Source organism: Silene latifolia, chromosome X (assembly GCF_048544455.1).
Source record: "Silene latifolia isolate original U9 population chromosome X, ASM4854445v1, whole genome shotgun sequence".
Lineage (NCBI taxonomy): Eukaryota > Viridiplantae > Streptophyta > Magnoliopsida > Caryophyllales > Caryophyllaceae > Silene > Silene latifolia.
In genome coordinates this window covers 7,618,149-7,690,237 of record NC_133537.1, presented here as the reverse complement: position 1 = coordinate 7,690,237, position 72,089 = coordinate 7,618,149, and the positions used below count along the sequence as shown (strand labels likewise).

The 72,089-nt window shown below is 40.2% G+C and overlaps 3 protein-coding genes across 3 annotated transcripts; all 3 read right to left on the bottom strand.

The window, feature by feature from the left end:
- Window positions 1–20,294: 20,294 nt before the first annotated feature.
- LOC141622688 (subtilisin-like protease SBT1.5) lies at window positions 20,295–26,815 on the bottom strand. The gene is made up of 3 exons (XM_074438693.1): window positions 26,773–26,815; window positions 22,524–23,526; window positions 20,295–22,186 (listed from the first exon to the last, which is right to left on the bottom strand). Exons 2-3 carry the CDS (start codon window positions 23,210–23,212, stop codon window positions 20,521–20,523), a joined length of 2,355 nt encoding a protein of 784 aa, XP_074294794.1. The 5' UTR covers window positions 23,213–23,526; window positions 26,773–26,815; the 3' UTR covers window positions 20,295–20,520.
- Window positions 26,816–26,848: 33 nt separating this feature from the next.
- On the bottom strand, window positions 26,849–32,871 carry LOC141622689 (uncharacterized). The gene is made up of 6 exons (XM_074438694.1): window positions 32,776–32,871; window positions 31,578–32,277; window positions 28,986–29,138; window positions 28,747–28,888; window positions 27,662–27,903; window positions 26,849–27,205 (listed from the first exon to the last, which is right to left on the bottom strand). Exons 2-6 carry the CDS (start codon window positions 32,034–32,036, stop codon window positions 26,999–27,001), a joined length of 1,203 nt encoding a protein of 400 aa, XP_074294795.1. The 5' UTR covers window positions 32,037–32,277; window positions 32,776–32,871; the 3' UTR covers window positions 26,849–26,998.
- A 2,712-nt stretch (window positions 32,872–35,583) lies between these two features.
- On the bottom strand, window positions 35,584–36,902 carry LOC141622690 (protein LURP-one-related 11-like). Its single transcript, XM_074438695.1, has 3 exons — window positions 36,569–36,902; window positions 36,099–36,329; window positions 35,584–35,898 (listed from the first exon to the last, which is right to left on the bottom strand). The coding sequence occupies exons 1-3, from the start codon at window positions 36,824–36,826 to the stop codon at window positions 35,764–35,766; spliced, it is 624 nt and encodes a 207-aa protein (XP_074294796.1). The 5' UTR covers window positions 36,827–36,902; the 3' UTR covers window positions 35,584–35,763.
- Window positions 36,903–72,089: the final 35,187 nt, after the last annotated feature.

The window sequence follows — 72,089 nt, the reverse complement described above, 5'->3', positions numbered from 1 at the left end:
TAAGGCAAAGAGTAATAAAAACAATAAAATATGATTAAACTATCAAGAAGAGGGGGACATGTCGGGATTTCGGTTCACTACGGTAGTCCAATAACTCAGCTGTAAATGATTCAGACGAACTAATGTGAGACGGATGTTAAAAGGTCCTTTCGGTCCACTTTCTATCCTAAAATACCACTAACTTAACTTTCGTCCTCATTTGGGTAGTCTACTGTTTATAGCAGGCCTATTTAGTCCAATCTTTCGATCCATGATTAATTTTAGCCAGTTTAATGGGTGACATAGGAGCGTGCACTCAACTAGGTCGGGAATTACAGTTAAATTGCTATAGTGACAGAGTCTCGTAATTAATTCATCTGATTCATCTACTAAATCGTCATCTTTCTACCGCAGATTCCCTAATCCCAACATGAAGGGAGTTTAGCTACTCATATCGATAATTAAACTAACAGCAGATAAATTTCCAGCAGAAAACATAATGAATAAACTAAAACTTGCAATAATGAAAATTAGGGCAGAGAGAAGTAAGAACACAATGAGAAATTAAAGCAAACAAATGATTATTATTAATAAAGAGAGAGAAAGGATTACAATCAGTGCGAATCCGACGTAAAGAACAACTGAATCCGATCAACAATAATCCCAAGGAAAAGTAGCAGTGAAGGAAAGAAAAGCTACGTACTAAGGTTTTCAGTAGAAGAGTTTTATATATTCAAAGGTGATCCTAATTAACCTAGTAATGTGCTTAAATAGCAAAAGGAAATAATGTTTAGCGAGATAAAACAAAACACGGACTGATTAAAAGCCCATAAAGACGAAGACCACTCAATCGAGTGGATTAAACCACTCGATCGACCAACTTCTCAGCAAAGGTTACTCGATCGACCAACTGGTTACTCGATCGAGGACTTGGTCTTGGTGCAGCTTACTCGATCGACTGGGAAACCTCTCGATCGACCAACAGGGGGTGTAGAAACCACTCGATCGACTGGCAGACTCCTCGATCGAGTGACTATGTCTTCATTTCAGCTCACGTCTTCACCCAAGTGTCTCGTAATGCGTGCCGCGACGCTTCCAAATGCAGTATCTCACTCTGGGACAATCCCGTCTCCTCTAAATGCATGCAAAAAGGACAAAAAGGAGTGTGGTTCCACTACTTTCGCGATCATTCCTACAAAAAGGACAAAATACACCAAAGTAGCCAATTCGGGGCAAAATACCATAAAAAAGTATAGAAATGCATAGAAATACGTCTTTGAAATAGGCTAAAAGACTATACATTAGGCACGTATCAAATCTCCCCAAACCAAACCTTTACTCGCCCTCGAGTAAACTCAAAACTAAACTAATGGAACGGAAATGATAACTCAGAGCTAGCTTAACTTGTCTACTTGAACCAATTTAATGCAACAAAAATCAACGATTAAAGCCAAGCGATCAATACGCAAACGAATTATAAGTCGTTCGTAAATAAAGCCGACCTATCGACCTTGCAAGACCAACAAAATCGGACCCTCACGTGGTCACTCTTCTCTCATGAAGCAAAGGGCAAATGTTATATGTAAAAGAGGAAGAAAAGACAGTCACTCACCTAATCACACCTACATAGCATGCATGCAACAAAAATGAAAGACAATTCAAGTACTAATGCACAAATTCCAACCGATAATGTCCGTCACAAATAGGGTTTGCAAATAATATGGGAATAGTGAGGTTCAGGTGAGAAAAGGCAAAACAAGTTATGGAAAAGTGGAGGTAAAAGCGTCAAGGTAGTTCCTAACAAGACCATAATGAAACCATCCGGATCTCAACTGACTGAAAGACTAAGTACAAGCGCCCTTCACTTGGCACAAAACTCACTAGACTCAAAGCACAATCTCCTCAAAAAATATGGGATAGAACGGAGGAGTCAGACGGTGACAAACTTCCTCTTTTAAAAACATCGTCTGAAACAACTAACTGAAACGAACAACCCTTTTCGATTGTACGTCTTCAAACATCTTCTCAACTCTGACAAGAGGGCACAACTATTTTCACGATTTTTCTTTCCTTTTTTTTTTTCAATACTTCTTTTTTTTTCTTTCCTCCTTCCTTAATACAAACACCAACTCCAAACAAGAATTACGGACCAAACTGCAATGGAAAACATACCACAAAAGAACATACTAACTAGCTTAACTAGGCAGGCTTAGTTTGGAATGTAGCTAATGGGTCAAAAAGGCAAGTTTTGGCTAATGTGGAGCTAAATGGGTGAAAGATATAAAGAAAGGGGAAATTGCAAGACCCTCCCTGCATGTGACACCAACCACAAACCCGAATATGTGCATTTGACGAGAAATTGAATGTCATAAATGTGCAAATGAGATGAACATGCTATGCAAGGAGTACTACTCTCAAAATTCCTAATGAACTGGTCATGAATGTCACCAGTTATGGCTCTAAAACTCAGAATTTTTAAGTAGTTTACCAGTTTATAGGTCAAGTCTAAACAGTCAGCTTATATTTGAACATAAATTCGTAGATTATGCGTATGACAAGGCTAAAAACTATCAATAAAAGTGCAAGGCTCAAGTAAAATGACAGGTTATAATGCAATTTCATCACGGGAATCTACCGTTCCGACTCAACCTATATGCAAAAATAAACGTGAAATGTTTTTGGATTTTTTGAAATTTTCTAATTTTCTAATTTTTTGGATTTTTTGATTTTTTTATTGAAAATAAACAACAATGCAAGCGAAAAATTAAACGTGAATGCAAAACAAATGCAGATGCAGACTCAAAAGGATTCAATACCCTCCCCAAACCAAAACGAACAACGCCCTCGTTGTCCTCCAGCATACACCAGCAGAAAAATGGGGGATCGGGAATATACAACCAAAAAAATAAAATAAAAGCAATAAATAAAGGAGACAAACTAAAAGAGTGAGAAAACATACAAAAACGAACTTCCCCAAACCAGCCAGAAAACTGGGGAAGTGAGTAGACCAGTAGCTACTCGTCGTCGTCGGCACCGCCATCTCCCTGGTACTCCGACCCAACAAAACGGTTTCCCCAAACCAGCAACAAACTAGGGGAAACTCTAATCGTCATCTCCAGCCTCATCCTCCGGACCTGGTGTAAACGGTGGGTCGCTCGCCTCCTCTCTGGCAGCTCGCTGCCGCCTGCTCAGCCCGCAACCGCACCTCTCGTGCTACCGGTGTCTCCTCCGCCTCGTCCTCTGAGTCAGAAGGGAGTGGAGGGTACCCACCCTCTGGGTATCGGTAGAAGGAGCGATGCGGCCACCCTGCTGGAACCGGTCGCCGTGCTCGGATATGGAACTCGTAGAGCGGGAATACAGCCAAGGCCATATCCCGTCTCATCTCAGTAAGGTACCTGCACATATCCAGAAGCAGGGCATCACGACGCCCTTGGTCCATGACCTCGGGCGCCCCTAAAACAGGAGGGCAAACAAAATTGGCCGGAAAGGCCGGACCAGAAGGAGGAGGAGTGAGTGAAGGTGGCCTCGCTCCCTCAGCAGCAGTCGGGAGCGGTAAAAGTGGAGGAAGGGTAGGGCATGACAAGGTAACAGACGTGGAACCACAAATCTTCCACGTCCTCGCGCCCTTCTTCGGGAACCAGGCGAAGTCAACCATGGCAGCCAAGTCAAGGTAAGCCTGCTTTTGAGGCGCAGTAAGTCCAGGCTCAGTGGGGTAAATATGGCGGGCAATCCTAGTCACTAGCCCGCCGCAGACAACAGAGGTCTTGACCCTCGTCCCAATCCCGTTCCAATGCTGAGCTACCAAGTAAGCAATGTTTAGAACAAACGGGGTACCGGAGTCAATGTTAAGGTACCCCGCGAGAATCGCTAGCTCAGTGTTGGTCACGTTATTGGGCTCAGGTCGCCCAAAGATGGTCTCTCCTATCAGTCGCAAAAAGTAACGGGGGCAGGTAAGTGAACGTGAGCTCCCTTCCGCGTGGCGTAAGGAGTGTGGGAAAGTGCAGCCCAGAGTGGCTGAAGGAGATCCCGAGGTGGGTCGGTGAGACCGTCACTAACGAGGCCAAGAACCTCCCCAAACCTGGCCAAAGTCCAATGGTGCGACTCATTGCAGAGTCGGAAGTGAATGCAAGGACTAGAGGGGTTGGAATCGTAAGAGTCGGTGTCAAAAGAGTAGGAGCTGAAAAACTCGTATGTAGGGATACGAATAGCAGCTTCCTGCATGGTAATCAGACCCGACATACCCGTCCCGTTCAATAAACTACAGACCTCCTCATAATTCCTAAGGTCTCTAGGTCAGTCCGTGCAATGAAACGGGTAGAGGAGAGAGGGCAACGAAGCAAAGCGGATAACCGAGTCCGGTGATCCGCGGAAGCGAAACGTACCGTGGGCATCCCTGGTAAAGGGGTGAGAGCAGCCTCTCCCGTAACAACAGCTCCAGAAGGGCTGGAAGTAAGGGCTAACTGGCTAGCCGGCTGACTCGGCCTAGGTGGCAGCATACCAGGTTGCGGTAATCGAGGCGTGGCTCCTCGACCCAGCATAGAGAAAGGCCTGGTAGGGGCAGAAACAGCAGCTGAAGCTGCAGTGGTGACTAAGGTGGAGCCAGTGGCAACAGCAGGGGCCACTGACTCGCTCAAGGATGGACTGGAAGCGGTACTAGTGGAAGGCAAAGAACTAGTATCCATCCTGCAACATGGTAAAGGGCATGATAAGAAAAACGGCTGCTAACCGTGGTTAAAACAACACGTTAACCAACATGTGACAGCACATAAAGGCCCTATCAGTCGAAAGATAATCGACTCTCAGCAGATAAAATCCAACAATCCTCAACAAATTCGAAGTACAGTACGTGAGTGATGATAAAATGACAATGTAATGACTGCTGACGGAGACCAAAAACAGCATGAAAACCGCATGATAGCATGTAAGTCCCCTAGCAGTCGAAAAATTTCGACTCACAGTGCTTGAATCCCAACAATGTACATCGTCTAAAGGCAATAGGAGACGGAAAAAAACAGTTAACTACAGCAACAAGTATACAAGAGCTGAAGTTAAACAAGTAAGAAAGCATATAGACCGTCTGACAGTCGAAAAGTTCGACTTAGAAGCCCTAATCGCGGGAACTCGCGCAAATTTCGAACTAAACATGTGAAAACAGTGAGGAATTGAGATATGATCATCAAGCAAGCTAAATAAGGGCACACAAGCACAATTAAGTCGAAAAAATTCGACTAAACATGGATATTCAAACCCTAATTCGATTTTTACCTCATAATAATCAAAGTAATTGAAATTAAAATGCAAAAAAGGTAAAAGGAATGCTTACTTGGTGAGAATGATCCTACAATTGCAATTAAACTTCAAAAAACAAGCAACAATGGCGATTTAACAAGCTTAAAACCGCAAACCCTAAATCCCCTTAAATACCGAGAAAACGAGCACAAAAAGGGGGGAAAACAAGGGGCTTTTGAAGATTATTATGCAAGGAAGGAATTGTAGGTGGCGGATTTGATGACTTGGGCAAGAAAATGAGGATTTGGGGGAATGGAAATCGCAATTAGGGAGGGGGGGTTAGACGGAATTAGGGATAGAAATGAATTAGAAAAGGAAATAAAGAGTTTAAGTTTAGAAAACTCCCGTGTCCTGTTCATACCACTCGATCGAGTGGTTTTAAATCACTCGATCGAGGGCTTTTGATGTCCCTGTTGCTCGATCGAGTATAGTGCACTCGATCGACCAGTTCCTCTTTTGGCCTTTCTCGATCGAGTAAATGGACTACTCGATCGACCCTTTTTCACTCGATCGAGCACAAAAAGTACTCGATCGAAGGCTTCCTCTCGTAGGCTCTTGAATTTTGTCTTTTTCTTCCTTGAATTGCGTGAAACTTCCCCAAACCTGCATAAAACAAGTGGAAAGATTTCCCAAAAATACCAAAAACGCAAAAACACAGTCTATGGTCTTACGTATACGCTAAAAAACTGTTTAAACTAATTGTCCTAAATAAAACGCAATAAAACAAATTCAAAAGAAATTCAAACGAATTATCTATTACAATGTGTTACACGGGGCATTTCCCCGTTTAATTCTCATCAAATTTCAGTAGCCCCTTCGTGGGCTTCTGACTGGAGGACGTCACCTCAGCAATAATGACCGACCTCTTCAGTTTCCATGAGCTTGAATCACTATTTGCAACAGTAGGAGGAATGTAGTTCCAATCTATGTAAGTTCGAACTTTCTTCGTCCTTGCTCCTTTGTCATCTTCCTTGGCATCCTTACTTCCAGTTTGATTGACAACAGTTGCACAACGTCCTTTGACAACTCCCTTATTGCTTTCATCTGTACCTGCAGCAAGGAAAACAGACGAACTTTCCTCCTTCTTGCTCTCAATTTGAGGCGGAGGGTTAACAATAACAGCAATATTCTCCAAATTTTCATCTGGAGTGTCAATAATAGGAACAATAGAAGAGAGAGCATTGCAAGGCTGAGCTTGCATGGGAGCTCTCCGGAACTTGGACTGATGAAAAATCAGCTCCTCATCCCCTACCTGAAAGGTCAAAGTCTTCCCCCTGATGTCTATAACTGCACGGGCAATGGACAAAAATGGTCTCCCTAAAATGATAGGGGTGTGTGCATCTTCGGGGATGTCTAAGACGACAAAATCAACGGGAATAAAGAACTTCCCGATCTGAACAGGTACGTCTTCTACTATACCTAATGGCCGTGATAGACTACGGTCGGCCATCTGGACAGTCATGTTGGTGCAACTCAGTTTTGTCAAACCAAGTCTAAATTTGAGATGACATCCAACATCTTGTGCCATGTCTAAATTTTAGACCAATATGAGAAAGGAAAATGGTTATTCAATGTTATATATTACCGGGTAGTATAATTTACTTTTGGGAAGGTAATGGTCTCCCAAACATAATATACATCTTCACGATGGTGAAATCTAAAACTATGTTGTTACATATATAAGCAATCTGTCAATATAAATTGTACGACAATTTTGACAAATCTGTGAATTCTAGTCTTTGCCTTTTGACCTATTGGTTGAGTAGACGCCGATACCTGACATGGAAGACAAAAAAAAAAAATTGTGCCAACAAAAGTCATTAACAATTAATACTTCTTACATAAAACAATACTCTACAACATAATATAGCCGCATAATTTATCAAATAAGCACGAAAACACGAGAAAAACAATCCTAAAAAAGCAAAATCAATTGTATTAGAACGACTTCTTAACTTCTGATAATTTCAGTCTAAAGAGATTGGGGTAACATTCATACCCTCAAACTAATAATCATATATGAAGCATTGACCTTTGATGATACTAAAGACTAAAGAGGTAACTGTTTCTTGATTAAGAACATCTAAAATATACAAATAATCAATTGCCTTATCAAGAACTTAAGGAGGTTTGGTTAGAGAAAGGGAAAATGAAAGGAAATTAGAAAAGGTAAGAGGGGGAAAGGTAAGAGATTAACTAAAACTTTACTACCTGTTTGGTTATATCAAGAAAATGAAGTGGTAGTTGTGGTTTTGTTTTGGTGTGCGGTTGGTGGTTTGGGTGGGGTTGTGGTGGTGGTGATGGTGGTGGCGGCGATGGCAACGTGGTGGTGGTGGCAGTGGGGTGGTTGTGGTGGTGGTGATGGCGGTGGTGGCATCATGGTGGTTGTGGCAGTGGTGTTGTGGTGGTGGTTTATGTAGGGTGGCTATGGTGGTGGTTTGGTGGTGGCGACGATGGCGTCTTGATGGTGACTGGTGTGGTGGGAGTCGCAAGTGTGCTGGTAGGTAAATAAGGTGGTTAAAAGGTAACAAAAGTAATGAAATCTCATACCTTGGGGGTATGGGGTAAGGAATTAGATGGATTGAGGGGTAAGGAAGGGAAATTCACTCTTTGTTTGTGTCAAACAAACACCAAGGAAATTAATAACTTTGTTTCTCTCTCCCTTTCTGATAGACCTCCAACTAAGCGCCTCCTTACATCTAAAATAAACTAAGGTAGCAAGTGAAAAGTCAATGGACAACATTGCAATATGGGGTTTCTACTTAAGAGTGTTATGTAGAAAGTGCAACTTTTAGACCAACTTAAATGAGTATGAAAAAATAATCTATAAGGCTATTTAAGAGCTTGATTAGCAAGGGAGCAAATGAAATCAGTTCGCTAATAAATATTCCTTAGAACATTAACATATCATATATCTTATGAGCACGTATTTGTTAAGGATGTAGTATTAAAATTGATGTTTGAGGAAAATGAAGGAAGAAAAATTGAAAATACCAATAAAAGGCTAAGATTGTACACCAAGGTAATCTCATACATGTATATCAACTTGTTTATAAACAAACTGAAAGTTGGTATTAGAAAACCAGAAACTCTATGAACAGTACAATATCAGAAAATTAACACTATCCTTGCATTTTGAGGAACATTTACAGTGGCCACTGAGAAATAAGAATGCAAGAGCTAAATTTAAACTATAAATTTTGGGTGTTAATGCAAATTGGCAATTTATAATAACTAAAACGACCACATTTTGATGAATTAAATAGCAAAACTGAATAAGATTTCATAACTTATAAGAGGTGCTTTTCCATTTATTTTTATTAGTTGTTGCTTAAAAATATACTCCGTGTAATGTAGCGATTGAAGGATTAAATCTGTACAGAATATTACCAATCTAACGATACAAATGATGAAAATGCTGAAATGTAAGGAAGATGAGGTACCTGATTACTATTTAATTCTAGTCTTTTCAGCCAAAATAAACCACCAACTTCGAAACCGAATTTAACACCGCTGGATGTGGCCTGGAGATCATTATAAGACGATGAATATCGCATGAAATCAAAACATGAAGGTTGTATAAAAATGAGATTGAAAGGGTAAGCTAATATGCATATGAAACACACCTCAATGGGAAGTGGACCAACTACTCTGCAAAAGTGAACAAACTATCAACAATTTATACACCGGTGGTATATATTGAGAGCTTAACATGCAAAGTTTTGTCAGAATAACATCAATAAGCTGTCAGAGAAGAAGAACTTACTTCATAAATGTTCCCCGTATATTTAAAGGGCCGACTAATTAATCTCCACGGTATTAGACAAATTTCTCTTACCCTTCAAAGAACCTATAAAACAAAGTATATAATTGAAAATAAAATCAGATATAAAGAAAAGATATTGATTCACAACTATGATTGCAACTAAAAGAACCTATAAAACAAAGTATATAATTCGATGAGAAATCTTTAAACCAATTAAGAAAACCAAATGCAGTCGCTTCTCAATTAAACGAAAAATTAACATACCAGTATGAACGATTCAATGAACTTCAACTCCATCATCGCACGATTCTTTAGAACATTTGGGGAATCAAAGTATAAATCAACAAACCTAACAACAATAACAAAGATATACATAAATCAGTGATTTTCGCAATCGAAACCTAATTATTCGTAATAGTAAGGAAAAAAAGAAACAGTACAAACGTAAATGATGAAATGAAGTGAAATTCAATTTTCCCACCATAGATTCGTCCACAATTCTGATTGCATAATGCATACAATACCGCTTAATATTTAACAACAAAATGCAATCAAATCAAATCACTCAGCAACAAAATCAACACTGAGTGAGTAGCCTAATCGCAAATTTCATTTCTGTCCCAATCATTTATTTACCTTTTATTAAAATACCTCTGCTCTTAAAGTGAATCTTATCTTCCAGTGAATATAAAAGGAAAACAACGAACTGAGATGAAAAGCGTAATTAGCTTTTAGATAGGTCATATACAGAAAAAAGAGTGAAAACAATTATGAATCACAAAGAGATCAATAAGGTTGGTTATGCAGTGAAATGAAAATAACCTAGAAATCAATGAGAGTAAAAATATTAAAACGAAAATCAAAGCAAAGTTTGAACAAATTACCCGATAAATAGTCAAAACTCATTTCAAGAGAAGAGAGTTTGTATAATCTAAGAGGAGAATGGATAGATTAGTGGTTATTGTTCTTTGATCGAGAGGCTAAGATCATTTTTTTTTGAAACATGAGAGAAAGGTTGAAATGGAAAAAGGCAGAGATAGGCGGCTGAGAGACCATGCTTAGGTAAGATCTATTTAGGGTTAGATAAGTAGAGCGGGAAAAAATTGCATATTAAGACGCCACGTGTCTAAACTCATGTATGGTGGTTCTTGTTTTATAGTTTTAATATCGGGGAAGTAGCAAATAAGCCCCAAACGTTTGCTCATATGTGCATTTTAGCCCCATCTCTTTCTTTGAGTGCAAATTCACCCCATTAGTTATCATTTATGTGCAATTAAACCCAACATAAGATTTTCATGTCAATTTCTCGCCGGAGAAAACTGACATGGCGCCGGAAATATGATTAGGACTAGGTTAACTAATTGAAAAAAATATATGATTTTAATATTGTAAGCTGGCAAAGTCGTTTATTTTCTTTACAACAATCTAGGTATTTTTCATCCATTCTTGCGCCCGTTTATCTACTCCACACTTGTGATTATTTCATTCCATCAGTAGCTCAATTCCAGAATAATTCCTTTCTAGCAGCCATGTTTACCCACAAGTCAAGAGGTAATTTTCTTGTGATATATATCTACTAACAAAACTCAACTTAGCTTTTCCCCAATTTTGCTTTGGAATTTCGTTTGGTACTAGGGGCAAACTTTCAATTACCAAATAGGGATGGACTTATGGGAATTTGTTTGTAGACTGAAGAAAAATTGAGGTGTAAATGGAGAGAGATCATTAATTTGTTAAAAATTTGGAAGAGAGAGAGATGGGAAATTGGGAGGGAGTGACTTGGATTAGATAGACATGTAAAATTGAAATATACGACAATAGGTGGTGATAAGTGATAACTGACCTAGGTAATTAAGTTTTTTTTTTTTTTTAATTATCTTACCTAAGCCAATTCACTTGATCCTAGTCATATTTCCGATGCCATGTCACTCTTCTCCGGCGATAAATTGATATGAAAATATTGTGTTAGGCTTAATTGCACATAAATGATAACTAATGGGGTGAATTTGCACTTAAAGAAAGAGATTGGGCTAAAATGCACATATGGGCAAACGTTTGGGGCTTATTTGCCACTTCCCCGGTTTTAATATAGATATGATGATTAATTAATCAGTTTATCTTACAAAAATGCATTGTATATTTCCGAGTAACCTTACGACTATGACAATTTAAAAAGTACCGTATAACCTACTACTAATAGTCATTTATCCGTACAACGACAATTGTAAGAAGTATACTTTATTTCAGTCTTTTGTGTTCGTTATAGCACAACACAAATATTTTATATATTTGTTTTATACGGAGTAATATTTACTTGTGTTATTTGGAATATCAAGCAAACGAGTCAAATAATATGACCATCGTAGTATAACGTTAAATTTTTATAGTAGAAACTAGAAAGTTAAGCAAATTATTAAAATAGTTAAAATAAAACAGGTAAATTAATAATTCAAGAAAAATGATACTCCGTGGTAAAATGTTTATGATTTAGTAAAACCGGATATAAAATAGCGATAAAAAAATAAATAAAATAAAAGAAGACAAGTGGAGTGCGAGTATGGTACGAAATGCTAACGCTCTTGAGCAGCTGGATACCTGGATCTACAATTTTGCATGCCACGTATTGGGTACGTGTTATAGATTCTTTTGTTGAAAATATGAAAAGTCGTACAACAAAGTGTTTTTTAAGCAACTTTTAGAGATTACACAAATTCTCATTATATAATAAGAGATGGGTCGAATCCTCTTACAAAAAACAAGTGGAAGGGTAAGTAGAAAAACAAGTGGGTTATCATTTAGCCTCCCACTTACCTCTTTGTGAGAGAGATCCGACTCGTCTCTCATTATAGACGGCAATAACCGTCTATAATGAGACTTGCTGGAGAGATTATATCTTTATAATAGTGGTGATGGCCTATGGGTGAATATATGATTTAAGTATAAAGTATCTTCGTTTTGACGGAAATGAGCTAAATTCCTGAATTTAACTAGTTTAAACCCCGTGCAATACATGCACGTTGTATAGAATAAAGTATCTTTGTTTAGTAATTTATAGTTTTATATCAATTTTATTTTATTTTAGTTAAAATATTATAGTTTAGTGAAAATAATATAATTTGATGAAAAGATTAATTTTAGTAAAATAATAATAATTAAATGAAATAAATTGTAATCATTAGTTTCATTATTTTGTAAGTGCACTTAGGTCCTGTTCCTTTGAACTGAAATTATCTGAACTGAACTGAACTGAACTTAATGGAGCTGAACTGAACTTAATAGAGCTAAACTGAACTGAACTTAACTGAACTAAAATAAAATAAAAATAAAAGATTATTATAATAATAATAATAAAATTAATACCAATAATAATAATAAATATTATAACAATATTATTCATTATTATTATTATTATTATTATTATTATTATTATATTAATATAATCTAATAATATATATATAACAAAAAATTAATATAATAATAACAATAATAATATATTAATAATATAAATGACAACATTATTAATAATAATATAATATTAAATAATACAATATATTAATTATAATAACTAAAAAATAAATACGATAACTATAATATAATATAAATATGATAAATAATTTTAATAATTAATAATAATAATAATATATTTAATATAATAATAATAATAATAATAATAAATATGTTATTAATAATATTAATCAAAATGAATATATTAATAAATAATAATAATAATAATAATAATAAGTATTAATACTTTATACTACTAATATTGCCATTAATCATAATAATATAATAATAAATAAATATATTAAATATAAATAAAATAATAAAATTAATAATAATAACAATAGTAATATAAAAAATATATATTAATATAATAATAAAAATATTAAATAGATTAATATGATAATAATGATAACAGTAAGAATATAAAATAAGAATAGTATTATTAATGTTGAATTAAACTGAATTGAACTGATCTCAGCTGAACTGAATTAAACTGAACTGAACTGAACTAATCTAAACTAAACTGAAGTGAACTGAACTGATCTTAATAGAGCTGAACTGAACTGAACTTATAAGAACTAAAATTAAGTCTAAAAGAACAGGACCTTAATTATCATAGTTTCCTTATTTGAGAAATGTACATTTTGGCGGGAAAACTTTTGAAATCGCATATTCTTTTAGTGATATAGGGTATGGAGTTGAACTGAATTAATTGAGCTGAACAGGACTTAATGAAGTGGAGTTGAATTGAACTAAACTGAATGGAGTAAAACTAAACTGAACTGAAGTAAGCCTCTGTTCTTTTCAACTAATTGGAGCTGAACTGAACTAACTGAATGGAGTTGAGCTGAACTGAAATTAAGTAAGAAAGAACAGAGCCTAAGAGTTACGGAGTATTTGTGAAGATATGAGCTTAATTGAACTGAATAGAGCTAAATTAAATTTAAATGAGTTGAAATTAAGTTCAAAAGAATCTAAGTCGTTTTTAGGATGATATTATTCATTTTAAGATGAAAACAAATTAAATATGCTCATATTTGTGCATATAACACAAATTTTTGTTATTTCCTTAACATCCTATTTTTGTCTCATTTATCATACTCGGTCATTTTAAATTTATGACGAGTAGTGTCATCTTGAACAAAACCTTTGGCATAGTAGCAGTTATACATGTATAAAAGGGTGCTACTAAAACTCTATACCACATTATGATGTCGTATTATTTTCTATTCGACTATGTTACTCCTTCCGTCCCGGTTATATGTTTGTCTTTGGTTTTTGCACAAAGACAAAGGAAAGAGAAGGGAACCAATTATTAAAGGATAAGCGGAGCAAATTGAGTATAGAGGATTCACTTACCCATTAAAAATATTCTTAAAATAGAAAGACAAACAATTGACCGAGACACTTAAAAACGAAACAGGCAAACAAATGACGATATCACCTTGGCAACGACTTTGTGGGCTTTAAAGTAGTACTGTATGCCAGGAAGCCCAATAGTCCAATATGTAATGCTATGATGGCCCATTATGGTTAACGTTTTACATACGGTGATACTGTTTGAAGGGCTTTTACGTAAATTAGGCCCATTTGAAAGAGCGTACTGCAAGAGGTTGTAAGGATTTTACTCATTCCGTCTCATTTATTTTATTTACTTTTAATATTCTTTATAAGAATTATTTTAATTAAAGGTTAATAAATAAGTAAATATCTGGGACGGAAGAAGTATAAGAGAAGATCAAGAAATGTACATAAATACATAATAATAGCACAAGAGATACTGTATTAGAGAACTCTGATTATTTTCGAGAATACAAACATCTTACAAGAAAATTTTTCACATCCAAGTGATGTGCGTTTTGTGTTCGCTCCAAAAATTGCTTGATCGTATGATTTACACAGTTAGACTGCTTCTATTGATCCTGTTGCAGTGAGTTTTAGCCCAAGATATGCCTTAAATTGGATGTCATTTGAGTAAGTCTTAACAAAGATATACCTTTTTTTTTTTTTTTTTTTTTTTTTTTGGTAACGAGGGAACCCGCAGCCGCTACCTTTGGTGCGAACTGGGTAAACCCGCGGGTGTACGTGATAGCCTGCAAACCACGTATACCAGGTAAACCACCCGAGAATGACAGGCTCGAAGTCTATTAGGCATGGACTCAGGCCAAGAATGCTCCACAAGATTTTGCTCTTGGGGAGGCTTGAACCTAAGTCTCACCCAAGTTTTAACCACTAGACTCCATCCTTGCGGACACAAACATATACTCCATATATTACTTTGGTGAGATTTGACGAGTTTATAAATTTTAGAAGAAAAAGAAAAAGCCTATACCGAATACTTAAAAATTAATTTTACTTTTTATCATCATAACTCTGAAGCTTAAGGATAAGTATAGTCCAAGGCATATAGTCTAAATGTTTGGAGTTTACTTGACTACTTAACTTATCAGAGACTACATGTCGAGTGACATACGTGTTAGGGTATAAAACTAATCTTGGGATTCCAACTATTAGCTTAAATTTTTGATTGAGATGATTTCTTAACATGGTATCAGAGTCAATGTGACTAAAAGGTCCCCATTTCTAAAGTGAAATATTAGCACTAGGTATGGGAAAACCTGTAGTTGCATCCACACTTCAAGCTCAAAGGGCGGACGTTCGTGTGAAGGGTTGTGTTAGGGTATAAAACTGATCTTCAGACTCCAACCATTAGTTTAAACTTTTGATTGAGATGGTTTCTTAACAATACGAGTCGTAAATAGGGTAAAATGACATAATTAGAAATCAAGGGACTATATAAACATCCACAGTCGACCAGCCCACCTAAAATGGATTAAATAACAATGGGTATTAGGATATTGGGCCTATAATAGGCCCGGCTACCATTAGAGTTGGCCATATTAGGGTTAGGGTTTAATAAAGGCGTGAGGCTCTGATACCATGATAAGATTATATCAATCAATAATCCAATTCTACCTTTATGCAATTCTTTCCCCTCTATAATCTTATCATGGTATCAGAGCCTCACGCTCTTGAGGCCTAAATCAAAATTCCGCTTCCGCTACCTGCCGGTGGGTGTTTAACCTAGCTATCATGCCCACCGGCGGGAACTGATAAACAATCAAATTCAATCAAATTTTTGACCTGCAGTATGTCCGGTAATCATAAGCATAGCCAATATTGTTTGATGATTAGTCTTTTGCTTTCTATCATCCTTAAAAAACTTTAACCCAAATCCTTTTTCTTTCGGTAGATCAAAAAAAAAAAAAAAAAACGCAATTTCCTCTATTCTTCAATTCATTGTCAGATCTCAGGAATCTTATTTCTTCAATCAAGGTGGTATTAAATTTACTGGCGAGTTACGCAATGAAAAAAACTGGCGAGTTACGCAAGAAAAAGAAAATTTACTGGCGAGTTACGCAATGAAAAAAAAACTGGCGAGTTACGCAAGAACTTTGTCTGGCGAGTCCCATACGCACCAAAAATTTGTCTGGCGAGTCCTATACGCACCCTTCTTACCAACCAACTTGTGAAGAGGAAGAAGTTTGATGAGAAATTTCTTGAAGGAAGATCAAGATGGGGAGATAAATGTGTTTTTTTTTGTAATCATGATTATCTTGTATTTCTCCAATCGTAAAGTTTGTACTACGTACTGCCTTTACGATTGCGGGAGGGTATTAGGATATTGGGCCTATAATAGGCCCGGCTACCATTAGAGTTGGCCATATTAGGGTTAGGGTTTAATAAAGATGTGAGCTATTATAAATAGCTCACCATATTTCATGTAAGACACGATCATTATCAATAATACAATTGCCTTATGAAATATTCTCCCCTCTATAATCTTATCAATGGGGACACCAATAATTCAAAGATGTTTCTCTACTATAGTTACAACATTTTTGTACGGAGTAATGCACAAATTTTTATTTGAGGCGGAAGTATCTGTTACAAATTTAAAACGGATTAAAAAGTTCAAATAAGACAAAAAACTGAATGCTTAAATATTATTACTACATAGTAAAAACTTGTCCTCACGATGCAAATAAAATGTTATTAAACAAGTTTTAATATTTATATATTCGTTTTAAAAGAGACTAATTGTTCATTATATACGTACCCAACCCCACCCACCCATCCACCATGCTATCTTTTTACCAGTTTAGCAGGATAAAGGAAGCCACATGTGTAGACCTTGTTAATGAGTATATAAAAGCAACACTATTACTCTAATTGAAATAGTTTACATCACTTTTAAATTACTAATAACTAGTTCACAAATTCTCTCATTTGTGACGCATATATCCGTCGCAAGTTTGCGACGGGTCAAGTATTACTCATGTGGGATAGATAAGTCAAAAGCAGAATATTTAGGGAGTATCAATCTATTTTGTCTTATCTAACCACATAGACTTGATCTGTCACAAGAGAGACTTCTTGTAACTAGTTTAGCACATCACTAGAAATTTAACACGAAATTAATTCCACTAACTAAAAGTAACAAGTGATAACACTGATAAGTTGTCTGTTTGACACAAAATTAATCCAATTAATTGCATATACATGTCATTAAATTGACCTAAAAAAAAACAGTGATGAATGATGATACGCTACATGGACAAGAACAAATAAGGGCGTATCTACGGGTTGTTGTAGGTGCGCCTGCATCCCCCAATTATTTTAAAAACATATAAATATTACTTCCAAATATATCATTTAGTAGGTTGTGTCTCAATGGTTGACAACTTACTTTTTTTTTACCAGAGGTGAAGGGGTTGGTCTCCTCTAAGCTTTGATAAACACAAAATCTCATTGAAGACGGTACGTATCCGTCACTTTGGAATGACGGATACCATTTCCTCTCACAAATGCTCCAACTAGAGGAGAGATGGAAGCACATGGGGGTGCCCTCACCTTGTCCCCCCTATCCGTTTTGTGAGTGGCATTACCAGGGGCGGATCCAGGAATTCCGTCTACCTAGGGCTAAATTTTAACATCATAGAAATTGGAAAAAAAAAAAAATCTCGATATTAGTATATATAAGGATTTTTAAGTTGATATTTTTTAAAACATTGTATGGATATTAAATTTACGTGCCATTTTTGTAGTTTTTGAGTAAAATATGAAAATTAGTTAGCCAACAAATGTTTGGGATATGAAAAGTACGGAGTACAATTTAACATAACGGAGGGAATATTCTATAATGTTTTTCATCCCATATCTTATTCGTTAGTCGTAAAATGGTTGATACGGAGTAATTGATGATTGGAAAGAGAAATGGAGAGAGGCCATTTCCATTTAGTGGCCCAGATCGCATCTTGAGATTATTAAACGGTTCTAAATTTATGGGTGAAAATAAAGAAATGATGAGGTTTAGTGAAAAAAATATTATTTAAACGATTTAAGAGAGAAAACGGATCCAAATCCAAGAATAGCTACAACAAAATATGAACAAATAAATCAAAAGAGCATAACTTTGTAAAGAAATAGATACTTCGTACAAAATAACTAATGCTTGAGATATTAAAAACATTCCCCATTGAGATTCGAACACGGATAAGCTCTATGAAAACCAAGTCTTAGACCAGTGAACTACAAGCTGAGATCTGATTATCTACTACTTCAAATTATATATATCTTTTTCCCAAAAACTACTCGGGCTTTAGCCCGAGTAGCCTAGCCTTGGATCCGCCCCTGGGCATTACCCGTCACTTGCTCCGACCCGTCTTCAACAAGACTAACTGTTTGATAAATTAACTTCTAATTTTTTGAACGGTAATGATAAATACAATCCTAAGGGTTGTATTTAAGAACTAAATTACTTCCCAAAATGGAATTAAATTAGGAATTTATGACATAATTACGCGTAAATTAATGTCATTAATGCTTGATTTAAGGTTTTCATTCCTTTTTGACACCTTAAATACAACCCTTAGGGCTGTATTTATCATTTTCCTTTTTTTAATAATGTAATTATAAATGCATATTGACAGTGTTCTTTAAATGCCTTTTATTATCTATAATAGAGACGATAAAATACCATCTCGTCAATATACTATTTCATTTTAAGTAAAATAAGGTAGGATCATTTTATTTCAAGTCAATCCGCTAGCTCTCAAGTCGCTAATGAGAAATCTCATCAATATATTATTGCATAATTTGCATTCAATATAACTATAAGTACATTTGACGGATTGTCTTTAGGTGTAAGGAGGACGATTCTTCCGGTGGACACAAAATTTTTTCAGAGATAATTGCCACTTTATTGGATAGAGAAATGTAAATGTCACAGTAAAAACCATTGCAAGTAAATATAATTTACAATAAACATTATAAAATTTTATAGAGAATATAATGCAAACAAATTCTCGGAAATATGATTTATAATGAAGTTGTTTTATGTTTCTATACTCCCTCCATTCTATTTAATTTTATACATTTGTGGACCGTGGCATATATATCTGTGATATACTTCGTAAAATTTAATTAAATGTATAGAATCAAATAGAATGAAGTGAGTAGTATTTAGATAACTTAAAATGTTTCTCATATAATTCAAATTTAAGGGCATGTTTTTTTTTTTAGATTTTCCCACTTTATTTCAGTTCCTAGTTTGTTACTCCGTCCGTCCAATTCATTTATTTATTATTAATCGAATATCCCTATCCCTAAAAAGAAAAACAAAAATCACGAAATTATTGAGACAGAGAGAATGATTATGGGCATCTCAACAACCTTAACCAAGAGCTCAAACATAAATCCTCATTTGTAACACATCATAATCTTGTGACGTTCAACAACTGATCATTGACATAATAATAAGAAAAGGAAAGTAGTTGTGAGAAATCACTAAGTTTATATTCGTCATAAGTAAGAATAGTCAGACAATAAGTCTTCTTTGTAACGTTTCACAAGCTCTCTTCCACTTGCATTATGTGAAAGATCACACGCTTGTAACGAAAAGTGTTCATCGTAATAGGAGCTCAAAAACTAGAAGTGGTTGCACATATTGAGTGAGTGATATACAGCCTAAGAACCTGACAGTACCACTCAAAATGGGTTCAGACTTTGTTGCAACATGCAACTGCATCCACTCAACTCTCACTCCGAAGTATTTTGTTATCTTTATTCTTTAGGGTTTTGTTCCCTTGTAATCTTGTATCTGCTCTTCAGGAGCAGTTATATGTCACATGAGTTTCTATTGAGATACGTACTCTTTTGTTCTTTATCCTTTTACTTCCTTCCAAATCCCACAAATGCTTTCATCCATAACTCAAATTACGCTCTCGTGAATTTTACGGGTTTAAGGTCCTTTTCTTTTAAGGCTGAACTTAATTGAACTGAACTGAGCCGAACTGAGTTGAAGTGAGTAGAGATGAATAGAGTTGATGTTGAAGTGAGCTAAACCGAGCTGAGCTAAATCAGAGGTGAAATTAAGCTGAAAAGAACAAGACCTAAGACTAATTACTCTCTATTTCAGTCAATAAGCTTTAATCACATTTGTCGTATTTCAGTCAATAAGCTCTATTCACATTTTTTGCGTTGAGGAAATTTGATAGTCTCGTACTCAGGACGAGTGGTAGAGCCGTAGAGGGAGAGATCGTATAAGGAGACAACAATTTCGACAAAAAATTCAAAAATTCAAAAATTTTCATTAAAAATACGAAGTATATACTAAGAGTCTACATCATTCAGCAGTCATTCGACAAAGTTTCTTCTTCACCTACAAAGATGAGATGGGTAAATAGTTAATACGTTTTTCAAGTGTTAACCGAGTTTCCTTTCCTTATAAGTAACACATAAACGATAACCGAGATTCTCCGGCTTCATTCCATTGTTTTCTGAAGTAATAGGCATCAGCCTACAGAGATTCTCATCACAAAACCATAATAATATTTATACACAACTTTTACTGTAATTAAATTCAGTAAAAAGTGGTAAAAAAAAAAACTACTGGTAGGCATCAGAAACTTATCATACATCTACAAAGGCTGCTGCATAGTCACTATTAAGGGACTAGTAACATTATGCTTTCCATCAGACCATATAATTGCACCACTTCTTGTTATAGAGGACCCAGCTGATAATTTTACGGCCACAACCTCGACACGAACCAAGTAATTGAGTTTCTGACCGACCCGTCTAAACGCGAGCTGTTTTGGCTCCACGGATACAAGTGTACCCGTCGGCGGGTGGATTGAGACCTTATATACAGAGTTTGGATCCCCTACATTTGTCGCTATTCTGATCGAGTGACTAGACATCTTATGCTGTCCATACTGTTGAAAAACCATTGATATGGACGGGTAATTCAAGTTACCGACATGGCCTGCGCGTCTCGCACCTAGGCAGTCGGCTTTTTTTCGGGTTATTGTCTCTATGTTGCTTACAGTATAGTTGGAATTGCATAGAAAATCTATGTAATCATAGGTGGAAATGTCATACACCAGTCCTGGATCCATGGCCTTCTGTGGGTTCACATGACCGGCACCAAAATCCATCACCGTCGCCTCTTTTCCACTCGACTCGTCTCTCATCGTTTCACCAGTGTTATCCACCGTGTACGTTGTGGTCATGAGAGCCGACCGGATTGCAGCAGGGCTCCAATCCGGGTGGGCCGCCTTCAGTAACGCTGCGAGACCCGACACGTGTGGGCACGCCATCGATGTGCCCGACAAGATATTAAACTCGGATCCCCTCTTGTCCATCCCGAGTCCCGTTGGACCAATTCGGTCGGGCCAGGACGCTAAGATATTCAAGCCGGGCGCAATCAGGTCCGGCTTGAGTATCTCAGGGGTCTCGGGATTGGGTCCTCGAGCCGAGAAAGCGGCTACCACTGGCGCCGGCCGAACACCGACTCTCGTCCCGTGGAACAAAATCGTCGCAATCGGAGTCGATTTTATCGAATCCGAGATATATTTCCGAATAACATCCCCGTTTACGGAACCGACAGCTGTGGCAGGCAACACATGACAATCAGCTACTAATCCTTCCCCATCAAATACACCATTAGCAATAATCATTCCCACACCTCCAGCCTCTTTAACAACCTCACCCTTAGCAACCCTTGAATTAATCCCTCTATCACACAACACAATCTTTCCCTTCACCAAATTCGGGTCAAGCGACCCGTCTAAACACAACGAAGCGGAGTATCCTTCCCCGCCCACACCCTCGTCTTGATTAATACCCCCATACACAATTGGGTAATATTTCCCGGGCTCAAGCCCAGGCCCACTATACACACTCACACCATGAATTCTCCTACCATTTCCTAAAAGTACTTCAGCCGGGAAATCCCGGTCGATTGACCCGGCTCCTACAGTCGTCACCCAGGGGGCCACATTAGTTACTGACAGCCCCCCGGGCCCACCATTCCCGGCCGAGGCCGAGACAAAGACGCCATTAGCCGATGCCCCAAAGGCAGCGATCGCAATGGCGTCGAGGTAGTACGGGACTACTGCCCCGCCTACCGACAGTGAAATTACGTCAACACCGTCCGAAACGGCCGTGTCGAATGCCTTTAGTATGTCTGAATCATAGCAGCCTGTGTTCCAGCATACCTTGTACACTGCCAGCCTTGCTTTCGCCGCCATCCCTGCTGCCACTCCTTCTGCGTACCCCATCGTCGACGCCGGGTATACATACCTATCAATACATAAGAATTAACGTCAAAATGAACTAGACGCTGTGAATGCGATAAATGTCACATGTGAGTGTCCCATATCGATTTAAAACCAGAAAATTGCTACTCCCTCCGTCCCAATCAGTTGTTTACCTTTAAAATAATAATAAAACGTAAGCAAATGATTGCATTGCGACGGAGGGAGTAATCAATTTGGATCCGAGAAAATTCACAGTCGCTATCTTTTTACCAGGTGCGCACTGGGTAAACTCACGCGTATACATAAATTGACAGCTATTGAAAAAAATCACAAATTTTGGTAAAATGGTAAAATTCAAATTTATATATATATATATATACCTTCCTGCAGCAATGGAGGCAGTATGAGTACCATGACCATCGGAATCGCGAGGCGAACGGAACTCGGAAGTAGAATTCATTTGACCACTAGAGGCTTCATATCCTTGAATGAAGTACCTAGCACCAATAATCTTGTTATTACAAGGAAACCCACGTGTACATTCACCTTTCCATTTACTAGGCAAAGGTCCAATAATACCATGATCATTAAAACTCTCTCGTTCGGGCCAAATACCCGTATCCAATACTCCGATAACAAGGTCAGAACCAAAGTCAGAGTCCTTCAACAAAGTCCCTGCAGCGTAAGGAGACGTTCGAAGACCAAGGAATTGAGGGGAGCGAGTCGTGTGTGTGGCGCGTACTTGTTCGGGAATGAGGGTGATAATGTAGGGTAGTTTGGATAGTTTGTTGGCTTCGGAATTGGTTAACCGGGCCGAGAAGCCGTGGAAGATGGTAGAGTAGGTGTGTAGGAGGGTTTTTACGGTGGCGGAGTCGAGGGAGTTGAGGGTGGATTGGTACCAATGGTGGTGTGTTGGGAATATTGAGGGTTTTGTAATAAGGTGGTTTACTTGGATTATGAAGGTTCTTTGTTCTAGTTTTGAAGAAGTTGGGAAGGTGTTGATTGTGGTTAAGAATGATAGTTGGAGTATGAATGTGATGAGGAAATGGAGATGAGTTGAAGTTAGCATGTTTTTGGTTTAGTGTGTGTGATTTTGGAATGGAGATGATGTATGGTGTTTTTGAAAGAACATAAGTGAGTGGAGTGAGGGTGAAGTGAGTGTGTGTGTATAAGTGGGAGGGGGGTAGTGTGATTCATAATTGGTGTGGGGATGACACTATCATAAGTGTTTTGTGATGGATGATTACAATTCCGTCCTTGATTAAAACCGTCTCAAGTTAAGATGATATTATAAGTTATAATCGATTTGAATAAGGCAGGAATAAAAGGAGAGTTGTAAAAGGTCTTAACTAAAATAGTCTTAAGTAAGACCGGCTGATACATCTAAAATGAAAATAGATAACTATTCAATAATATACCCTAAAATGGAAATAGATAACTATTGACCAGGACGGAGAGATGCTCAATTTAAAAGTATAGAAGAATTGATTGATCTTGAAAGAATGTTAACTTGAATTTAATACATAAATAAGTTAACTTCTCATTGTAGACGCACAGTATCCGTCTAAGGCTGTAAACGAATAATGGTCTTCTCACAAAATGCAAATAGGAGGACAAGTAGGGTCTATAGGGATATCCATTTCTCACTCACTTGCACTATCCATTTTCATTTAATGAGAGAAATATTATCCGTCTATAACTTTACACGGATAGTGACGGTCTAAAGTGAGAAACTGTTAACTATTGTGCGTGTCTATATAGTCTTTGAATCAGGACAATACAATTTCATTGTCTCTTTGTCTATCACGTCTCAACAATGTCAGTACACCCACCCACTTGTTTTCTTTCCCTATTTTATATTCTGCGACCGAATCGGTCTCATTTATATCGGAAATAGAGAGAATCCAAACTCGAATGACGGTATTACTTATTAGGTAACCAATAATGGGTGCTTCATTTGTTATGGTGTTACTGTCTAGAGAATCTAACCGTCTACAAAAAAATAAACGAGTATATTTATTACAGCACGTACGATTTACGATCTCCTGGACAACTCATGTGTGACACATAAATAGCACACTGTCTACTGAGAGTACTGTGTCAATTGTGTTAGTACCACGTGGGGATATCTAACGCAGTATTTTCCCAGAGTGTAATGGAGGCCATACAAGAACAGTATATTAATGACGGAATTTGAATCCAGGTTATAATTGGATTCGAACCCAAGATTATAGATCGATCATTGTCCTGTATATTTTCATTTTGGACTAAATTGTTAAGTTTGGACCAAAAATACTCCCTCCGATTCTTAAGAATAGTCCTATTTATTATTATTGTTTAAATTAATTTAAAATAATCTTCACAAATCTTTAAAACCAGACAATTACTGGTTAATGACGTCTTTGAAATCATACAAAATTTAAAAACCTGTATGTGTAATGATTTTGAGTTTGGTAAAGATGTACCCTCTTAATATTGATGATTACTTGAGAGAAAGCTTGTGGTTGAAACACAATTGATTTTTCTTAAGACGAGAATTTAACTATCAGATGAACGAAGTCAAGTCGGCATCCCTAGCTTTCAAACTTGATTTAAAGTAACTAAATTCAAATGAAAGTGGTTTTAAACTGTATGTCCTACCTACACAACTCTACTAATCGATTGCATATTTCCATTTTAATTGTCATAATGTTAAAGCATTTCATGAAAATGAATCTCTTTCACTTTTTTGACCATATTTTTATCACATGAGTTGTAAAAGAATTTGCAATAATGCATGGTAATGCGACATACATACATATATAGACCCCATAATGCAACCATGATGATTGTCATTATTATCATAGAGTAATAGAGTATGTTTTTTTTAGTAACATTCCAGCTCAGTTTCACATCACGCCTCTCTCTATACAACCACCCTACTAGAGATAGCACTCTCATGCATATAGGACAAGGTTTCCATCTAAATAGAGACACTTTAGGGGAGATGAAAAAAAGACTCGGGTCTAACGAATTATATTATTTGGCCTAAAGACACTTGGTGCGCCAAGACCTTGTTCTTTTCGACTGAAACTAGCTAAATTGAACTTCCTAAGTGACTTATTATACTACTTTCAAACAAACCCGACAATCGGCCAAAAAAAAAAAAAAAAAAACAAATCCGACAAAGGATCAATCGGAACAGGTCAAGGTAGTACAAGTCTCGGTCAAATCAGTTTCCGTGTGTGACAAGTTTTGGTTCAAGGGAGATCATTTTGGTTTTTGATTGGTATCGTGCCTAGGGATGTCAATGGATCGGGTTCGGGTCGGGTGAAGCCTCATCCGTTATCCATCCGTCTTTTCAAAATCTCATCCAACCCGTCTGTCATCCGTGAAACATATCATCCGTCATCCATCCATCCATCATCCATGGATGAAACGGGTGATAAACGGGTGTTGTGCATTTATAATTTCAAGTTTAAAAAAATGATGTTTTTTTTCTCTACAAAAATAAAGTTAGATAATTAATTTAGTTTAACTTTCTAGTGGGTAGGCTTACAAAATATTTATATTGAGAGTAGAAAAATATGAAAATTTAAATATTTTATATCTTAATAATGTGTTATATGTAAAAAAAATTAAATAAAAAATAATAAAATCGGGTGATGGATGGATGGCGGGTGGATGGCGGGTGAAATTTCTTCATCCAACCCATCCGTCATCCACATCCGTTTCATCCGTCATCCATCCATCATCCATTTAAATCGGGTTTTCATCCATCTTTTAGGATCGGGTGGATCGGGTTTTGATGGATGCGGGTGAAATTGACATCCCTAATCGTGCCTGCTATTATTGTGTCATACTTCCTCCATTCAACTCCACTCTACCCATTTCTATTTTCTACACTATTCACAAGTTCACATACATTCTTGATTTTCTCTCAATACATAAGTGAAAATATATTCATGTGAAATCTTGTTTGATTCGTCTTTAGAGTACATTAAAAATATCTAACTTTTATAATTTTTGCAAATACGTAGCTAACGATATTTACCGCGTAAAACACGCGTTGGCAAATGTGAAAAAGCAAAGTGGTAGAGTGGAGTTGAATAGAGGAAGTATGAAGTATCGGTTGCTTTAGTGCGGTTCATTTCATGTTGGGTCAGGTATGAGTCACTTCGAGCCAGTCAGTTTCAGATTACTGGTTAAAAGAGGTAAAGCATTAAAAATCTGAGCAGGAAAGAGGGTAAAAATGGAAACTAGCAACTGTTCTACAAAGCTAAAAAATGTTTAGGAAGTCCAAATGATTTGATCTTATAAAGATAACTACTAGGTTCTTCCCCCTGGCACTAAACACAGTAAAAAGCAGCCACCCCTCACTTTCATGGTTAAAAAAGTCAAGTATAAACAAAGCGTGTTGAATGTAGAAAGGAGTTAAACAAAAGAAGAGACAAAACAGGTCTACGACTCTAGGGACAAGCTATAAAAGAGACCATTACCGACTAAAGGACCCATGGGCCATTGCCCAAATAAGCCAAAACAAATCAACAATACCTATACTAAGGCGAAAATGGGATTGAAAAGGAATTTATTTACGATTTTTGTAAAACCGAAAGTCGAGTTTTTAAACGCAACGATTTGAAAACATACCTGAAAGCTGGATGTGGTGATTCTTTAGGATAAAGTTGTTTGCCTGTAAATGGGAAGAAGATGTAGCATGCAGTAGTAACATAATGTAGTTTTCTACACATATTAATGCAACATACGGAGTAGTACATAATTTTAGTATATTATTATATTCCAAACAAGAAATCCCAAAATTTGAGCACACTCAGGCATTCACTTCAGCATATAATATTTCGACCGAAAAATCCTACTACAAATAAAGCTGGATGAGCTCATCACTCACCACAGATGGTGTAAGAACACCTAGGTCTGTGAACAGCAGAGTAAGATATTGAGGTGGGGTATAGTCTCGGGCAGACTTTTCGATCTCAACCTTAGATGGGACTGGCACACCGAAATCAATAGGGCGCAAGGCGGGAGCCATGTCTTTTTGGTCGAGAGGATAGAGGCGAGCAAACTGCAAGAGGAAAACGTATGAAGGAGGATGCTTATTAACAGTGCAGATTTAGATGCATCAAACTTGGTCGTATAGGTGACCTAGACTGTGTGCTGTAAGTTGCAAAAGCATATTCGTATGAGCAAATCCCGAGTCTAACATAATACATTAATCAAGATCCAGGATTATAAGCAAGACATTGGCTGATAAAGTCATCGAGCAGTGGTATTCATGACCAATTGCAAATTCATACACACACTACTTTTCGGTTTAATTTTCTACACATATTAGGTAGATTTTGAAGCTCTTGTGGGAATATCAATGAATTTTCACAAAAATTATAGATAGTGCGATTTAATATTAAAAAAAAGCTCAAAAAAGTTGTATGCAAAATAGAGAAAAAAATGATCACGAAATCTGGTTTGTTCAAGTAGAGACTAAAGAGCAAGGGAATAAGAGAGGGGAAAAGTGGCATACCTTGTAACTTTCAGCAGCAACATATACTGGTTTATTCATGCTGTGCGCTACCAATGCAATCTGGTAAGTTCCCATCATGTTAATAATTCCTCCACTTTCAACCACGCCGTCTGCCCCAACAAAGACCATGTCAACTTCATCCATAGAATATGCAACTGCTGAGTCAATTAGGAGTTTTACAGGAACATTTAGCTTCGCCATTTCATTCGAGAAACGCAGCCCTGTCCTGTCCGGTCTTCCCTCTGCGTGTAAAACATTAGATAAGTTGGTAATGTGACGGAAACAGAACAAGCAAAAAAAAACAAAGGCTACCATCAAAAAGAAATACAGCGATACCTGGACAGAGAGAAAGAGACGGTACTTCAAAAGCTGTGTGTCAGCCTATGTTACTTGTGCTCGGCTAAAAGTATTTGACAAAGGTTTGTGCCCGAGTACCGGATGGATGGCTAATTTGGGGGACTTCTTCATATTTTGGCTTAAATGAGGTGTATGAGGGGCATACACATGTCTAAGTATTGAGTTTTAGACACAAGTACGCCAGGTAATATGAAGATGCCAGCCAAAGAGCGAGATGCATGTCACATAATTGAAATGCACACCTCATGACAGTGTGCAAAATTTATATTTTTTTTTGGGTGTAAGAAGAGGTTCTTTAATTTGTTAAATTACACTCTACCTATTGTTAAAAAATTATCAGATTAGCTAAAACAACATGCCACCAGAAATATCCAAGTAGACTAGCATGATAAAGAACACACAGTCAACGAAAGTCTGACAAAACTGCCACGCAATGAAGTACTTAATGAACTTGAAAGGAAAAAACAGAACCATTTGCAATTGTCGTACGTAGATATTGAACACTGATCTCCCCTAAAGGAAGCTAGAGAGGACCTGAAGTGATGTGAAGATACAGCAAGAAGAATTCAAAATTCAAGCAATGGGAGGCACTTTCATCTCTATGATTCAGATTCTAACACTTGGACTGTTGGACACTATTATGCTTTCAATTTAGTGAATTACACTTCGCCTTGAGGGAATATGGAAAAAAAAGGAACTTAAACAAGGGTAATTGGAGGAAAGATAACCTGTGCAGAAAACCCGAAATGACTTTTTGTTTTGTGCTGCAGTCTTCAACACATCTAGAACAACTCGAGAGAAACCATGAACCAAAATGGTGCATCCATCAAATATGAAGTCTTGGCTAAGCATTGCGATAATTTTTCGTGCCTGCAGTAATAATATCAATTACTACATTTTTTAGGAAGTGGCATCCCCTGACAAACAAACGTCTTTTCACTGGTTAATAGCCAGCTAAGTAACTAACCTTGTAAGATATCTCCCCAAACTTCTCAGCACGCTCCATCAAACGAGATCTAGCAGAATTGAAATCCTCATACTCTAAGGCTGATGTTCTGGTTACATATCTCATGAACAGATCACAAGCAGCGGTTAATGATATGGATGTTGCATCCCATGACTGTAATATAAGAAATAAAATCAATCAGAAAACCATACATGACTCAATGAATTCAACAAGAAAAAGCAAAATTGTAGCCATGAATACAGTTGAACAATACGGATGGTGGATCGAAAACACGCAATTAGACACATTTTTCCCGACATTACAAAATGTACAAACAAAAAACTTTTGAGCCAAAAACATGCCGACATAGCCCCTTATTTCTATCAGAAACAGCGCTCCCAGCAAACCTATTCCAAAATACCCTCAAAGGCTATAGAACATTTCAGGCTCATATAAGGCCTTTCAGGTGAATATGATTTATACGAATATTGACTAAAAAGCTCCTAGTTTTCCCTTGATATCAACTTCATTAAAATCAAATTGATAATAACAGCATTAAGCGACTAAGAAGACCTAGCGCATGGGTCATTCGAGTCAGATACAGGTCGTCTTGTGTATGGCTGCATTCAGGTAGGATGGGACACGTTTCGATTGTTATTATCAGGTCATTGAGGGGAAAATAACGGTTCTGTGTGAATCAAAATTTGGCTCAGTACAGGTTTCCAGTTATTAAGATATACGTCAATTTGGATGGGGCCAGTTTTGCCAAGTTTAGCAGTGACCACAATCAATGGGTTCAGAGCACATTATTCTCTCCTCATAGCGAAGGCATACTTTAATGTTGGAAACAACATACTATAGTCACTTAAAACTATGAAACCTTTTCACACATTATATTTGTGTGCGAAATTTGTTGTTGTTGTACACTTGTACCTTCTACTTCCTACGTTAACACATTCCCATTTGAACAGCATCATCTCAGATTATCATCTTAAATGCACCGAATTGTCAATGCAAGCATTGCCCAACATCTCATTTCGTAAACCATTTCTTCATTCTTTTATCCTAAAGCTAGCGCCTAACAGGTTTCAAACACAAGTCACGAGTTAACAAACTAATAACCTTCATTCAATCATCTTTTAAACAATTAAAATCACTACTCTCCACCTCAAAACTCACCATTGACAATCCTACTCTTATATCAATTTTACCTCAAACAAAAGTCCCTCTGTCCCAGTCAACTATTTCCCTTTCTATTCACCTTTCCATTCTCTGAGAAATATTGTAACAAAAGGTAAACAAATGATTGGTAGAGACGAAGTAGAAACACTTCTATCAAACAAACTAAATCCAACACAAAACCAAACAAACTACCACTACTTCGAACCAGCTCTTCCAGTGAACTCTTCCACAATATCTCAAATCCACGAAAACATTTCATTACAAGGCCTTTCAGATGAACACAAATCTTGACTAAAGCTCCAAGTTATACCTTTACCAACAACATTAAAATCAAACTGATAACAACAGCACTAACAAGACTTGGCAAACGGGTCATCAAGTCAGGTACTGGTCAGGTCAGTGCAGATACTTGCATTTGGTTCAGGTCATTTAGAGTATGTTTGCGCCCAGGTGGGAACGGATATGTTTGGATTGTCACTAGTAAGGATCAGTTCGGGTGCAACAAAAATCGGTCAAAATTAGGTTTCAGATCATTTTGATACAATCAACTTGGGTCGGTTACTCGGTTTTGCCAAGTTTAGCATTGACCGCAATTAACAGGTTCAAACCACATATCTGATGGCGGAAACAACATCACTACATGGTGTACCCGCTTAAACAGTTAAACCTTTCCTATAAGACATTGATGTGAGTGAAATATTTGTTGCATGAATGTGTACCTCCCACTTCAACACATTCCCAACTGCCACAAACGCATCATCTCATCTCAATTGCACTGAAGCCCCAAATGCATGCATGCAACCACTCCATCATTCTTTTAACATAAACCTAACAGGTTTCAAACACAAGTCACCACTGCCGTTACCATACTTTACCCACTAAACTAAATACTCACCAATTTACCCCAAACAAATACTCCTTCCGTCCCAGTCAATTGCCTACTTTTATGATACGTATTTTTTTTTTTGAGGAATTTTATGATACGTATTTTAATCAAAGGCAAACAAATGATTGGTAAAGACGGAGTAGAAACACTTCTATCAAACAAACTTTACCCACTAAACTACCTACCTACCTTAATACATTCATCTTCAAAACAATTATAATCACACATCCCCGACCTTATAACTTCCTACACAATCCTACACCAATTTACCCCAAAACAAATACTCCCTCATTCAATTGTTTACCTTTCTATTTTTCGTGATAAATATTTTAATAAAATCGTAAACGAATCAAATGATTGGTACAGACGGAGTAGAAACATTTCAATCAAACAAACTACCACTACAATACTCCCTCCGTTCAAGCCAATTCCATACATTTCCATCAAAACACACCTCGTATATATCGAACAAACGTATAAAATCGTACTAAACAGAGCTAATATTAAACATCAAATCAATTAATTTTAAAAAAAAAAAAATCAACCTTGAGAGAATCAGAAGCTTTCTTGAGCTCAATCTCAAGCTCCATCATAGTAGTAGCATCACTAAACCTAATAACCGACGCCAACGCTCGTATCGCCGCAACCGCCTCCGCTAAATCCGGCTGTTTCCTCCAACTATTAAACTCATCCACCACGCTCTTCCCTTCCTTCACCCTTCCTCCACCTACACCACCACCTCCGCCGCCTTCATCCGCCGTCGGTTCCGTCGTATCGCCGGAGACGGCGGCCTGAGCTTGTGCGAGCCAATCGCTAGTGACGACGGCGTGGTGCGCCGCCCTAGTTTGATAATACGCGGATAAATCAGGGTTAGGGTTTGGGAGGGAGATTTCTGTCATAGAGGTAGGAGGTGGAGAGTCTGAAACGTCGTCGTATTGTTGTTGGAGGTCGAGTAATTTTTGTTGTTGGCTGTCGTAGATGAATGAAGCTGATCTCCCCCACATTTATTACGGAATATGATTCTACGATTGATATTTGTTTTTTTTTTTTTTTTTTTTTTTTGGGAAGTAGTTTAGGTAGAGAATTAGAGTTTCTTTGTTGATGAGAATGAACACGAGAAGATTAAGTTGAAGGTTAAGCAAATGAGTGTGTGAGCTGTGAATTGAGATTATGGACTTGGATGTACACTTGAATAGTGTTGGTAGAACGATGTATATAGACACAATTTGGTGTTGGTATTTGATACTATGTAGCACGGACACTTCTAATCAGCCGTTTCGTGTCCGACACCGTGTCGGACACCGACACTCCTCGGACACACGCCGAAACGTGTCCGACACCTATAAAGCCGTGTCTAACTTTCTACATTTATTCGGGCACGTGTCTGACGCGTGTCCATGGTATTTGGGTCATGTCCGACGCGTGTCCATAACATTTAGACATCATTTGAGGCGAATGATGTTTTTTAAATGAGAAATGAGTAGTCGAAAGAGATTGATTAGAAGATACGTTTAGATGGTAAATGAAAATAAGTTATAATCAATGGCAAATTTTACCTTCACTTTTTTAAATTTACTATCAAATAATTTTATAAAAATAAAATCGAACGTTCATAATTATAAAATATATATTTATTTAATTTAAATAACGTGTCTCATGTCCTAAATTTTATCAGATGCCGTGTCACGTGTCTGTGTCGTGTCCGTGTCCCGTGTCCGTTTTGGTGCTACCTAGATTTGATACACATTTTGGTATTCTATTACATTGCTCAGTGCGTCTTGCTTGTAACGGGTCATAAATTTGTGACTTCTTAAAACCCTCTTTTACTTGCCCTCCCATGAGTCCACGACCCACATGCCTGTTCCACTTACTCTTTTATCTCACATCACAAGCTTCTGAGTTGTGACGAATTTTATCCGTCACAAATGAGAAAATTTGGGTACATTACTTTGGGCTTGAATATATGAGATAAACCTCGGATTGGCCTTGTTGAGCATCACATATATATGTATCTCAATTTGACCCGATAGGCTAACTCGGGGTCCAAAAATGATTTGAAAATTGTGACTGAATTTGACCCGACCCAAAAGTGACAGATAGGCCCAAATTGATTTAATAAAGACAAAAACCTGGCCCGAAATGACCCAAAGCGGGCCAATACAACCGATCCGAAATGATTAGATTTGAAGTGACTCGACCCAAAATAATCTGATCTGAAGTGACCCGGCTCGATTAATTGTTGACTAGTAAATGACATGACCCAAGGTCTTAAACCAACCCAAATGACCATTTTCCAGGTCTTGTCACTTATATAAATGTCTTTGTTTATCGGTTAAAATTAGGACTTGATTGTTTTACCGTTGTGTACTTGTATTTTCCTTACGTCATTGTAAGCAACTCGTATATGGATATAGTGGATGGAGTATATCTTTGTGAACTAATAGAATGAAGGGAGCATGTTACAAAGTAGCAGAATATGATTCGCGTCACTCGTACAAAATTAATTAAATAAATAAAGAGGCAATTCAGGGGCGGAGGTAGCTAAAGGGCTCCCTGGGCTATAGCCCTACATACAATTAAGTGGCAAAAAAGTATAGTAGTAGTATTAAGTGCCCTTCCCTAGAAAATACCGATGAATTGTTCATATAGAGTAGAGTTAGTTGACTGACATCCACGCATGCATTATAAACAACTGGAAATCTTGATATTCCTCATTCCCAAGTTTTATTACACCACTTTATTTAAGCATTAAAATTTTAGAGAAACGGTCTTTTACTAAATTATTGAGACATCACTATTTTGTTCGCCTTTTTTTTTGGTAATAATGACCCAACGAAATACTTTAATTTCGTACTTATTTACATAATAAGCGTAAGTATTTATCATTAATCATGATTCGTACCTATTTTATAACCAATATAATACTCCTCCTCATCCCTGGTCATTTGTTTACCAATTCCATCTTGGGTGTCTAATTTAATTGTTTACCTTTCTATATTTAGATAATGCTTTAACAATTTGATCCTCCCCACTCAATTTGGTCCACTTGTCATCAAATAATTCGTCCTCTCTCTTTCCCTAATCTTTGAAACCAAAGGTAAACAAATGACCGAACGTAGGGAGTACTACTTTTTCTTTAAATTATAAAATACTCTCCAATAAACTTATTAAGAGGTCGTTTCTCAAGAGACTTACTCGTTAAGAGTATTGATAATCCAAGGAAACTAGAAACTAAAAATTCTCCGACGTAATTTTTACACGTCAAATTGAGATATAATGGTAATCTCGGTGGAATTTACATTATTTATTTTAGCACTGGAAATTATAAGTGGAAATTATAAGCTTATAAGCTAATCCTATGTTAACGAATTACTCCCTCCGATCTTAACAATTTCTCCATTTGATAAAAATAGTTTTCACAAATGTTAAAAAATTAGGCAATTCCAAAGAATCAAAAGGTATTTTCTGCTCCGATCAATAGTTATCGTTGTGAAACAACAATTCCATGTTATAAGAGGTGTATCATATATATATGGTGTACATTCTCTGTTCTAGTCAATCGTTATTTGAAATTCCTCTCATATTTCAAATAACAATAACTCTTGAGTAGAACGAGGGGAGTATAAGATAGATATTGAAATCCCGTGCGTAATAAAAACTCTTTTTAATATATCATTTAAATTTACACTCCATCAAACGTGAGCTTTAGCCCTACATAGTTTTAATTTCTGGCTCCGCCCCTAGAGGCATGTTAATACTGAATGACTCGTCTTATTATATAAACAATAGGTCTTGGTATAGACGGGTGGGGCGAACAGACGGGTAAAGATCTCTAATAAAATAGGTAGGGGGGACAAGGTGGGGCACCCCCATGTGCTTCCCATTTTATGGCAAATGGGTATTTTGTGAGGGAAAATGGTATCCGTCTATACGTATAGACGGATAGTGTCCGTCTATAATGAGAATTTGTGTTATATAAATATCTTATTTTGTGATGATTTTAGTCATCTCATCAATCCAAAATAGGATGGTGGTCCTCAAAAATTAGTAGGATTGATGCGAGATTAGTCATATCCGTTTGTTGGGAACATGTTGGACCATGCTAACCCAACAACATACGGAGTATAACCCAAGTTTATAAGTCCAGAATTCAAGTTATTTTTATTTTTTTGTCGAAATGTATCATTAAACTCAAGAAATCAAGTTCAGACAACTAATACATCACCATATTTTCTAACTACTACCAGCCTACTACAATTCATACATTCTAAGTGACTTTCCTATTACGCAATGGCGGATTTATGAACATTCCGAGGTTCGGGGACACCAGAAACAGAATTTTTTTTGCTTATTTTGTCTAATTTTCAGGCTAAAAAAATAATTTTATAACTTTTTTTATGTATATATAGATTTTAAATATTAATTAGGACCCCAGAAACAAGTTTTTCTGGATCCGCCACTGCTATTACGTACATTAAATTATGCCATGGGTATAAATTAAAAGTCCTTATATAGTCAATAAAACATTCGAGAAAAATAAAAATAACAATACAAGAGAAGAGTGTGCATCACTATATATTTGTATCCCCAATAAATTTTAATGTACATACCGCCTTTAAAAATTATAAAGCAAACGATGTTGTTTACATGACACATTTTCTACAATCAGAACAAATTCTGATCTCAAATCTTATGAGCACTCAAACGTACAAATACAACAGGTCCAAAAATTCATATTCTACTGTGAATAAGACTATATGCAAGCATTAGTCCCATAATTAACGACTGATCAACATTTGCTTCCACCACTAATGTCAATACATCGTTTCCCAATATTACCCCTCCTTCCGATTGCTTCCTCTTCATCTGCATTACAATAGTAAACTATATTAGCAAAAAAAACATTATATATTTATCAGAACGTCACCTGGTGCTATCAAAACTCAGTATCATCCTCTCATATAAAACATGCAGGGTACTCTATTCTATAATCATATTCTGATTCCGACACTCATTTATTTATACATATATTTCTGTAAATGAAAATCAAAGACAAAAGAATTTACCTCAGCTATTCGGCCACCTAATCGATCTACTATGCTACACGATGAAAACTCGGTTTTGCCCTTCTCAATCTTGAACACGGTTGACTTTTTATCATTGTCCAAGCTGACCAACACTTCACACTCCAAGGGCTTTTTGGTAAATTTCCAACATTTTTGTACTTGAAACAACCATGATGCACCCTTCTTCTTCTCATCCTTATACCCTTCCCAACGTGGTAACAACCTAAACTTCTGCATTAAACAACCGTTAAAAAAGCAAATTAGCAAAGTTAATCTCGATAATAACATGCAGATGTCAACTAGCTTAGTTAATTGGTAAAGTCATGAGCAGTGGTGCTCATGACCTGGGTTCAAATCCCGTCAGCATCAAAATGGTCATTGTGGCTCCCTATATGCCAAAAAAACTCGATGATAACATGTGAAATTACCAAACTACCCTTATTGTCAAAAATTGCTCTTGGATTACTTACCTTTTTAAGAATGGTAAGGAGGACATTTCCATGAGAATCCATGAGGAACACTTTAGCACAACATTTGGTACCATAGTTATCTACCCGATACGCTACACGGCCATTCGAGTCGTAAACCGTACAACCTTGACCTCCAAGAATCAAAGATTTCATCCATAGAGTGAAAACTTCCCTAGTAGATGAAATATCATCATTAGATTTACTACTAGGGTTACAATGTTGTGGTGATAATGTTACTTGTTGAGGATGAATCTTCATGTTTAATTTTTTGCTATTTTATGTTATTTGTAAGTTAATTAGTTTGAGTTATAGTTATGATTTGATGAGCTTAATGATTTCACTCTGTGTGTTGAAACCGTTTTTATATGGTTGTATAAATACTGTAGAAATAAATAAAATATGGTCATATAACCAAGTCAAACTATTTTAATAAGATATCTAGTTTTTTTGCTTTTTGTGGTGGAGGTTAATGGCACTTAGGTAAAGTTGATTAAGAGTTAAGAATATTGATAATTTATTTAATCTTATTAGAGTAAACAATGCTTAGATTGTTAATTAGTGCTTTGATTGTTACTGCTCGAACAATGCAGGGTTTTTAAATCACACTCGTACGTACTCGTATTACGTACGTGGTGGTAGGCTTGTAGTTAGCTTAGACATTTATGATTTATGATTATATTATAATCAGGGCTGTCTTTAAGCCTCTGCGGCCGCACATAAATTTTAAATTTTGGGCTATGTCAAAGTAATAGAAATGATAAATGAATATAGAGCATTAAAAGCTTAATGAAATATAGCGTATATAATTAGTTTTAACTATGTCCCATTTTATTATATTGTTCTTATGCGATTAGATTCATGCTTAACAACCAGCTAATCAAGTGTACGTGGTTGTGTGGTGATTGCTCATTTTATTTCTTGTTCATGCTTTTACCTCTTCAAAGCCAATAACGAAGCGATTACTCTTTGTTGTCGATAATGAACACCTTGAATTATACAAAGAAAATACAAAATGAAAATTGAGGAACAACATTAGACTAGAATCCTAGATGCAGATGTCAGGCAAAGAAGTAACAACTCCCAATCAAATTAAATTAAATGTAAACATATGCCGCCCGTACCTTTGCTTAATGCATTTTCTTGAATTATTGGTACGTTAAATTAAACTATCGTTGACCGATTGCGGCCAAAATTCATGCTCATCCCACCCAAATCTAATGGTCATTAAGCCAACATAACTTCTAATTATTACACTAACTTAATTTCCACCTACTAACATTAAAGTTATTTTTTATTATTGTAATAACTATGTGGACATAAATGTGTCACTAGATTAGCAATAAAGTTTTTTCTTATGGATAATTACGTTATAGTACTAAAACTAATTTAGCATTATGGTCGCCATTATCGTAATAGACTAATAGAGTAATCCGAGATTAATATATGGTCATAATCGCGATAGGCTTAGTGATGATTATAGTTTGTATTGTACTATATGGTGTAGTACATCGTACATGTAAGCAAACTAGTCACAAAATATCATTTAAGGCCGTTTTAAATCTAAAAATGACATCTTTTATGCTGTGTTTATGTGGCGGTTAATTTTGATCACAGTTACTTTGTCATAAGTTTAAGAATTAAGATTGTATCTTAAGCAAATTAGTTGATTTAATTTACTCTGAAGAAGTAACCCGGGACTCACAAAAGTTCGATAAATCAAGTAAGTTTTAAGTTAAATTTGGTCTAAAATTTAGTCGGGTGACTTCCGTGAAATGAATCAATGACTGCCAGATTCAAAATGACTCGTATCCCAAATGACGTACTTGATAATAGCATATCAGAGGTTAACTACTTGAAATGATCGGCCCGATATGAAATATACACATAAAAAGATTATCCATACTAGACCACGTCGACAAACAGAGCCCAAATACCCCATTTGCCAACACTAATCCTGACACGTCTATAAATTTTAAATAATATTTGCGAGTTATTTACGATTAACCGGACAAGTATCTTTGTAAATTTCTCAAAATAACTTTTCTATACTCTTACCAATTCTACGGGATCTGACGACTCAGGTTCAATGGATGGAATGACCAATGAACAGTTCCATCTAATTACATTACATTACTTCCTTGACTTGTAATTTGTAGGCACCAAATTAAAAATGCTAAAGGATTATCATGGAGTAAAGAATACGAGCAAAGCCGGTGTATATGCATGCATCATATTGCTTTGGTAATCCACTATTTCAATGTGGAATTGAAGTCACTAGCCAAATGCCATGAACTTGGAAAATGATTCGAAGTAGAGACTAGTTTAAAAACAAAGTGTATTCCTTAAACTTTACTTCATTGCCAATTGGAACGTATACGGTGTACCATGTTTTAGAGGATTACCTACAATTTGTCTGGATTATGTTAACTTAACTTACACAAATTCTTATTTAAGATAGGAAGGACGTAGCCGTCTTAAATACGAAACGGATCAGATAGTTAAATAAGATAAAAAAAAAAATACATTAAAAATGACAAAAAAAACCTAGTCCCATTTAACAATATGAGTTGCTCCATATAATCGATCATTTTAAATTTAAAATGGATATAACTGTCTTAAGGAAACTCGTTAATTAACGCAACATGTCGATATAATATACGAGTAACTATTTCACATGCTTGGAATTGGGGGGTGTGATATACTTTGATGAGTTGGATCTTATGTATATGGATATACACAAACCTCGCATATCGACATGTTAATTAATCGAATATAGTACTAAATCTTACGATTAAAGAATTGTAAATCAAATGATCATAAGGTAGGCTTGTAGCTTTAATTTGCGATTTGGATTGTTCCTACAAATATCACTTTGGCTTATGCTTAAACATCTTTATCAGCTGTTTACCTCTCTGTCAGAGTAAAATTATGGCAATATTACAGTACTTCGTAAGTAATACGAAGTATGGAGTATATGAAAAATGACAATGAGTCGACCCCTTCCGTCCAATAACAGGGGCGTCTAAGATCATGGGCAACTACGATGACGGAATCGGGTCTTCGGTTTTGTCCCACCAAATTTACAAGTTTTATTGATAAAATTCAATACAAACCTCAACATATAGTACACTTGTACAATCATATGTGGGCCTCATTTTTTTTGTGGTGCACCGGATCTCCATTTATTTTAAGATATCCCTGACAAATCTATCTATATATATATATATATATATATATATATATATATATATATATATATCTATCTATATTAATAAAGGAAGCTTTTTTCGAGCGATTACAGAGAGTCCAACTTTTACGAAACACCAAAAACAATTATAATTTGTAAAGATAATATTCCAACCAGCGTGCAAATCAATTAGATAAAACTATCATTATCATCTAGACATCTACTACTATAAGAATATTAAATAAATACATATTTTGGAATTCTTATACTAATAGTCTAATACTAATACTACTCCTACGTAGTAGAATTCTACCATGGGTAGGCTATTAGGCTTTGATGAGAAAAGGTCTAGATAAAACTACTATATAATAATAATAATATATACTCCGTAGTAGATAGAATTGTAATTGTAATATCCTAAACCAATACAATCGCTTACTATCCCCAGTATAAATATAGTTTTTACTCCCTCCCTCCTGCCCGTAACTATCTATTGATATTCATGGTTTTTTTTTTTCATCTCTTAGCTATATCGTATGATCGTTGTTTCTACTATTTATTTAAGCGTATATCGTGCGTACATGGCAGTTTCATCAGCTATATGATCAGATTGAGGGGTGAATAATACTAACTATTTTCTCCTTATTATGGACAGATTGCTATGCGGGCTGCAACGGCTGATGAATAGAGTAACATATAAATAAAGAAGACGTGCACCAAGTTTTGGGATAACGCAATTTATTCGATAAACCCATTTGATATTATACGTATTCCGAAGTGTTTGAAAAGATACAACTTTCGATGTTATTATGTTCGATTTTTATGAACTTATTCAACCGGTAGTAGAAAACCCACTAATAGAATTTACGCGTTTTAAAAAGAAAATTCTAAAATAAAGGAAATGCAGATAAACGATTAGCAGCTAACCTTTATAATTAAATCGTACGTTATAGTTGTCACTTGCCAACATCAAAGTTTAATAACAATATCATAGTATATGTCATGATTTTTTTTATCAAATTTAGTGTGGTAGTGTTATTAACCTCAAATTAAAGAACTAATCGATTATTTTGTTTTACAGAATATTGACATATACATTGACAAAAGGGCAAAAATAAGATTTTATAGTAATAAAAAGAATTCAATTTTTTATTGAATGAATGAATGTTATGATTTTTTCAAGACAAAACTATTTTTGTAGTTAGTAAATAATATCTAATATAGTACTCCCTCCTATTCATCATTTTCTTCCCCTTTCCTTTTTGTACAAGAAATAAGAAAGTGAATTTGGACCACACAAAACACACTACCCCACATGCAAATGAATTTGGACCAGACAAATCAACCCAAAAAAAGGAAATAGGGAAGAAAACCCGAATAATCCGAATAAGGAAATGGGGAAGAAAATAGTGAATAGGAGGGAGTATATTTTTTCTTCATAGTTCTGAGGACATTTTATGCGTTGTCAATGAAAGGTATGCTTTCCAGTTTTTCTTTGCTCACCGTATACTAATTCTATAATTTGCTACATGTATGTTAATCTATTTTTTCTGTTATAACTTAGGTGTATATTGTGTCTATTTCCTATGTGGACTTAAGATGTGTTTTAATTTCTTTGTATATTGGTAGGGACTCAAACAATATAAGTTTATAACACAGATTTCTTACGAATTTGCAAATAAAACGTGATTCTTAAGACTTTGAAGGATACAGTTAAAAAGACACTCTACAAGTTTTCCGGGCTAATGATTTTCGCCCCATTCATCCGCTTTCGTGGAGAAAAGTAGCGTAAGACTAATTTGATCACAGGTAATGGCTTATATATGCAAGAGCAGAAGGACTTTAAAGTGCTCGACCAATCTATGGCTTACGTAGTTACGTGTACACAGAGTACTTACTAGCATGTAATGTCGTTATATTGATGGCCTAAGCAATAAACGGACTATAACTATATATGAGCAGTCAAATGTACATGAGGGTCAAAGATTGATACTATTGAATCGTAACTCTAATAGTAAACCTGAGGAGAAGCAACTTGACATAGCATAACCGTTTATCAAAGAGATGTTGGCCTGTATGGAGTATAATTCATAAGTTTTTTTTTATCTAATTAAAGGAATGTCCCCATAATTGCAACAACAAAGCTACAAGTATAATTTTCTTACATGGGCTGGAGGATAATACGTACAAACATAAATTTTAAGGTAGCAAGACTAATAAGTCAAACAAACATACCATATGCTTTTTTTTCTATACTTTAATTAATCTGTTAGTATCTATTGAGACGGTTTCATTTGTTAGAATATAAGATTTTTTTTAATAAAAAAAATCATGCAATTTAAATGGGTAGGAGACAATATTTATTTAAGAAATTTTTTTTAACAAAAAGTTATTTTCAAGTACTTCTGATTATACTTTAACATTTTACATTTACAAATAGAATACTACAAATAGGCCCGTGCATCGCACGGGCATTAAATCTAGTATATATATAAAAGAGAGTTTTTTCAAGCGATTCTAGAGCGTCCACATCATCAAAAATTAATTTAGGAAAGTTTCATAAATAATAATTTCCACATAAAAAATAAAGTGGAGAATCTTTTAATTATTATAATATCTATATTTCCTATTTTATATTCATGAGAAGTTTCTAATTTTTATATAAAAACTTTGACATTTCATTTGGCAAAAAAATGTTGTTATAAAAATTATGAAGATAATATAATTAGATTCGTGGTAAAAAATGCTTTCATTAGAGTATAGATTTCATATGATTTGCACATACAAGTATTAAAGATGGTGTATTTCTTTTAATAACATTGAAAAATAATGTTAGTGTGGTGATTATAATACGTATAAATTATATAATTGTCCCACATCGAAAGATTAACATAAGGTGGGTAATCCTATAATTATAAATAGGAGTCATTATTGGAACCTATATACCAACCAAAAATCTTTTGAGTCTCTTAAGTATTGTTTTGGAGAGCTCTTAAGAGTTTATATCATTATTTTCACAATATGATATATACATATTTTTTCTATATTATGTATTATATTCAAGTGATGTTTATAATCTTTTTATAAAAACTTATACATCTCAATTGTCAAAAAAGTATTATAAAAAAAACATGAAAATATTAAAAAATAGTACTCCCTCCATTCAAGACCAAATACAAAATTTTCGTGTACACACTTGCCAAGACACAAATTACAACGTAAATATCTTTAAATTTACATTATAAAAAAAATTTAAAATTTGATATTCTCATTGCACTTCATAGGTGAATCAAATAAGATCTCACATGACCATATTTTGTCTTACATATTACAAGGAATCGTAAAGATTCTATTCGTTCATGAATAGTGTAAAAAAAGGAATGTTGTATTTGGTCTTGAATCGAAGGAGTATAGTATTTGCTCATTATTATTAACCCGGGTTAGATGTCGAATTATGTGCGAAAAATATGGTGTATTTCGAAGTATGTTATTTGTCCCACATTGAAAAATATGTTGGTGTGGTGAATATATTACGTATAAATAATAGAATTGTCCCAGATCAAAAGTTTAGCATAAGATGGTTGATCATGTGATTATAAATAGACGACATCCTTAGAACTTAAATACCAACCCAAAACTTTATGAGTCTCCTTGGAGAGTCTTAAGAGTTTATATCATTATCTCCACGATATGATATATATATTTTTTATATTATGTCCAAGTGATGTTTATAAGTTTTATATAAAAACTTATACATCTCATTTAGCAAAAAGTAGCATAATTTATTTTTTTTTGAAAAATTATATAACTAGATTCGTGGTAAATAAATGCTAGCATTAGAATATAATATCATACGGAGTATTATTTGCACATATTTTAACTACGATAATAAGTTAAAAAAACGTACTATACGAATATTAATAAATAGTATAATATTTGCTTATTATTATTAAACTGGGTTTGATGTCGAATTAGGTGCGAAAAAGATGGTGTATTTCTAAGTATATTGTTTGTCCCACATTGAAAAATAATGTAGGTGTGGTAAATATACTACATATAAATAGTTGAATTGTCCCACATTAGAAGGTTATCATGAGGCGAGGTATCACATGATTATAAATATGAGTCATATTTGAAACATAGGGGTATCAACCCAAAATATTTTGGATCGCTTAAAAATTATCTTAGAGAGTTCTTATAAGAGTTTGTATTAAGAACAAATCTTAGTTACAACAATAGCATACAAATATTAATTACGTAGATATTTATAAAAGCGATTATATATTACTATATTAGTGATATTATAATGTTTATTTTAAGATAATCGATAGTATAATAACTTTATTTAAGACAAAATCAATAATTAAAAAATAAAATGGGTGCTAAATATACATAAATTTTTTTGTGTCATATAATGATAATCTCTGCACTAAAATAGAAAATTTATGAATTATAATACAATCAAGTGTTGCATAAAAAGATCTTGAATCCATAAACAAATCAATAAAGAGCTTTTTTACTTTGATAAATAGTACTCCCTCCGTCCCGGTCATTTGTTGTCTTTTGGTTTTGGCACAAAGACCAAAGAAAGGGGGGAGGGGGTCAATTACTAAATGACAAGTGGAATAAATTGGGTGTGAATGATCAAATTACTCATCAAATTCATTCTTAAAATAGAAATGACAACAAATGACTGAGACATCTCAAAATGAAAAAGGACAACAAATAGCCGGGATAGAGAGAATAGAATTAAATCTTTTTAACTTTCAAATATAGGTAATTATTATCTCATTAGATTTGAGTAACTAAAATACATCATAATTTTTAACCATTAATCAAAATCGCACCAGAAAAAGAAAGTATTATGCATTTGTTTATACATTTTATTGCTCCCTCATTTACATATATAAAATTGTGTACTTCTTAGTATGGTATATGTCCCACATTGAAAAATAATATAGGATTATATAAAAATAATATAGTTGTCCCACATCGAAAGATTAACATAAGATGTAGTGTTCTTATGATTATAAATATGAGACATCCTTGGAACTTAGTTATCAACCTAACATCTTTTGCGTCTCTTAAATAAGATGTTTTGACTTTTGATCATATCTAAATAAATGATTAGACATAAGATGTAAATATTAAGACATTAATTATAACCAATTTTTTTTTACTAAGTTAATTATCCCGTTGCAACGCACGGGCATCCAAACTAGTAATCTTACTAAATCCACATGATATAATTGTTGATCCCATATCTACTAAATAAATAGGTGATCTCATAATTTTTCCCTCTAAAAAGCGTTTTCCTAAATAAGAAAGTTAATAACAATTTAATAGCATTATTATAATAAGGAAATTAATAATTATAATAATTTATATCATTACATAATTATTTTCATTAAAATTAATCTTTCATCAAATTGTATTATTTTCACTAAACTATAAAATATAATCTCTTAGTTAAAATATAAATAAAATTTATATAATTCCTTCAAAAAAAAATTATATAAAACTATTAACTGCTAAATCTTTTACTGATACTATTATTTGAGAATGACTTAACCGGTTGACCATACTTATAAAATCGCTTTTATTACTTATATAACAAAAAAAAATTACGAGAATTTATAAATTGAAATCATTAGTTTTGTGGTATAAAAAAATATTCTTTAAAAATACATTTCAACACTTTACTCAATTATCTTGATTAATTTTTAGTTTCAACTTTTTTTTTCCTCAAAGTAAAATGTAATAACGAGAAAAATGAAGAATTAATGAGATATCATTATTATATAATTTATTAAAAGTAAAAAAACTTTATATACTGTGCATTTATTGTACGGGTTCTAAACTAATCTCCTATTTACTAAATGAATAGGTGAAACTCCCATTTTTCCCGCCTAAAAAATATTTTCTAATTTGGGCTAAGTATATGTAACATATACTATAGGTATGATGAGTAGGGGTGTTCATTGGTCCGGGACCGGACCGGACCGAACCAAACTCTCTGGACCGAAGACCAAATAAGGGTTAAGAGGTGGACCGAGGACCGGACCATATTAATATTGGTCCGGTCCGCTCTGGACCACAAAAACACGTGGACCGGACCGGACCGGACCAAATGGACCAAAGTGGACCAAATATTATTGTCATTGACATGTTTTACCATATAAAACTAGAACTCGAGAAGTTCATAATGATCAAAATAAACAACATTATTTTTTTACGAGATTTAACTACATAATTATACATCTTATAATACGTGTAAACAAAATAGAAAATAAAATCAATAATATTACAAATTTAAAAATTCTTGTATTACATAACTTCGGCCAATGGTCCGGTCCGCGGTCCATTCGGGTTGGTCCAGGACCGGACCGAAGACCAAAGTAGAGTAAATAGGTGGACCGTGGACCGGACCAAACAAAATTCGGTCCGGTCTGGTCTTTGGTCCGGACCACTGAGTGAACAGCCCTGATGATGAGTAATAAATGAACATAATTTTTTACATGTAAATATTTACAAGATTCAATATATATATTACATTCCCTATAAATATTTACAAGATTCTATTTTATGATACCGAAATTATTATTTTTTTTCTTTGAAGATGTTCCGGGTGTAATTCCAGAGCAAGTATTGTTACCACCCGTGGCTTGTAGAATGATGTCTTGAGTTGAATCCCTCTTGTCTTTATCGTTCCCCTCGGCCTCTCCTGCAACAATGAACGAACTGAGGGCTTGGCTTTGAGCCAAGCGTACTCACTCCGACGCTCAAGTCAGTAAACTTAGAGGGATAAGTTGTTGTTACTTGGCTAAGGATGTGTAGTAGAGAGATGAGGGAGATATTACCAGATGAATAGTGATTCTTAGGTTAATTTATGGATCCTTTCCTCAATGAAGGTTGAGGAGTATTTATAGACTTTCACCTTTTGTCACGTAGTGACCAAGTGGCCAAGTGGCTAGCAGGTGGAAAGACCGTTTTACCCTCGGCCGATGGACCTATGGCAGGCCGGCCGAGGGTCCTTGGATATGGGTACGCGGATATGTGTCCCGGCTGGCTGGTTGCCATGCCGAGACCAGTGACAGCCGATAGGCTGATCGGCTAAACATGTCTAAGTCATTGACTTTCTTTGTGGATATCCTTGACCTTGCTCAACGTGTTGACTTGGTCGTGGTGCGAATATGCCCCATCAATTTGCCCCAGCGTAGTCTATGCTTGGGTATGGGCTCCGATGTATGCTGAGCGTATATTCTGCGCAAGTAATTTCTGAAACTTTTTGGTATCGGCTTCTTCTACCTCGGTCTGGTTTTGCTTAGGCCGTACCATATCCCCCCTCCACATGGATGTGTGAAGGGCATCCGATGTGGAAAAGAAAGTGACGCTGGCCGAGACCAGGGTTGGGAGTGCCGGTTGTTTTTTATTGCCCCCAGGCCGGTGGTTCCTAGCTTGGTTGATCATGTGGCCGGCGGAGAGCAGATACCTAGGAGTTTGTTGAGGAAGATGAATAGGCGAAGGGAGGTGAAGGGGCGTGTTGAAGACGCTTGATCACTGTTGCATTGATTGACGTTTGACTGTTCCGACGATTGACTTTCCATGGTTGCATGTCTGACACGTGTCTTTCTTGATTGATTGGCGCTTCATGGGTCATTCTCGATTGGTCCTTCTTCATGGGTTTTTCCCTATAAATAGGGCAGTTATTCCGTGAAATTGGCCACCAATTTCATTCTCTCCAAAATTTTCTTCTTTCTAAACTTTTAAGGGCTTCTTTGTCTTCTAATTTTCAGAGTTGTTATTCCGGCGAGTGTTTTTCTTCAAGGTAAACAAGCAAATTTCCTCACTTCTTATTTTGTTAAATAATCATTGCTATCATGTCTTCTGCTGACGCCGGACTAGCACTTCTGCGCCCGGGGGTTCCCCGTCGCGTCTTGATGGGGAGGGGATACTAGATGCCATCCCGATAAGGTTTGGGGGCCCTAGGTCTCCTTCTCCCGAAGTTGATCCTCAAATTTTGGAGGAATGGGAGGATGACGATGATGTCGATCATGACGCGACGATTTTGGTGATGATGCTTTGAAAAGGCTCGTCCTAATGAGGGGAGGCGAAGACGTTATGGATCACGGCGACGCCTGTAAGGTCCGCCTTGACCGTGCTTGGACCCATAAGTTCGCCGATTGTTCCGGCGAGACATTTTTCGAGGGCCATTTTTTCTTTGGCGGGGATACAAAATTTTTATCCCCGAGGAGGGTCGAGCGGTCTGTTGCCCTCCCCCGGGTCACATCGGCGTATATATGCGGCACTTGGAGTACGGGCTCCGGTTTCCTCTGAATGAGTACGTTATGGCCATCATTAGGGCCATGAACGTTCTTTGTTGCCCAACCGCACCCCGTTGGGTGAGAGGACCATAGTCGGCTTTGTCTGGCTTTGTCTCTTCAAGGGAGAGGCCCCAACGGTGAATTTATTCCGCCGGCTTCATCATCTCCGGCCATCAATCTCTGGCGCGTCGGATGGTACAAAGTGTGCAAATGGAGCGGGTTATGTCTCTGTTGACAAACTTACTTCTTGCAAGGACCGGAAAGATCGGTGGGTGTACGTTAAGGTCTTGGATGACTATCCGCCGCCCCGCTTCTTTCAAAGACCAAGTTAATTTGCGGTGTGAGACTAAGGCGGAGCACGACGGATGGGTCACCGGAAAAAGCTCAAGATGGATGCCACAAAGGTCCCTCTTAAGGAGGATGAGAAGGCGCGATGAGGCTCTTTGAGGCGGACAAGAGTGGGGTGCCGAAAAGATGGATTACCCCAACGCAGATCATCCTCCAGGATGAGCCGCTCTGCCATGTCGGCCTCATACCGGCCCTAGCACAGGGTGAGTGGGGTCGGTGTGAGGCCCATCACCGCTCTCAATGCTCCTGTTTCTCGAACTTCGATTTATTTCTTCTACTTAACTCTTGCTTTGTTTCCTTCGCAGACCACTTTGGACCGGACCTGTCTGAGGGTATCCTTCGGAGAATGGGGCTGCACAAAGATAAAACCGTTGCTAACTTGCATCCCAAGGCTCTAACCCATGACCAGGACGTCGTTTGAATGATCTCATGGATCGGTGAAAAGCAATGTTGTGGAGGCCCAGGCGAAGGTTGTTAGTAACATGCCGCGCCATACGCGAAAGACAAAGTCTTCGTCGGCGATGGCGTCGACATCAGTTCCACCTCCCATCCCCCCTGTTCAGAAGGTGACGGTGGAGATCGTTGATATCACCAATGGGGAGGACTCCGATGAGGAGGGGTCTCCCCTTATCCGTAAGAGAAAGGAGACAGCCTCTACCGCTGCCGTTGCTTCTGCTGCTGGCGAGGAATTGCGTCCTCCGGCCAAGAAGGCGAAGCATGGTACTGATCTATCTTATGGCTCAGATTTAGCCGGTTCATTAGGCGCTGCTGATGACAGGCTCTCTGGCATGTCTATGCATGTAGATACTGATGCTTTCGTTAAATCTTGTAGGTCAGCCGCTGTCGGCCGTCGCTCTTATTGAGCAGCAAGTGGAGGAGGACCCCGCGCAGGCTGGTGATCATAACGTCACCATTGACTCTTCATCCCAGAAGGCTTCCTCCTCCCGACTGCAGGTTGGTGATCGAAACGTCACCACTGACTCTTCATCCCAGAAGGTTTCCCCCTCCCGACTGCAGGCTGGTGATCGAAACGTCACCACTGACTCTTCATCCCAGAAGGCTTTCCCCTCCCAGCTTGTAGCGGAGAGCGCGAGGTTGATCAAGAGGTCGGCGAGGTGGAATGAGCTGACCGTGCTCGTATTATAGAGCGAGAGAAGGCCGTGGCTCAATCCGCTCTTGAGCTTAATGCCACTAAGAAGGTGGCCGTGAAGGCGAAGCGGATCTCCTCAATGAGCGAGGCTTAGGAGATCTTTGAGAAAGCGCTTTTGGGCCGAGAGAAAACTCAGGGAGGACGCTGAAAAGGAGGTCCTTGCCGAGAGAGCCAAGGCCGAGGCTGCTGCGGCCGAAGTTGCAAAGTCGCTGGAGAAGTGTGACCTTGTTCGGAGGCACGCCGACCTTTATTTCCAAAGAGAGAACGAATTCGGGGGCATGCATCAGATCCAGGGGAAGGTGATTCGGAGCAAGGAGGCCATCATTAGGCAAAAGGAGGAGGACATTGAGATGCTCCAAACCGTCATGCTCCCTAACATGTGCGCCGAATTCCGGGATCTGGCCGAAGAAGCTGCCAGGGAAGTGATTGAAGAGCTCTTCCCGCTTGATGGTTCCTTTCCGTGGAGCAAATTTGACGAGCCGTTTGACGACAAGCTCGAAGCCAAGGAGAAGGCCGTGGCGGAGAAGGCCAAGGAGGCGGTGAGGGTGAAGATAGAGGAAGAGGCGGTCGCGGAGAAAGCAGCCCTTGCCGAGAAGGCTAAGGCGGCCAAGGAGGAAGCCGAGAGAATGAGGGCGGAGGCCGCCGAGGCTAAGGCCGAGGTCTGCTTGAAGCCGAGGCGCTAGGAAAACTGCTTGGGTTGCCCATCGAAAAAGATGCTTTTCTACTGCGCCGATGGCAAGCAAAGAATGGCATAGGGAGGCCGACGGTTGTCACCAGGCTCACCCGGCGTTTCGGATAGCTTCAGCTGTTCGGGAGCCAATTATTAAGCCCTTCCTTCCTGCCATCTTTTGGCGTTCCAAATGACATTTGTAACTTTTGCTTTTCTTTTCCCTGTACTTGTATAACTTTGGTAGGTTGTGTTTTGGCTTATCCCTATGGGGACGGCCGTCGTCTGCGTTCTCCTCGCTTGTAACCTGTTATTATTTTTAATAAGAGTTCGTTTCTTCTGCCTCCGGCTTGGCCGAGGTTTTTACCTCATTTCTTTTTCTTGCGCTAATAGTTGAGCGTCTCAACTGTACTTAGCGTTTTTACTTTGCCTCTGACTTGGCCGAGGTCTTCTCTCGTCTTCGTCTAAGTTGCCTTCTTACGTTATTAATTGAGCGTCTCTTTTGTTTCCGCCTCGGCTTGGCCGAGGCAGTCTAGAATGCGTATCTCAATTGTGTTTAACGCTTCCAAGGCATTTTGACCGCTTCAGCGAGTATCAACTGCGCTGGTCATGACCGTCGCGGTGTCTGCTTCCTGAGGGTGATCACCGCTCTTGTCGGTGTGACGGTGTGAGCGCGTACATTATTTGATGGTGGCTAGCCGTGGCGTCTACCTCTTGTTGATGATTGCCGCTCTTGTCGGTGTGACATGTGGTGGCGTCTATTTCTTGATGATGACGGCCGTGGCGTCTACCACTTGGGTGATGCGACGGCGTCTACCTCTGGGGTGACTGCCGTGGCGTCTACTACTTGGGGTGACTGCGACGGTGCCTACCTCTTGATGGAGACTGCCGCTCTTGTCGGTGTGACAGTGTGAGCCGGCGTCTATTTCTTGATGATGACGGCCATGACGTCTACCACTTGGAGTGACTGCGACGGCGTCTACCTCTGGGGTGGCTGCCGTGGCGTCTACTACTTGGGGTGACTGCGACGGTGCCTACCTCTTGATGGAGACTGCCGCTCTTGTCGGTGTGACAGTGTGAGCCGGCGTCTATTTCTTGATGATGACGGCCGTGGCGTCTACCACTTGGAGTGACTGCGACGGCGTCTACCTCTTGGGGTGACTGCCGTGGCGTCTACTACTTGGAGTGACTGCGACGGCGTCTACCTCTGGGGTGACTGCCGTGGCGTCTACTACTTGGGGTGACTGCGACGGTGCCTGCCTCTTGATGGAGACTGCCGCTCTTGTCGGTGTGACAGTGTGAGCCGGCGTCTATTTCTTGATGATGACGGCCGTGGCGTCTACCACTTGGAGTGACTGCGACGGCGTCTACCTCTGGGGTGACTGCCGTGGCGTCTACTACTTGGGGTGACTGCGACGGTGCCTACCTCTTGATGGAGACTGCCGCTCTTGTCGGTGTGACAGTGTGAGCCGGCGTCTATTTCTTGATGATGACGGCCGTGGCGTCTACCACTTGGAGTGACTGCGACGGCGTCTACCTCTGGGGTGACTGCCGTGGCGTCTACTACTTGGGGTGACTGCGACGGTGCCTACCTCTTGATGGAGACTGCCGCTCTTGTCGGTGTGACAGTGTGAGCGTCGCTTCCGTTAATGACGATGGGGAAAATGGACGCTTTGATGGAAGACTTGGACGATTTTTCATTAGGTATAAACATGCGTTGGGGTGCCCACAACTATCTTGGACACCTCCGCCGCTATACAAAGTTTTCCCGAGATTACCAGCGTCCTAATGGCTCATCAAAGGCACACCTTCCGAGTCAGCCGCTTGTTGCATCCATGAGGTCGCCCTCCTGTTGTAAGGATGGACTTTTTCCTTTCTCTGACTTCTTTGCCACTTTGAGGGATTGCATGTTGCATCCTCTGTCATCTATCTGGACGTTGACCACCTCGTCCTTCTCGTCCTTGGAGACGAGCTTATGCGCTTCCCCCCGGTCCGAGACATACATCAGTGTTAGGGCCCGGATGGACATCACTGCGTCGACCTCGCTCAGAGTGACTCGGCCTATGAGAACGTTGTAGGCGGACGAACCGTCAATGACCACGAACTCAGCTAGGACATTCTTAGCCGCGTTCCCTTCGCCGAACATCATCGGTAGTCTGATTGACCCCAGTGGTACCAGGCCGGCCCCAGAGAAGCTGTACAGTGGATTGGTGCAGGGGCTTAAGTCCTTGGCTTTCAGACCGAGGCTGAGGAAGCACTCCCTGAACATGATGTTCGTGTAGGCGCCTGTGTCAATCAGGCACCTCTTGACCAGGTGGTTGGATATGTCCAAATTGACTACGAGTGGGTCGCTGTGAGGAGCGATGACTCCCTCGTAGTTCTTCCTTCCAATAGTCATATCGGGGATGTTGGAAGCGGGGATTGCTGCGTTGGGCACAAAGTTGATGGCCTGATATAGCTCGTTCAGGTGCCGTTTGTGCCCATGAGCGGACCCTCCGTTCTCTTTGCCCCCGATGACAACAAGGATTACTCCTATCCGTTCGAAGACAGATTTCTTATCTGAACTGCCGGCGTCAGTCTTTTGGCTTTTGGCAACGTACTTGCCGAGGCTCCCCTTCCGGATCAGCTCTTCAATGGCATTCTTCGATGCCGACGATTTATCGATAAGGTGACCGGTGTGGCCGTGGTACTCACGATCGGCTCGTGTCACCGTCTCCCTTCGGCTTGGGGGACCTTTCCCACTTCTGGCCCTCGTTCTTGCTCAGGGCGAAGACCTCCGCGGCCGATACGACCAGGGGGGTGCGATCTTTGTACCGATGCTGGTAAAACCTCCGCCTGCCGAGCTCTGTTTCCTGGCGGACTTGTCAGACCGTGACCTATTATTGTCGCGGCGTCTTTCAGCAGATCGTGACCGATTATTGTCACGGCGTCCTTCATCCGGGTTGTCCTCCCGGCGGCTCTTCTTTTCTGAGGGTTTGGCCTCGCTAGGGCCTACCCAGGTTTTGTGGTAGTGTAGACACCTCGTTTCTGCACCTCCCGCAAACCACCCGGTGATGATTGGGCCGCATGTTTGATTCGCGGAACGATTTGTGACAGTTCGTAAGATTATCGTCAAGTGATTGCTCAAATATTAATGTCAACCTCTTAGTTGTCATCTGCGTCCGGATACGGTCGTTTTGGCAGTAATTAGAGTACATTTGGAGTCCGGGTCAAAAACCGTCTCCATTTTCTGATAGTTGTTAAATCCCGAGTCAGAATGTTCTGGAATGTTCCGGATATTTCTATTCCATATTTCACAAATTTTATCTTTTGGCAAATAATATTCCGTAATATTCACAAGATAATCGGATTATTTCCGTCCTACCATAACTCAAACGCGAAATCTTTCTTCAAAGGAGGAAACCTCACAAAAACGGCAGCAGTCTGCGCCTCTTCCAAGGGACGCAGTGGGCTCTGCGCGCCTCTTCCCAGGCCCTTCTTTGCATGATTTACGTATCTTTTTTATATCTTTCCGAGATTCACTTCCAAAGAGTCTCCGAAACCCTACTCCTCCGTGTGATTAGTATAAATAGGAGCTTTCGTTCCTCATATTTCTCACGCGAGTGTCCGCCCTTCTCTTCTCCCTTTGCATTCTAGACTTCGTTCTTACTAATTGGCGCCTACGTGCTTGGACTTCCGACCACGTAAGCTCGGATCTTTCCGGGTACCAGCCTCTCCGTTGCATGACCGACCAATTTGACCAACTACACTCAATCAATCTTAATCAATCAATTGTTTTCCTCTTACAAGGGCACTCTTTCATTGCATTCGCGTCGAGCATTCACTAGTCGATACTTAGTTCATCTCGTTCCGTCAACATGTAAGTCTGAGGGTGTATAATTCTCTTTATTTGTTGTATTTTATTTTTCGTATCAATTGTAAGGTTTATGTCGAAAACATCTAATTAAAACCGATTTCTAAAAATATGCTTTAAAACCTGTTTTTTGCGGATTTCGAGTGAGACAGATGACGTCGAGAAAAGACGCAAAGAATCGCTGCGCCTCTTCGAAGGAGTGCAGTTCCTGCTGCGCCTCTTCGTGAGGCTGCCGCAGTTCCTGCTTCTTTTCTTCTTCCTCGTCCTCTGTAATTCGTCTTTCTTATTTGTTTCTGTTCGTATATTTCGTCAATTCGTTCGCATGATAGTTTAATAATCATACGTATATTTAATCATCATCATGTTCATGTTTTAATTGTCATAAATCCGACTTAAATCTCAAGTAGTCAATATTTGCGGGTTTTCGTCATTAATATTCAATCCGAGTTTTAGAGATTCAATTCATTCATATTGAGTTTCTGGGATTCATTGTTGGTATATTTGCATCCGTATTCATTGTTAATTCGTCATATTCATCATGTTTAGTCTAATCAATTAATTAGTTTGTTTAGTTGTTTATTGATCTCATTCATTAACATCGTCCCTTCATGTAATTAATCCGTTTAATTCCGTCTCATCCATGTTTTACTGCTTTTATGACCCCTTCATATGTAAATAATCCTGTTAATCACTTCCATCCGAGTCAAATAATCTGATCGATCCATTAAAATTAACAATTAACATTAACGATTTGCAGTTCCGGCTTCACAGCCAGAACTCACCCTTGGAACAGACGCAGCAACTGCTGCGCCTCTTCCAGAGGGCGCAGCTCTGCTGCGCCTGTTCCAGGTTGAGTTCTGTCCCTGAACTCCTTTTCTGCTTTGACCTAGTTTAATTAACCTACGTAATTATCTAACTATTATTCGTATTGTCACCTGGTTTTTGTTCGTTAATTTATTTATTTATTTCTTTTATTTCTTTTATTCCTTTTTCTCAAATTATCCGTTTTAAGGGTGTTTTCGACATGAATCATCTATTCCGTTGTAATTATTGTAATTTTCATTATTGTAATTTTCTATCTGATGGGGCATATTTTGCACCGTTGACCAAGTCAACACACTGAGCAAGGTCAGAGACATCCACAGCAAAGTCAACATATCAGACAGCCTAGCCGACGCAATACATCAGCCTGTCACCTGGGTCCCGGCCTGGCACCTAGCCAGCCGGGACACATATCCGCGTACTCATATCCAAGACCCGTCGGCCGGCCTGCCATAGGTCCATCGGCCGAGGGTAGAACGGTCTTTCCACCTGCTAGCCACTTGGCCACTTGGCCACTACGTGACAAAAGGTGAAAGTCTATAAATACTCCTCAACCTTCATTGAGGAAAGGATCCCACAACTTAACCTAAATACACTATTCATCTGGTAATATCCTCTTTATCTCTCTACAATACATACCTAGCCAAGTAACACAGCTTAATCCTTTAAGTTTACTGACTTGAGCGTCGGAGTGAGTACGCTTGGCACAAAGCCAAGCCCTCAGTTCGTTCATTGTTACAGGAGAGGCCGAGAGGAACGATAGGAGCAAGAAGGGGTCAACTTAAGACATTATTCTACAAGCCACGGGTGGTAACGATATTTGCTCTGGAATTACACCCGAAACAATTGGCGCCGTCTGTGGGGAAAAGACACTAGAAGCTAGTCACATTCATTCCCAAACAAAAAAAAAACAACAACAAAAACCCACCCAAAAAGCTAAGAAAATGTCGAAACAACAAGACGCAGTCGTGACCGACGAAACCGCGTTCTACCAAGATGATGCTTTCAACAACTCTGGAGTCGTGCAGCCCTCCACCGACGGAGTAACCCAACCAGAGTTCGGGGTGCCAATGATACCCGACACGCCGCTGCCAGCCAACCAGGTCACCATCATGGGACATGTGGTTGACGTAGCGAAACTGAAAATGCTCCTGGACCTAATCGCACGCACGCCTGCTCACACTGTCACGCCGACAAGAGCGGCGGAAACCGTCCAGGAGACCAGGGCCCTAAACGTGACTCCGAGAAATTTGAACGGAGCACTAGGAGAAGCTGACCCAGTCAAGACGCCGGGGGAGCCCAAAGTGGGCGCGGTAGACCTAAGTCCTTCCCGCACTCGTGGGAGGACAGCGTCCCCGCCGCACGAACGAGGCTTACCCCAAAGGAGCCAGAGGAGTCCGACTCAGCAGAGTTGGAGAAGAAGTCCGAGTCGAAGAAGGAGCCCCTCCCGCTACGGGGGGAGGAGCCAGGTTAGGGATGCGAGGAGCCGATCGCCGCGTATCGTTCGACACGTGGTCAGGCAGCCCCTCAACGCCTACGTCCTAGAAGTCCCGGTGCCGACTAAGCTCAAGTTGCCACCCATATCATATAAAGGAGATAGTGATCCAGCCGACCACGCCGAGGCTTTCGAATCTTACATGTCGGTATGGGAACAGCGTGATGAGGTCTGGTGCCGAGTTTTCCCAACAACTTTGCATGGGATGGCTCAGAGCTGGTACAAAGGGCTTCCCGACAGCTCGGTGTACTATTACGCCGACCGAAGGACGCTTTCCTAGCCCGTATTCCCGCAATAAGAGAAGAGCCGTAGAGACATCGACCTCCCGACTATCGGGCGAGGGAGGCGAGTCTCTCCGGAGCTATGTGAAGAGGTTTGATGGAAAGGTCCAGCAGATTCGAGAAATTAATCCCGAGCCGGCGGCCTTCGCGCGATGAAGGGCCTCCCAAGGAGGCTTAAAAATGAGCTCATCAAGAGCGGAGGCCAGGGCTTGGACGCCGCCAGGAAGTTGGCCGACCAAGCCATCAAGGTGGAGGACTATCACAAGACCAGGTAGATCCCGGCGAGGCCGAGCACTCGAAAAGAAGAGTCGCGGAGGACAACCGGACGAAAGACGCCGTGACAACAACGGTCGCGGTCCGATGACGACGCCGTGAGAATAATAGGTCACGGTCGGACGATCCGACCGGAAATGGACTCGGCGGGCGCCGGTGGAATTCGAGAACGTACCACCGGGGCGGTATAGTGATAAAACCCCTCTGGTCGTATCTGCCGCCGAGGTCTTCGCCCTGAGCAAAAACGAGGGCCAGAAGTGGGAGAGACCCCCAAGCCAAAAAGTGACGGTGACACGAGCCGATCTTGAGTACCACGGCCACACCGCCATTTAACCAACGACGCCGCCATCCGAAGAATGCCATAGAGGAACCGATCCGGAAGGGAAGCCTCGGCAAGTACGTTGCAAAGGCCAAAAGACCGACGCCTAGCAGTTCAGATAAGAAGTCCGTCTTCGAGCGGATAGGAGTGATTCATGTTGTCATCGGGGGCAACGAAACGGAGGGTCGCTCATGGGGCACAAACGACACCCGAACGAGCTATATCGGGCCATCAACTTTGTGCCCAACTCGGGGATCCCCTCTGCGCAAATATCCCGATATGACTATTGGAAGGAAGGACTACGAAGGAGTCATCGCTCCTCACAGCGACCCGCTTGTAGTCAATTTGGACATATCCAACCACCTGGTCAAGAGGTGCCTGATTGACACAGGCGCATACACGAACATCATGTTCAGAGAGTGCTTTCTCGGCCTCGGCCTGAAGATCAAGGACTTGAGCCCCTGCACCAACCCCCTATACAGCTTCTCTGGGGCCGGCCTGGTACCGCTGGGATCAATCAGACTCCCGGTGACGTTCGGCGAAAAGAATGCGGCTAAAAACGTCCTAGCTGAGTTCGTGGTCATCGACGGCTCGTCCGCCTACAACGTTCTCATAGGCCGGGTCACCCTGAGCGAGGCCGACGCAGTGATGTCCATCCGGGCCCTAACACTGATGTATGTCTCGGACCGGGGGGAAGCGCATAAGCTCGTCTCCAAAGACGAGAAGGATGAGGTGGTCAACGTCCAGATAGCTGCCCGAGGATGCAACATGCAATCCCTCAAAGAGGCGAAGAAGTCCGAAAAAGGAAAAAGTCCGTCCTTACAGCAGGAGGGCGACCTCATGGATACAACTAGTGGCTGACTGGGAAGGTGTGCCTGTGATGAGCCATTAGGGCATTGGTAATCTCGTGAAAATTTATGTAGCGGCGGAGGTGTCCAAAATAGCTGTGGACACCCCAACGCATGTTTTTACCTAATGAAAAACCATCCAAGCCTTCCATCAAAGTAAATTTTTCCCATCAGTTATTTAAAAGAAGCCGACGCGCTCACACCGTCATACCGACAAGAGCGGCGCCAAGATCAAGAAAATAGACGCCGCTCACACCGTCATACCGACAAGAGCGGCGATTGCTATGAAGAAATACAACCGTCGCAGTCACCCCAAGTAGTAGACGCCACGGCAGTCACCCCAAGAGGTAGACGCCGTCGCAGTCACTCCAAGTGGTAGACGCCACGTAACACGCTATCAAGAAATAGACGCCGGCTCACACTGTCACACCGACAAGAGCGGCAGTCGCTATGAAGAAATACAGCGCCGTCGCAGTCACCCCAAGTAGTAGACGCCACGGCAGTCACCCCAAGAGGTAGACGCCGTCGCAGTCACTCCAAGTGGTAGACGCCACGTAACACGCTATCAAGAAATAGACGCCGGCTCACACTGTCACACCGACAAGAGCGGCGATCGAATAAGAAATGAGCGCCGTCGCAGTCACCCCAAGTAGTAGACGCCACGGCAGTCACCCCAAGAGGTAGACGCCGTCGCAGTCACTCCAAGTGGTAGACGCCACGTAACACGCTATCAAGAAATAGACGCCGGCTCACACTGTCACACCGACAAGAGCGGCAGTCAGTAACAAGAAATGAGCGCCGTCGCAGTCACCCCAAGTAGTAGACGCCACGGCAGTCACCCAAGAGGTAGACGCCGTCGCAGTCACTCCAAGTGGTAGACGCCACGTAACACGCTATCAAGAAATAGACGCCGGCTCACACTGTCACACCGACAAGAGCGGCAGTCAGTATCAAGAAACAGACGCCGGCTCACATTGTCATACCGACAAGAGCGGCAGTCAGTATCAAGAAGTAGACGCCGTCTCACACTGTCACACCGACAAGAGCGGCAGTCAGTAACATGGAGCACTCGCCGGCTGACACCGTCACACCGGCAAGAATGGCAATCACACTCAGGAAATAAACACCTCGACGGTCACGACCAGTGCAGTTGATACTCGCAAAGCGATCAAAATGCCTCAGAAGCGTTGCACAGCTGAGGAACGCACTCTAAGACTGCCTCGACCAGGCCAAGGCGGAAGCAGAGGAGGCGCCCAATTAATAACATTAAAAAAAAAAAATCAGACAAGGATGAGAAAAGACCCCGGCCAAGCCGGAGGCAGAGGAAACGAGCTCTTATTAAATATGTTTCAGCAAATTACAAAGAATACAGACAATGGCCGTCCCCATTGGGATGAGCCAAAGCACAACCTGCCAAAGTTGTACAAACTACAAGAAAAGCAAAAGTTACAAGTATATCATTTGAAGCGCCAAAAGATGGCAGAGAGGAAGGGTTTAGTATTTGGCCCCTGAACGGCTGAAACAGATCTGCTGTAAACTTGTTCTCATCAAGCAGCACATAGTAGTGTGTGAAGAGATAAGGCAATCCGAGACGCCAGGTGAGCCTGGTGACCGCCGCCCGTCTCCCTATGACTGTTGCTGCTTGCCATCAGCAGCGGTAGCCGCATCTTCTTCAAGGGGCAACCCAGCAGCTTTCCTAGCAGCCTCGGCCTTGGCCTCGGCATCATCAGCTGCCCTCATCCTCTCGGCTTCCTCCTTGGCCGCCTTAGCCTTCTCAGCAAGAGCTGCTTTCTCCGCGGCCGCCTCCTTCTCCATCTTCGCCCTCACCGCCTCCTTGGCCTTCTCCGCCACGGCTTTCTCCTTAGCCTCAAGCTTGTCATCAAGCAGCTCGTCGAATTGGCCCCACGGAAAGGAGCCAACAAGAGGAAAAAGCTCCCCGATCACTTCCCTAGCAGCTCCTTCGGCCAAATCCCGGAATTCAGCGCACAGTTTGGGGAGCATGACGGTTTGGAGCATCTCAATGTCTTTCTCCTTTTGCCTAATGATGGCCTCTTTACCCCGAACCACCTCCGCCTGGGCCTTAAACAGGTCCCTGGATTCGTTCCTCTGCTGGAGATAGAGGTCGGCACGCCCCTGAACAAGGTTACATTTCTCCAACAGCTTCGCAGCTTCGGCCGCCGCAGCCTCGGCCTTGGCTCTCTCAGCAAGGACCTCCTTTTCAGCGTCCTCCCTGAGTTTTCTCTCAGCCAAGAGCGCCTTCTCAGCGTCTCCCCTAAGCCTCTGCTCATTGAGGAGATCCAGCTTCGCCGACGCAGCCACCTGCTTAGTGGCATTACGCTCAGAAACAGCTCGAGCCACGGCCTTCTCCTGCTCCATGAGGCGAGCGCCGGTAACCACGTTCCACCTCGCCAGCTCCTTAATCAGCTTCGTGCCTTCCTCTATAAGCTGGGAGACGGAAGCCTTCTGGGAGAAGGAGACGGTGGTGACACTTTGATCACCAGCCTGCAGCTGCAGCTGAGAGAGGGAAGCCTTCTGGGATGAAGAGTTGACAGTGACGCCCTGATCACCGACCTGCGCAGAGATCCCCTCCACTTGCTGCCCAATGAGAGCGAAAGCCGGCAACGGTTGATCTATAAAAATTTAATAAAGGCATCAGCATCAACATATTTCGACTAAATTTGAGCCACAGGATAGATAGGTACCATGTTTGGCCTTCTTGACCGGAGGAGGCACTTCCTTGCCAGCGGTAGAAGCTGTCCCTTTCCTCTTACGGATAAGGGGAGATCCCTCTGCATCAGAGTCCCCCTCATCGGGAATATCAACAATCTCCACCTTCTTAAGGGAGGGGATGGGAGTTGGAACCGGTGTCGACGCCGTTGCCGCTGAAGACTTTGTTTTCCGCGTCCGACGCACTACGCCGCTAACAACCCTCGCATGCGCCTCCTCCTTGCTCAAGACCTTCAGCCGCTGTTCCATAAGATCATTCGGCGACATCCTGCGGTCATGGGCTGGAGCCTTGGGATGCAAGTTAGCAACGGTTTTATCTTTGTGCAGCCCCATTCTCCGAAGGATATCCTCAGATAGGTCCGGTCCAAAGTGGTCTGCAAAAGAAACAAAGCAAGAGTCAAGTAGGGGAAATAAATCAAGGTTCGAAAAGCAGGAACATTGAGAGCGGTGATGGGCCTCACACCGACCCCACTCACCCCGTGCTAGGGCCGGTATGAGGCCGACATAGCAAAGCGGCTCATCCTGAAGAATGATCTGCGTCGGGGGAATCCATCTTTTCGGCATCCCACTCTTGTCCACCTCAAAGAGCCTCATTGCCAGCCTCTCGTCCTCCTTGAGAACGACCCTGCTGGCATCCATTTTAAGATGCTTCCGAGTGACCCATATGTCATGCTCCGCCCTAGTCTCACACCGCAAATTAACCTGGTGCTGGAAGGAGCGGGGCAGCGGATAGTCATCCGGCACTTTAACGTACACCCACCGACCTTGCCAGTCCTTGCAAGAAGAAAGTTTGTCAACAGAGACATAACCCTGCTCCGTTTGCACACTGTACCATCCGACGCGGCCAGAGATTGATGGTTTAAGATGATGAAGTCGGCGGAATAAATTCACCGTCGGAGCCTCTCCCTTAAAGAGACAAAGCCAGACAAAACCGATTATGGTTCTCATAGCCAGCGGGTGCAGTTGGGCAACGGCAACGTTCATGGCTCTAATTATGGCCATAACGTACCCATTCAGCGGAAACCGGAGCCCGTACTCCAAATGCCGCATGTATACGCCAGTATAGCCCGGCGGAGGACAACATACGGCCTGACCCTCCTCAGGGATAACAATTTTGTATCCCCTACCAAAGAAAAAATGGTCCTCGAAAAGTTTCCCGCCGGAACAACTGGCAAGCTTATGGGACCAAGCACGGTCAAGACGAACCTTACAGGCATCGCCGTGATCCATGACGTACTGTCTCCCCTCATTAGGACGAGAACTTTCCGCATCATCACCAAAGTCATCACCAAAATCACCTAAAGAATCATCATCTTCCCATTCCTCCAGAATTTGAGGATCAACTTCGGGAGAAGGAGACCTAGGCCCCCGACGCAGTGTACTAGTCCCGATCGCAGAAAGACATGTTTGTCACAACAATTACTAACGAAATAAGAGATGAAAAAGTTCGTTTGTTTACCTTAAAAGAAAAAACACTCGCCGGATCAAAGACTCTGAAGATTGGAAGAAAAAGGAAGCCCTTGAAAGTTTAGAAAGATGAAGATTTTGGAAAAATTTGAGAAAACGAAATTGGTGGCCAAAATCACGGAAAAACTGCCCTATTTATAGGGGAAAAGCCCATGAAGAAGGACCAATCGAGCACACCCATGAAGCGACAGCCAATCAATGAGCGTAGACACGTGTCGAGCATGCAACCACGGAATGTCAATCGTCGCAACAGTTAAACGTCAATCAATGCAACAGTGACCAAGCGTCTTCAACACGCCCATTCATATCTCTCCGCCTATTCATCTTCCTCAACAAATTCCTAGGTATCTAGTCTCCGCCGGCCACCTGATCAACCAAGCTAGGAAGCACCGGCCGGGGGCAATCAAAATCAACCTAAGACTCTCACCCCAGGTCTCGGCCAAAATCATGTTTCTTTTCCACATCGGATGCCCTTTACGCATCCATGTGGAGGGGGATATGGTATATGGTACGGCCTAACAAGAGCCACGCCGATGCACAAGAAGAAGCCGATCTGAAAAAATTTGTGAAAATTACTTGTGCGAGAATATATGCTCGGCAAGATACATCGAGCCCATACCACGGCATAGACTACGCCGGGGCAAATTGATGGGGCATATTCTCGCACCGTTGACCAAGTCAACACACCGAGCAAGGTCGAGACATCCACAAAGAAAGTCAACATATCGATGTGACCTAGCCGACGCAATCCATCGGCTGTCACACTGGTCCCGACCGGCACCTAGCCACCGGGACACATATCCGCGTACTCACATCCAAGACCCTCGGCCGGCCCGCCATAGGTCCATCGGCCGAGGGTAGAACGGTCTTTCCACCTGCTAGCCACTTGGCCACTTGGCCACTACGTGACAAAAGGTGAAAGTCTATAAATACTCCTCAACCTTCATTGAGGAAAGGATCTCACAACTTAACCTAAATACACTATTCATCTGGTAATATCCTCTTTATCTCTCTACAATACATACCTAGCCAAGTAACACAGCTTAATCCTTTAAGTTTACTGACTTGAGCGTCGGAGTGAGTACGCTTGGCACAAAGCCAAGCCCTCAGTTCGTTCATTGTTACAGGAGAGGCCGAGAGGAACGATAGGAGCAAGAAGGGGTCAACTTAAGACATTATTCTACAAGCCACGGGTGGTAACGATATTTGCTCTGGAATTACACCCGGAACACTATCTTTATAATCTTTATTGTTTTATTCCTTGTATGCTTTCACATGTAAATGAGCATTAAATCCAACTTCGACCCAATTGTATGCCTAATTACTTGTTCAACCGACTTAGTTAATTTTCACATCCTAGGATTAATCTAATGGATGTTGCATTGCATGCATATAGCCGACGATATATCGAGTACGAATAAACTCCCTAATCATTAGTAGAGGCCGCTATCGAGGCGGGCGGGATTAGGTGTTCGATCAAAAGAGCTTCCTAATACGTACCCTCACCCCTTACTCCAGATCTCCGTGAGCACCCGTGTTCATTGGCATCCACGAGAGTCATTCTAGACATAGAATGCTAAGGGTAACGATTGCTTAGTGTTCATGTCACTACTTTGTGTCTTGACATGACATGAGGTATTCGAACGGTTCCAATTTCCCATAAAAATTGGTGGCGACTCCATACAAAATGCAAACGCTTGTGTTTTGACCTTCACCAAGCGCCCCCGTGGGCGGCCCGCTGTCCACAGTTTGGCGACTCCGCTGGGGATATTACACTTACGTGTAGCTAGGGTGAAACTTGAACAAGGTTAGGGAATAAGTTTGTACAAGACAATTGTCGGTTTTCATAACTCGGTCTTCCTAGACCGTTTATTCGGCCTTCCTAGGCCTAACCCAACCCATTCGACCAATTGTCCCGTCTAAACGGTCCTAATTCTTATTTGGGCCTAAGGATGGATAGCGATTGACGTCATCCATACCATGATGCTTACTCTTGTTTGTATCAAGGGCCTTCACTACTTGAGGAAATGGACTAGGAATCGGCCTTACTCTTGTTTGGCACGAGCCTCTCCACAGACTTCGGGTTTGATGGTTCGGTATGGCAACCCACCCTTTAAACCAAAACCCTTTTAAATGCACTCAGCATCCCGTTATAATGCTTGTATAAATGTGTAAACCTTACGTGATCACCACTTCTAAACAAAACCATGACGAATTTTCAAAAAAATCAAAACTCATTTTCAAACAAGAATTTCGAAAAAGTAGGCCTTCAATTAGCGCAAAATCCGGTCAAAACTCTGTCCGTTTGTCAAGTCAAAATTCGGGCCGCAAGCCCATTTCAAAACCTCACTTCGAGTCCACTCCTGCAACTACACTACAAATTGACTAGGACACACATTTTCAAAGACCTTGTCTTTCTTCAAAACTCACTCAACACAAGTGGCACACACCCACTTCACGAGTCAAAACTTTTCTTCTTTTAGCAAGTGTGATAGAATAGTCGATCGTGTTTTGATTCGTCGCGATCTCTTATCCAGTTTCAAGATGCCTGGGTCAAGTGATGAAGCAAACCTCCAAGAAATTCAAGAAAGTAGTGATCGAATCCTAGCCGCGATAGCCCAAATGCAAATCACTCAAGAACAAACCTATGACCGCCTTGAACTTATCGAAGGCCGTATCTTTGATGTAGAGGGAAGGTTGCCTCCCCTTAAAGGCGAAGTACTACAATTTTCTGATGACGAGTCTAAAGATGAGAATCCTGCCCTAGGGACAACCGCAGCTGAGAAAAGACTCCAATACCTAGAGGAGCAATTGATGTACCTTAAGGGGGATGACATCTATAGGGAAAACAATCGCAAGTATGAAGCCGTCAATTCCAAATTGCCTACCAACTTTAGCATGACGGACATCCCTAAGTTTAAAGGACATGAGAACCCTTTGAACCACATTCGCGCCTTCAAGGACTACATGTCTATCAAAGGCATCAAACCCGAGATGTTCTTAAGGATCTTTCCTTCATCTCTTGACACCATTCCAAAACAATGGTTCTACACTTTGGATCACAAAAAGGTCGCTACTTGGGAAGACGCCGCGATCGAATTCTCAAAACAATACGCGGATAATGCCGAGATCCAAGTCAACATGCGTACCCTAGAGGTTCTTACCCAAAATGACAAAGAAGGGTTCACCGACTTCCTAAGTAGGTGGAGGAAGACTAGTACTCAACTAGTTGAACGCCCGGATGAGGCCACTCTTGTGGAAAAATTCGTGGATAATCTCAAACCCATATATGCCAGTCACTTGAGATATCAAAACATCAAGACTTTCAAGGACTTAACCGTACTAGGGACACGAATTGAAGATGACATCCGCAAAGGACTCTTGTCCAAAACGGTAGGTCGAGGATATCAAGGGTCCACAAGTCGTTCCTACGGCTCTACTAGCAAAACCGACGAAGTTAACCTTCTCGAGCCATCCAAGAAAACTAGCCCACCAAGGAAGTTCACAAACCTTGGGGATACATACTCCAACGCTCTAAAAAGGCTAATGAAGCAAGGTAAACTCCAACCCATTGGACCTACTCCCGAACCCGAAAAGAAGTCCAAATTCTGGGATGAAAACTCCTACTGTGAATACCATAGGGGCAAAGGGCACGACACAGAAAAATGCTACAAGTTGAAACACGTGCTTCAAGATATGATTGAAGATGGTCGACTTCCAATTCCACCAGGAGGTAAGCCCAACAACACTCAGAATCCTCTTGGAGTTCTAGTGATTACAAGTGACGAATCTACCTTAGATTGCTCACATCTCATTTCTCCCACCGAAAACGAAGTTCATGCAATTGAGAAAGAAAGGCTCTACTCTACTATCTCCCCTACCATTCCCGACTTCATCGCATGGGCAAGGAGTGTAGATAGACAAGTGTGGGAATTAGAAAACATGGTAACGACCTTACGCAATCCCAATGCAATACCTAAAGAACGTGTACCATTGATCTTCTCTCAAAATGCCACTATGCAAGAAGTAGTCGCCGTGGTCGATGGACTAGTCGATCAAATCATACGACTAGAAAGTGATATCATGAGAATGAAGGAACTAGCTACAGTCAACGGGGTTTGGGCCGATGACGATGAAGACGAATACCTCATTGAAAACTCCTTAGTCAAGGAAATAGTCCAAAATGGTGAAGACCAAGATGTGGATCACCTAACTCGTTCGGGTCGTCCATATCAAAGCACTACTCAAAACGGTCCAACCAACGTCATCACACCAACTGACAACGAAGACGACCCCACTGATCATTTGCTCAAGCAATTACAAAAACCAAGGCCGATCTTTCGGTCCGGCAACTAGTGGCAAGCTCATTTCCGCATCGCCAAGCTTTACTGCAAGCTTTGGCCAAATTGAATGTAGCACATAACTCCACTCCTGAAGATGTAGTCAACTTGGTCTTCCAAGAACCACCGAGGCTAAGTAATCCTATTACTTTCTCAGATGAAGACTTGCCACCTTTTGGCGCTAGTCACAACCTTGCTCTATACATCACTGTCATCTGTCTAAAGAAGAATGTGCCAATGACTTTGGTAGATGATGGCTCCGCGGTCAACGTCATACCCCTCAAAACGACATACAAACTAGGCATGAAGGAGTCGGATTGGACTCCCACCAATCAGGGTGTACGTGCATATGACGGTACACGACGAAAAGTGGTTGGACTTGCTAGCCTAACCATAGCCACGGGACCAATCGAGCGAAAAGCTAATTTCCAAATAGTAGACATCGAAGCTTCATTCAACATACTTTTTGGAAGGCCTTGGATTCACGCTTCCAAAGCGGTAACATCCACCCTCCATCAAAAGATCAAGATCCCACTAAATGGCAAAGTTGTGACGATCACTTCGTCACCCATCAAGGCGATAATTGAGAAGCAATCAAACAACCAAGTCCTTGCGGATCCCATATACGAACTTGGGGGCTTCCAAAGTGTGAGCGTCATAGAAAGTGAGTTGGCACCCTTATACTATAATCCCTACTCCAACTTGGTGGTCAACCACATACTCAAATCCCAGGGATACTTCCCTGGAATGCCTTTGAACCCAATCCGAAAGAACACCTTCGCACCATACAAGAAAGGCAACTCGACAAGGATACCACTTGGATTAGGATACAAACCCACAGCTGAAGAAGTTCTCGAAATGCTCGCTCAAGTCCAAAATCGCAAACACGTGGGAGTCCAAATGAGACCATATCTCCCCACTCTAAATGGGTACTTCGTTCAAGAAGGAAGTTCAGAACTCTTCCATGGATTTCCCGAACCTTGGCATTATCTCGAGAGGAAGTTAGCCGGAATCGAGATCTTTCACGATTGCTACTTCATTCCTCCCGAAACGGTTCCTACCGTCAAAACCCGTCAAGCACCTTGCTTCGACGAACAAGCTGTTAGCCTCTTGTTTGGAGAGGACCGATTCATTAGGGCGCGCAGATGAGATCATTACTATGATACTTCAAGACGATCGCTTCAACCCCACCGCGTTGATCACGTAAATCGACACAAAGCAAAGCAGAAAGGATGGAGAAAATCTATCAAATGGACCAACAACCAAGGAAGACTCTTCAAGCTCACTCTTTGGAGAAGGAGAGATGTTCAAAGGAGAACCGTAAGACGACGAGTTCGAGTCGCAATGGAGTCGGAGTCGAGTCGAGTCTAGAGAAGTCATTAGAGAGTCTACTCCCGTTGTCATCCCCACTCCCTTCGTTTCTCTAGCTTAGCCTCGAGTAGTCACGATAGTTCGGAAATGCCCCACCATCGTTCCTTTGCCGCCACGGACCATGGATCAGTTGGCTTCTTTGTTTCAACTTTACTCAAATCTTAATATGAATAAATCGGTTACGCTTACTCTCTGTGTTCTTTCGAGTGCAATTGCTTTATGATGATACTGAGGATGACCAAGACCCGGACTTGACCGAAATACCTCCCTACGTAGCCAAAGAAATATTACGGGAAGGGGAAGGGGGACCAGTAATAGAGGACACCGAACCCATCAACGTAGGAACCGAATTAGAACCCAAAGAACTTAGGATAGGGACTACCTTGAGCTCTACCGAAAGGGCCGATTTCATAGACCTCCTAAATGAATTCAAAGACGTTTTCGCTTGGTCCTACAAAGACATGCCGGGATCGACAGGGGATATCGCCGAACATAGAATTCCTATTAAGCTTCTGGTTTCAAACCCGTGAAACAAGCTTGACGAATGAGGACAGAATGGGCTCTAAAGATTAAGGAAGAAGTGGATAAACAATTCAAAGCCGGGTTCATCAAAGTTTCCGAGTACTGACTCGGGTAGCCAACATAGTACCTGTGCCCAAAAAGGATGAGAGAATCCATGTTTGTGTTGACTTGAGGACTTAAACAAAGCAAGTCCAAAAGATGACTTCCTCTACCTCACATTGACATATTGGTGGACAATCTGCGGACCACGCATTACTATTCTTCATGGATGGATATGCGGGATATAACCAAATCAAGATGGCCATGGAAGATATGCACAAGACCGCTTTCGTCACCCAATTGGGAACATATTGCTATACGGTAATGCCATTCGGATTGATCAACGCCGGAGCTACATACCAACGCACCGCGACTACACTCCTACATGACATGATGCGCAAAGAAGTTGAGGTATATGTATATGACATGATCGTCAAATCCAAAGAAAGAGAGGGACACATTGCAAACCTTCGCAAGTTCTTCGCAAGGCTACGAAAGTACAACATGAGACTCAATCCTCAGAAATGCACATTTGGGGTAACATCCGGAAAACTCCTGGGATATGTCGTCAGCCAACGCGGTATAGAAATAGATCCCTCGAAAATCAAAGCTCGATCGAAATGCCACAACCTCAAACAGAAAAAAGAAGTCGAGGATTCCTGGGAAAGGTACAATATATAAGTCGATTCATATCGAAACTTACCATGATTTGCGAGCCTATCTTCAAGAAACTCAAGAAAACAGACCACACCATGTGGGATGACGATTGTCAAAAGGCGTTTGACCGAATCAAGGAGATATTGGCTAAACCACCAGTGCTCATGCCACCACAACGAGATCAACCTCTTGGTTTATATCTCACAAGAATCGAAACGCCATGGGTGCTATCTTTGGCTCAAATCGTAGGAAGTGAAAAAGAGCTATTTACTATCTAAGTAAGAAGTTCTTGGAATATGAGTGCAAATACTCGCAACTCGAAAAGACATGCCTCGCTCTTGTGTGGGCGACGAAGAAGCTACGTCACTACATGCTTAGCTACTCCGTCAAGATATATTCCAAAATGGATCCAGTCAAATACCTCTTCGAGAAACCCGTCCTCAACGGACGTCTTGCAAGGTGGACTCTGATGCTCTCAGAATTCGACCTCAAATATGTCCCACTGAAAGTCATAAAAGGTCGCGCCGTCGCCGAATTCTTCGCAGAAAATCCTATCAACGACGCACAAACCATAGACACTTGGTCATTTCCCGACGAGGACATACTTCAAACAGACGTGGACTCTTGGGATCTATACTTTGATGGAGCATCAAATTTAAGAGGATTCGGAATAGGAGTGTTGCTCATTTCTCCTGAAGGGGAGCATACACCGATTGCTGTCAAACTCGACTTCGAGGTGACAAACAACGCTGCAGAGTATGAAGCTTGTCTCATTGGACTGCAAGCGGCAGTAAGCTTAGGCATCAAAAACCTCCGAGTACATGGGGATTCATCATTGATCATCAATCAAGTTACAGGGTCTTGGAAAATCCGAAGCGAAAGCCTCGCACCTTATCAAGCTAGAATAGACCAAGTGGCTCAATTCTTCGATCACGTAACCTACTTACACCTACCTCGAGAGGAAAATCAATTTGCAGACGCTCTTGCGAAACTTGCATCTTTGATAAACATGTCAGACCACATGGTAGAAATGCCTTTGTGTATTGAACGACGATCGGAACCGGCTTATGTCCATCAAATCACCAATGAAGAAGAAATCGCGCAGGAACCCTAGTTCCAAGCGATCCTGAATTTCAAGCTCAATGGTACCTATCCACCAGATATGGACAAAAGGGGACAACGTGCTATACGCCTATTAGCTTCCCAATACATCCTCATGCAAGGAGAATTATACAAAAGAACACCTCTTGGTGTAGTCCTACGTTGCCTTGATCATTCACAGGCACGAAAGGTGATGGAAGAAGTCCACGACGGAGAATGCGGTCCTCACATGAGCGGGCCCATAATGGCAAAGAAAATCACACGTTTAGGGTATTATTGGACCACCATGGAATCCGATTGCATCAAATACGTGAGACATTGCCACAATTGCCAAATCTTCGGGAATGTACAACACGTCCCTCCTTCGTTGCTATACACGATGACATCTCCTTGGCCATTTTCCGCATGGGGAATTGACATAATCGGGAAGATAACCCCAGCCGGAACAGGAGGTCACTCTTTCATTCTAGTAGCGATTGACTATTTCACCAAGTGGGTAGAAGCGGCTTCCTACACTGCTCTTACGGCTAAAAATGTGGCAAAATTCATACAAAACAACATCATTTGCCGATATGGTTGCCCACATGAGATCATCAGTGATAACGGGTCACACTTCCAAGCCGAAACCGAGCAATTGCTAGCCAAATACAAGATTAAGCATCACCACTCTTCGCCCTACAGACCACAGACTAACGGCGCGGTAGAGGCGGCAAACAAGAACGTTGTCACAATTCTCAAGAAAATGACTGACAACTACAGAGATTGGCCAAGCAAGATACCCTTTGCCTTATGGGGATATCGTACATCAGTTAGGACACCCACTGGGGCTACTCCTTTCTATTTGACCTACGGCATGGAGGCCGTACAACCAGTCGAGCTAGAAATACCATCCTTGCGTATTCTACTCGAAAGCCAAATCCCTAAAGCCGATTGGAAGAGGGATAGATATGAAGAACTCATCCTCCTGGATGAACGTAGGCTACGCGCCTTACATAATGTCCAAACATACCAAGCACGTATCAAACGAGCTTTCAACAAAAGAGTTAGGCCAAGAAACATCAAAGAAGGAGACTTAGTACTCAAATCGGTTAGAGCTCTTTTACCTGTCGACCCAAGGGGAAAATTCAAACCTAATTGGGCCGGACCATATCTAGTCAAATCCATACTCCCAGGGGGTGCGGTTAGAATCACAGACCTAGATGGGAATGAGTTTTCAAACCCCATAAACCTTGACCAACTGAAACGATATTATGCCTAGAATAGGAACAAACACGCGCCTCGCGTAAACCCATGTGTCGCTCTTGTGGCACTAAATAAACGGCCCTGGCCAAGCTGAAATAAGCTAAGTGTCACTATGCTCTTGCATTTTGACAAGATTGTCATCCTCATATCGTCAAATAAACTAAATTCGCACCTTGAGAACAAGCAAAAGCTCATGCTTATTTTCTATGTTCATTACAAGCTCTTGCTTCGAACAATTATTCTTTTACATTTACTCGAACTACGCGCAAGGGTTTGATTTCGCTTTTTAAGTGAATACGTAGGCAATCCTTCAAGGGATTCAACCCATTATACCTAAAATGTAAATAGAAGGACATTTGCATTGCATTTGAAATTCGACAAGAATAATAAAAGAAAATCACAACGGTTTCATAACCATTTAACCTTTTTTATTCCATTCATTTTCTAATAATAATAATACGATACATAATAAAAATAAGAATAGGCTA

What these genes read in the sequence shown, in the direction of transcription:
- LOC141622689 (XM_074438694.1), bottom strand. Translation starts at nt 32,036, where the DNA reads ATGTGGGGGAGATCAGCTTCATTCATCTACGACAGCCAACAACAAAAA. An exon ending in AAGCTTCTGATTCTCTCAAG is followed by an intron (nt 29,139 to 31,577) that starts GTTGATTTTTTT and finishes CTTATATTACAG; the next exon opens with TCATGGGATGCAACATCCAT. An exon ending in TTGCTGCTGAAAGTTACAAG is followed by an intron (nt 27,206 to 27,661) that starts GTATGCCACTTT and finishes TTCCTCTTGCAG; the next exon opens with TTTGCTCGCCTCTATCCTCT.
- LOC141622688 (XM_074438693.1), bottom strand. Translation starts at nt 23,212, where the DNA reads ATGCTAACTTCAACTCATCTCCATTTCCTCATCACATTCATACTCCAA. An exon ending in GCCTCCATTGCTGCAGGAAG is followed by an intron (nt 22,187 to 22,523) that starts GTATATATATAT and finishes ATGTATTGATAG; the next exon opens with GTATGTATACCCGGCGTCGA.
- LOC141622690 (XM_074438695.1), bottom strand. Translation starts at nt 36,826, where the DNA reads ATGAAGATTCATCCTCAACAAGTAACATTATCACCACAACATTGTAAC. An exon ending in TCCTTACCATTCTTAAAAAG is followed by an intron (nt 36,330 to 36,568) that starts GTAAGTAATCCA and finishes TGTTTAATGCAG; the next exon opens with AAGTTTAGGTTGTTACCACG. An exon ending in TAGGTGGCCGAATAGCTGAG is followed by an intron (nt 35,899 to 36,098) that starts GTAAATTCTTTT and finishes ATTGTAATGCAG; the next exon opens with ATGAAGAGGAAGCAATCGGA.